The sequence below is a fragment of the Lepeophtheirus salmonis genome, chromosome 14 (genome assembly GCF_016086655.4).
Source record: "Lepeophtheirus salmonis chromosome 14, UVic_Lsal_1.4, whole genome shotgun sequence".
In the NCBI taxonomy this organism is placed as follows: domain Eukaryota; kingdom Metazoa; phylum Arthropoda; class Copepoda; order Siphonostomatoida; family Caligidae; genus Lepeophtheirus; species Lepeophtheirus salmonis.
Window position 1 is genome coordinate 11,343,790 of NC_052144.2, and position 67,155 is coordinate 11,410,944.

Consider the following 67,155-nt stretch of genomic DNA (forward strand, 5'->3'; position numbering starts at 1 on the left):
CATTTTTGTGAAACATCTATATACGGGTATAATCTTTACGTAAATTAAAACTAAGGCAAAATTTCATATTTTGGTTTTTTGTGCTAAATTAGTGTATGAGACATAATAAGTCGAAATAACTTAGCCAAAAAAATGAGAGTTACAAAAATATTCGGTCTTCCCTACAATTTAATTGCTTATTTTTACGTCTTCAACATAATAAAATTAAATAGGATAATTAAGAGAGGTGTTCGATGAATCTATTCTGTTAATGAGCACACCCTAACGTAATAAAGTAACATTTGAGAATTATTAAATTACAATGAATCAATAGTAATTTAATGATATCAACCATATCTGAAATAATTAAATATATAAAGCATCATTTGTGGCTCTATTAATAGTATACCCTTATTTCTCATTACATTAATTCTATTGCAACTAATGGTGGCCTGGCTCAAATTCCAAATTGTCATTCCGCAGATATACAATATTATTTTTACTCTCTTTTTTTTTTTTAATTGATCTGTCTTTTTTTTAACAACCAGGTTTACTAATATTATAAAATAAGTGTAAACTAAAGAATCATATGAGGTATTGTACATACTAAAAAATATAGATGTTCTTGGAGTTTTCTTCTACACTCCATAAATTGATCTCTTCATTATTTAAATCCTAAGATCTACTTTTTTCTGTAACTTATATACTATGATATGTTTAATTACTATGAATGATTAATTAAAAATAAGGACCTATGAAAGTGTCGTTTTTATTTTATTTTTTAGTCTTAAAAAAGTAATATCTCGTGTCTCTAAGAAGAAACATAAATTGTAAAAAAACCATTTTGAAATCATGAAACGTTCTTCTATAAGTTTTATTTTTTAAATCTTTAATTTCTTATTGCTGTAGTGCTGTAAAAAGACTTTTAACGACATTTGTATCGAATTATAATAAACACAGATATCACATCAGCCAGACAGGTATAAAAAAATTAAGATCATTTTGGGACACTGCGCTTATAGATAAGTTAAGTCTGTTCATTCAACTTTGTGGAAATAAAAACTTTGTTTCAAGGCGTATTTTTAAAACATAACATCCCCTCTTTTAAGGTATAGTTAGAGTAAGTGTTATGTCAGTCTTATCTTGAACCAAGGACTGTAGTAGAGCATCTAGTACCTTCCCACTTGCCGGTGTTTGAAGAAAGTGTAATGAATTTCTCGTGATATTATTGATTGTTGTATTGGCGTTTTTTATATTTGATTATATAAAGAATAAACACATACTTAAATAAAAATATAATATTTTCGTTTTTTAACTGAAATTAAAATGAATTTTAAATGAAAACAGGAATATCTTTTCCAAATATTTGCAATACTCTTTAAAAATATCTAATATATCTTATTTGGCTCCAAAAAAAACATTGAAATTTTAAAGAAAAATTCAAAAACTGATAGAAAAGTCTTAAGACCTGACTGCATATGAATCAAATTAATGATTAAACGATAAATAAATCGAATGGACCGATCCTATCAATTTGTAGGACCAGTCCTTGGGACAGTTATTCAATTTTGAAAACTATTTACACCAAAAATAAGCTGAGAATGTGTCTTTCAAAGGCAGAAGTTCACGTTACGACTATAAAGAAGAAAAAACGCACCCCAAAAATGTTGTTCCTTTTTTGAATTTCTGAACCTAAGTCTTTCAATACAAAAATAACATCATTACGTATCAGTAAATAATAAAATGCTACAACTAATTCATCTGACCTAGGACATTTAAATGCAACTAATAATACCTCGTTCGTATAAAAATGTTTGAAAATAATACAAATAGGTAGTACGTTAAAACGTAGATTGTAAAAAGTTTTTCAATGGTTAAAGGTGTTGTGCACAGGCCAAAACATATAGTATGTTCTTTTTATAATAAAATAAGATCATAACTTATCTTTCAGATATTAAGTAGAATATATATAGATATAAGAAATTACAAATAATCATTTCAATATTTCAGCAGCATATTTGTGGTGCTTGTAATTACAATTATTTATACATACTAGTTGAGATCATATTTTGGAGTCAAATTAGTTTACTTTTTTTTCCTTGTTATTATAATCATTATTATTATTTTGTTGTTATATTGAGAGTCAGTTCTATATTTAGATTCTAAGAATAAACACGTATTTTTCATTGAATTTGAGCCTTGAGTTTGATGTTCTATATAAAGAATTAAAATCTTTACTTTTCAAGCAGTGTCTTGGCTCTAAAAAAACAATTGACTATTGATTTTGTTAAATTTATTAGAAACAGTGATAATATAGGAGTGAGTGAAATGGAATCTAGAAGTTGGGATGTGATTAACGAGATTTGTAAGGATAAAATGGATTTTAATGGGACATTGATCAAGTACATGGTTGGTGAATACCTTCCTTTATCATCTCGTCAACACTTTAATCAAAGTTATGAGAGATGAAGAGTATTTTCAGTGTGCGAAGACGAAAGAGAGCGCGTGTAAGTTGAACAATTTGCATATTCATCAGTTAGAGAAGGAGAAGGAACACTCGCTCGAAGAAATTAATCATATCAAAAAAAAAAAGACTATAATGTGTGCCAGCGTTTTCAGCGTAGATAATTTTTACCTGCTACAAAATACACACCTAATAATATTTATAATCATAAACAAAAAACCCTATGTCCATTTCATTATAAATATGGAAGTAAGTCTTATCATTGTTTGTATCCTCATGTTTGCTTTGAAATTTTATATAAAAGTACAAAAAACTAATTTTGCATCGGGGATACCCGACGCCTAATGTAAAAAAATATTATTATTAAATGTAAAGACTCCAAAAATATATCTTCTACCTCTATTTTCTATTTATATAAGAATATTTATCCATTATGTAAAAAAAAACCCTCAAATTTGTTTCGATTACAAGCCCATATTACTGATCCTACAAATAATATAAAAAACTTTTAACTTTTTTGATTAATACGGGAGCAGAACGGTCCTGGATTCCAGATTTTTATCCTTACGAGAGTCAGGTGTTAGGTTGTTGACTGCAAAAAACGAAGTATTGAGAATTTTGGGATGCTCAACTCAATAGGTTCAATTAGTTGGTATGGGGCAGTATCTTGGAATTTTATTGTTACGGATATGAGCTTTGGAGTTATTGGTTTCGATTTCCTTAAAAAATACGAAAATGTAATTGATGTTGCAAATGGAAAATTGATTAAAAATGCTAGTGCGATCAATTATATAAACGAAGCTTTTTCATGTTTAAAAGTAGACAAAATACTTTACAATTTTCCAACGTTGCATGATAATTCTTTTAAATGCCATTGCTCACACAACCATACTATAGAAACGAGCGGCACGCCAGTTGTTACTCGACTACGAAGATTTACCACGGAAAAAATAGAAATCATTAAGTCTTAGATACAAAAATTACTGAAAGAGGGAATAATAGAAGAGTCAAAATCTTGTTGGTCTTCTCCAATACATTTGGTGAAGAAACAAAATCACCGGTGATTGCCGATTAGTCGGTGATTACAGATTGCTTAATAACGTTACCATGTCGACAAATATCCTTTGCCTGCCGTACAACATTTCAATCACTTGATTAATAAATCTTGTTATTTTACCAAGCTTTACTTGTTGAAATCTTACCATCAAATTCCAATGTTGTCGGAAGAGAAAGAAAAAACTGCAATTTCCACACCTTGGGGTTTTTATCAATATATTCGCATGCTGTTTGGACTGAAGAATGCGACCAGCTCATTTCAGCGAAGGATTGATAGAGCATTGGGACATACCAGTGGTTGTTTAGCATATATAGACGACATCTTATTGCTTTCAAAAACAGAGAAGGATCACCATAATTTAATTGCTGAAGTACTAAAAAAGTTAAAAGAAAATGGTCTTTACTACAATATAAGTAAAAGCCAGTTCTTTAAAAAGGAGATTGATTTTTGGGATTTACTATAAGTCAAAAAGGGATCAAGACATTAGACAAAAAAAAAGTCCGCGTTAACCCAATTTGAAAGACCTTCGAATGTTCCAGGAATGAATAAGTTACCACATCTCAGATCATTACTACATCCTTTCTACAAAGCTATTAATAACAAAAAGAAAAACGATCCTATTAACTGGTCTTCTGAATTAAATCATGCGTTTGAATATTTCAAGATAAGGATAGATGATGTAACAACGCTAACAAATTACTTACCTGAAAAAAATTGAAGAATTTGTGTCGATGCTTCTGATGTAGGCATTGGAGGTGTTTTAGAATAGGGAGAGGGTTGCAAATTTCGCCCTCTTGCCTTTTTCTGTAGAATATTGTCAGAAAGCGAACGAAAAGGCTCGGCCTTTGCTTGGGAATTGTTAGCCGTACAAGAAGTAGTCAGACATTTTAGCTATATTATCGAAGGTAAAAATGTAGAATGTCTTACTGATTAAAAACCATTAGTGACAGCCCAATTAGCAAAATACCCTAAATAGCCAAACAAATACCATCGTTATTTTGCACAGTTAAGCGAAAGGAATATCCCTTCATCTAATATATCAGGGAATAGTAATGTGCTAGCTGATTTCCTTTCAAGAATACATTTAGTAAAATTAGGTTTTATGGATTGAAAGACTTGGAAATATGAACAAATGAAGAAAAATGTCTTAATTATATATCCATTTGCAGAATTTATTGCTAATAATGGACAAGACATAGCTTGCAATGTTCAAGCAAAGAATGGTAGACCTGTAGTTCCTAAGACAATGATAGATAACGTTTTGTCGTTATTTTATAACGAATCTCATCGTTGAATTAAGAATACAATTCGAAAGATCCAGGGACATTATTTTTGTAGTTCTAAGACTTCTGACAAAAGACGAGTTGTACAGAATTGCTCAATTTGTGGAAGAGCCAAGAAAAACCGTTTACCAAAGTTAACATTTAATAAAATAAAATATCCATGTACAATTTCTTATCATATCCACAAAAAAAAAGAAAAAAAGAGTTTCATAACTCTTTTATTTTTTTTTTGGGAGGGAGTAACTCTAGGTGGAGAACTTGATTCTACAAAAAAAATAAATATAATAATAATAATAATTTTCCATATTTTAGAAACAGCAACACGCTAACTGCAATGTACAATTCATACAGTATGAAACGATAATATGAAAATGAATCTGATGGATATTCCTGAGATCTGGATTCCTTAGAGACACTATTGGATTTTGTATCCTTGAAAATATATAATTTTTGTATAGCTTTTTATTGTCCACTTTACGTTATTTTTATACCTTTTATTAACCATAACTATTTTTCTATTTTATAAGTACTAGCTATAAATTGAATGGCAGTGCCTTTGACTATCACTGGTGGTCTAAAAATAAATAGAAGAAGGGAAGTTTAAATTGGTTCCTAGGGATACACATTACTGAGAATGTAGCTGAATCGAGAGTGTTGTTCAATTCAAAATTATGTCAGTTCACTCCGGCAAATCAGTCTTAAATTGATTGGTTCTTGATGACGTCATTCGACTTTATTTCGTTATTTTGTAATCAGTTCTATTACTGAAAGTCCAAAAGACCGACAGTTTTAAAAATTTATCACAAGAACTGACAGGACTGGTCCTAAGACTAAGACAAATAAAAAAAGGCTAGGTACAACCTGATTTAACAACTTATATTTAAAGAATGGAAAGACATATGGATGTTAAGAGAACTACAATTAACCGCAGCTCCAGAAGCTTGGCTTAAGTTTATGTGTATGTAAACAAAAATTGACCTTCTTCTTTTGGTCATGACCCTTATGAAATTATGGCTTCACTATGCAAGTCAACTGTTAGCTTTAAAAAAATTTGGTCTTTATCGGACAAAACAATCCAGTTCAAGTCACCATGTTAATGTTTCGGTAAAGAGAAGATGCCCTTTATTTGGCCTTGAACCTACCATCGAATCAACTACTCAACTGGAACATGGAGTATATCGTTTGAAGTTTGATAGCCTAAGAAATTCATTGAGTCCATTGATTTTTTTTTTTTTAGACTTATATATAAATATTGCATATGTTAAGTATTAATATGTATATTAAGAATATGATTTGACTATGACGAGTTACTTCTCTAAGGTTAATTTAATTATATGAATTCTTATATCTGAACTTTAAATTATTATTTTTTCTTATTCTAAACCACTTGAATATAAGCTAAAGTCAATAAAGCATCCATATCTGTGCAAGTTTCTATGAATAAGTAATAAAGTACTATTCCACTGACAATATCAAATTTTATTAACCGTGCAAAGACTTTGGTTTTATGTTCAGCTCGAACCTACACGCTTTTGCTTATTGCTCATTTTTGAGAGTAGTCAAATATTTGATCCAATTCAACGTTTGTGTGACAGAAGATATTTCTTCTAACGAAGTAAAGTCAAATATATTATTTAGAACTTATAAGAGAAATAAAAATGCTTCTCCTGTCCACAGAGCCATGGAGTTTGCTTTATTAAATATTAAATCATTGATTGCTAAAAAAATAATTTTTGACTCTCCATTACATGTGGAAGAATTAAGAGCTATAACGATAAACGCAGCTGCTCGATATTCAGCACTTTCTTTAAAAATCCCTCTCTCATCATCTTTGCCGTGGGTATGGGCCGGAAATATCATCAAATTTGTTCCTTCGAGGTACGTGCAATATTTTATCTCATCAAGTCAATGAAAGAAGACATCGTCGTTTTTTATTAATCGTAGCTGATGTTTAAAAATTTTTTTAATACTATATCAGGTTATTTTACTTCAGGACAGTAAATATGAACTATAATGTTCATTTATGTTGTTTTTTTGTCCTGTGGCTTTTTATTTATATGATCTACTTTTATCTATATGTGAATTCATTATTGACAATGTTTGTATTTTAGAATATAAATTAATTATTTTCACAAAAAAGAAGAAATACTAATTACTTTATTTCTTCTTAATTCAATCAGTTAGAGTACTGACAGTCCGAGGGACCAATGATATTCAAGACCCATACCAAGGACTGACAGGATCTGGTCTTAAGACTGGACTGGACCAAATAAATAAGGACTGGCATAACACCACACATAGGTAAGAAGCTTGTACTTACATCATTCCTTTCATGAAAGGCGTGCACAAACAAAAAATAGATAAAGGAAGAATTAAATTTATTATAGATGAACGAAAAATTCCAGTTCGGATTCATAATTTTCTTGCTCTAATATCGACCATCGATACAGGAAGAACTTACAAAAATATTTTGCCTAAAATCAAGAATAAAATGAAGAACTACTTTTTTATTTTTACATATAAATATAAATCTTCAACATGAACAAACAAATTGATACAAATAATATTTATTTTAAATTTTACAATATATAGACAAATTCAAAGCTTTTTGGAAAAATAATTAAACAAATATATATAAGTCAATTGCATATATGTAATTAAATTAAGGTATATAATATTTCGTACATATATATGATAAATAGTTCTGGGAAAAATTGTGATAGAACATTTTTCCAATGTATATTTTATTTTGGCAAATTTTGTAAAGGTTGATTACATGTTTTATTAATTCATTCAGAATTTTGATTCCAAATATTTAATCGTTTATTTGTAGAGTAAGAAAAACTGAAATAATTTATATTCAGAAATAAAATAGTTAAATAAATTCTAGAGAAAAACAGTCAAAGGATAAAAAAAATCTTTTACAAATAGTTCAATTCTATGAATCAGAAACAGACGTTGTTCAAAAGATTAATTCCTAAAAAAGAATCTAATTTCTAAAACTGTTCAAATTAAACATATCCCTTATTTTTATTTTATTGATCAAATTTTTCATTCCAAAATTTGATCTTTCTAACGCCCTCTAGCGTAAACAATGCGTATACAAAGCAAGACTTCTTCCTAATTTCGAATGGTAATTATTTATAATAGATTAAGTGAAAAAAAATACATGTTTTCCCCAATGGATGGCCTTAGTAATGTATATTTTGCATTCTACTAGTACAATATGCTTACCTTAGAAGGCATTTATAGGATAAATAATACTATCAATTTTAATGATTGTTTGCCCCAGTTTTGTTTGAGCGCGTATTTAAAAAGACACCGGCAATGAGAAAATACGGCATATTTCACTAATTTTTCTTCGATAAAAGCGAAAAAACAAGCCAGGTTTTTGAAAAAGTAAATGGTGCTTATGTTTGTTCAGTTTCGTTGACTTTGTCTCTTCAATTATGATGTCCGTTATATAAGCCAACTTCAAATAAGATTCCTCTACGTACCATTTTGTTTAATTCAGAACGCATATTTAATGTAAAAAGGGCAATGTTACGCCCTGACTGAAGCCACCAGGAGTTCGTTACAGTGAGAATTTTCTTTGATGTATTCCCTTGCTTCTACTTAACCTGATAGGAATCTTATATGGCTAACTATCGGAAAAACTACCACAACCGGCTAATTCTGTCTCTTACTCGTCAACAACTCCATAATGCCAAAATAATTGATTCCCCTTAATCTAAATTTTTTTTCAATTTTTCAAAGATTTTCATCTTAATCTCTTTGTCTTCATAATATTTTTAATAGAACTATTTTAAACGCTAACAAAACTCACATTATTCTTATGATATTCAAAATCTTGAAGCTAAACTATAGGTATGTAGTCACAACTCAACAAAAAGAAATAAGTTTGACGTTAGATAATTGATCCTAGTAATATTTGACGCACTTATAAGCATTTATAAGATATTAATATTGGAACTTAACCTTAGTCAAATAAATTCTAAAGTGTTTGTTTTTTTACTTTTATAAATTATTGTATATTTGAACCCTTTAACACAAATATGACTTTTGTAATGACTAGTTCAATTTTGTTAAAGTGTTTTTGTTAGAAGGGTATAACATCGCCAGCCGATTAATATTGGAGATTAATGTTTGAAACAAATTATCCAAGTTTACCATAGCCATTTTTACCATATGTCTTTATAACTATTAAAAAATATACTTATTTTGAATTTCGATATGTTTCCATATTTTAAGATAAGACAAGCTCGATAATCGTTTTTGAGGGATTTAAGTTTATCCAGTTCTCTAGCTCATTGGCTTTAAAGTATTCCCAGAGTGCCTGTTTGATGATTTTGCAGTGTTTTTGGTCTTAATGTGTTCTATACCATAAAAAGACATTAAACTAAAAAGTGACAATTTTTAAGTTATACTTTTTATATATTTTATTATTTAAGTATCAAGATTGCCCGGTAAAATGTAGGTAAAGAAAAACATCTAGGTGCACGAACGCCATTACTAAAATTGTAAACTCCCATCCATCAATCTAATTTTTTGTTGTATTTAATCATTTTTTGCAGAAAACATAAAAATAATTTCGAATATTTTACCTCGATTTCTTATGCTATAATAAATAAAAAATATATAACTTATTTTTATTTTAATAATTTGTTAGACTTTTATTACTGTTTCTTTAATTAACTTTTATACATAGGTACGTTTGATAGAGTATACTTGATTTTATTTCAAACATTATTTCTTATGAATTGTAGATCTATTTTAATGATAATTTAATACATATTTCTATAAATAGATAATAAATGGCTAGTAGTTACTATGGCATGAATCTGAACTACGAACCATTGGTATTATGCAACATTAACCCAAGATTATTATGATTAAGAATTTTTAAGAAAAAAAAATGTTAGAAAATGAATCTATAAGTTTTTAATATAAATTAGTAATCTTAATTAACAATATCCTTATGTATATAAATAAACTTATTAGAAATTTAAATTATTAATTATATAAAATATACTTTTGTACGAAAAAACTCCCTTTTTGTAGTAGTATTAACAAAGAAAATGAAATAAAAGATTTTTGTTTTATTAATTTATTTCAACAATAAATAATTTTATAAAAGAACAATGAAGAATTAAGCTTCATAAGGATAGTATTGGGGGTATGGAGCGGGAGCAGCATCATCAGCTAAGGCAGGGGCTGTCTCAAACTGAACATCAGCAACGAATCCACTGTCTCCTTCAACGGTATAAGTAACAGTCTTGATGCGACCATCGGGAAGAGTAACCTTGTAAGATCCAGCAATGGCGCCGTTGTCGGCTTGTTCATCAGCTGACATGTTTACGCCGGACTCTTCATCAGCGACAGCGTAGCTGTAGGCATAGCTTGCTGCTGGTGGTGGTGGAGGAGGTGGGGGAGGGGGTGGAGGAGGATAAGGAGAGTAGGAAGGAGGTGAGCTTGGAGCACTGGCAACCAATGCAATGTTGATGGCAAGGCAAGCAATGAGGATTTTAGCAAGCATGTTTGTTGTTGATGTCTAGAAATAAATCTGATGGATATTCCTTTCCCATTGATGCATTTATATACAAGATGTTGTCCAATAGTTTACTTCTTGAAATATATATTTGTTAGGCGTGCTATTTTCCCCCTCGTAGTTGTAACTACATAGAAACAGACATCTTATTATAATTTAGGTTTACTCTGTCTATGCTTGATAAACTTATTATAACCTCGCCTTACCTCACCTATCTTTATTTTTACTGAATAAAAATAATCATTCCTATATAAGAAAATAAAAAGGAAAAAAGGATACAAGGCACTATGATTAATATTTAATATCATCTAAACAAGTCAAACTCCTACATATATATCTTATACTCTATTAGATAATTGCCTTTTCCTGAAAGTCACAATCTTGAATTGAACAATGTTTTTAATTCAGCTACACAATCATTAATGGCAATTCCTAAAAACTATTTGGTACTTCTCTTCTTTTTTTTTTTTTTTCATATAAAAAATTTTTTGTTTGGAAAAGTTACATATATATCAATATTATAGTCTATAATTAAATCCCTAAACAAAAGTATATACAAAAATTAATTAGCAGGGTGAATCAAGAGATTATAAAAACATTCTGTAGTAGTTTATCCTATTTCATAGAAATCATCAATAAAATTAATAAAATGATTTTGTAGAAAACAAATGAATAAAAATTATTAAAATTATACTACTAAAAAAGAAAGATGGAGACAAAAAGCACAACACTTAAGCATTGTATACACAAAACTTTTTAAACTATCTGTGGAAGCTTATTAGACATAGAAAAAACGTCGTATTATCTTATGAACCATATGGGAAGTAGCGTATCAAATTTCCGGTTTACTTCCAGGTTAGATTAAAAGAATCCTGAATTTGTATGGCAAAAACAGAGTTACAGCTGTCGAAATCACTATAGCTTTAGCATAGGGTCGCCTTCTGTCAACTTCTTTGCTATCCTACTTCTACATCTTAAGAGAGCGAACTCTATAGTGCGAGTTTTTCTAGGAGCACTCCAGATATTTGATGTGAGACCGAATAAAAGAATAGCAGTCACGAATGTATCACTTAGTCCTGTTATTTTAAGCAATATTGTTTGTTCAGTAATTAAATTGAAGGGCAGTCTGCAAAAGCACGAATAAGTGTGTTAAACAAATTTCCACAGTCTTTGCAAGGAAAATTGAAGAATTTACATCCTGAAGACATTTGAAATTGCAAAGTAAATCGCTTTCCATCTTTTACTTTAGAAATAGAACACATCATTATCTTCTTCAACGATATGGGCAGGTCCAATATTTTGAAGACCTTGTTGCAAACTTTCTCAGTTTCCACCTTATAATTTAAAGCAAAAAACATTCTCAAATGCCATGGAATGGGCATCATGTGGTTGTTTGTGGCTTTCTTTAGTCGAAAAATGTTTTTCCCGGAGTTGAACATGGAGGTATTGCTCAAATCGTGAAAGGAGATAATACCCCTAGAATAGGCTTACCATTCTAATTGTTTTGGTTCCATGACGTTTCTACAGTTCTGTCGCATTCTTCTCTTTTTCTACATTTTTTTCGACGTGGGACATAGTCAAAGTTAATTTTATAAAATATAAATATTCTTATTGTTATAAAAATAATACACGTAAAGTAAGAGTATTGAAATTTAAAAAAATAACGTAAGGTGGAAAAAAACAAAACCTTCCGAAAATGTAAATTATATTAATAAAAATGTGTCAGACTTAGAAATAGTCATCTAAAAATCAGGCTCACTTTTCTAACGAAAGCTTAGGGCATAGATTTCCAGAGACTAGCCTATAAATTATAAAAACTATTCTTCAAATGTCTTTAATAATTTTTTGTAGATAAATGGTTTTGTAATCAGGGAGTCTTGTTTTATGAAAGAGGTGGTCTTTGTTTCGTTTTCCTTAGTAAGGAAAATAGATTTTTTTGTTTAAGATTCAGAGTGATGAAGTAAAGTCTTTTGATTTTTCCTGAATCGTTGTCGTTATCTCGCAATAGAGCAAATATTAGTCCTAAAACTAGCATGTACTTTGTTGAAAGACTAAACAAAAAAGTTTCTGGAAGAATTACAGATCCAAAATCTATACATAAAGCTTGAGAGGCCATACCTTTAACCTTTGTAAAATTGTATTATTTAATATATTATTAAGTAACGTAGATTGGACGACGTATTAAAATAATTTAATTAATAAATGCTGCACATCAATTGAAAAACTCTTACCTATATGCCGTGGTAAATTAATTAATATATCTACTGTAACGGGCTAATTCACATATAAGTAAGTAATAAAATAATAGTTTATTTTCAAATAATTGAGGAACACTTGTAAAGTTAACTTATATATTTTGAAACTTTCATATTTTAATTATGTCTTGATATATACACAAACCGAGGTCAAGCATATATAACTTAATAATTTGATTATAGATGCATTTTAAAAACTTGTAAGGTACCTTGATAAAGAATAGTTTGAAATTTGTTAAAATAAAAAAACGAAGTTACTTCACCTCAAATATGTTTTTTGAAAGTAAATTGTAAATTATTATCAAAGAAGAAGTTAAGTTTGGAAACAATAAATTCCCAAGATTGTGACAAAATACTTATATTACTTATTTTAAAGTATTATATAAGTATTTACTTTAAATATAAGAACAATCGAGTCTTATGGGGATCTTAATTTAATAAGAAAATAAATTATTCAGTTTCTTACTAATCAATCACTATTAAGGTTTACTTACAGCTGTTGCTCAATTTGTTGTTATAATCGTCAGCCCACAAATAAAGGAAAAAAGACTTTCTCAGAAAGTCATGTGAGATAACTCATAGTTTAAAACTACATACATTGTTACCATCCTTAAATAATATTATTTTTCCCAAAATATTAAAATAATATATATTATGGTATTTTAATGGATTTTATTAACTATAGGAATTGGTAATTTTCAAACTTATATCTGTTGGATTCAATTTAATGTACTCATTTATCATTATACTTCACCTTTAAAATTCAATACTTCAGACACTTGTATCAATAATTTTACACAAATATCCGTTCTCTTTATTGAATATACATCTATATTATTACTCAATTGGAAAAATACGATTTATCATTGGAAAGCTAATTGTCTAAAAAATATTACAGTACTAACACTTTTAGAAAATTTCAAAAATATGGGTTATATTTAAATTTACACATATTCACTCATTACTTCCCGAGTGTAGAAATCGTTTGAATTTTTTGATGAAATTTTATAAAATAACTTATATTAGTACGTATATTAATATTCAAAATCATTTGCTCATTAAAAGTGTCACTTGTACCGTTGGCAGGCTCGTTCATTTATGTACGCTTGCTAAGATATCCTTCAAAAATATTAATAATTATAATTTAAAATGATGGTATGATAATAAATAGGGTTATGGCTAATTTTAATATTCTCTTTTTTTCTAAGTTAACTCTATTTATATAAATATAATAAAAAATATGTATTGATAATTATTTGTATAAATGGTTTTCAAGTTATTTTTGTATTTTGAAAAGATCTGATACACATTTATGTTTAAATGTACTTGTAACTTTTTTTTATACAGCCATGGGTTGAGTTTCATCAAAATTGGGCTTTTCATTTTCGTTTAAGTCCTCTTGATGATGAGTACAATGTTCAGAATCGGAGTTCAACAAAACCTTTTCGAAGAAAATTGGGATCTTTTTTACTTGCTTCTTCGTTATCCCTATTTTCATCCGTTTGCTCATAAGGATCTTTGAATGGAATTATATAAACACTTTCAGATGCATCTGGAGGGCCATCCTCCAAAAGCAAAATAATCTGTTGAAGATTCAAATTTTAATTTCTATAATTATTAGGTATAAATAATTTCAACATCCATGAAAACATTTACTTGTCTTTGAAAATGAATTTATCATATTTGTTTACGAACTTATACCTTTTTCAAAAAATCAAATTAATTAATTCATATTTGCATAAATATATATAATAACGATATGATTTTTGCTAAACAATTAAGGTTTTATGGATCTTAAATTTACTTGTGAAAAATTTCTAAAATATATATTTATTCAGTTTCCATTATTCATGATATTTAGTTACTTATTTAGGAAAATAAATTATTCTATGTTTAGTGTAATATGTATTATAAATCGGTCAAATTATAACTTGTTTTTATAAATGTTGAGCTCTTATAGACTTAAAATATGTATTTGTGTAAAAAACGATAACTGACAAATTTAAGTTATTTTTTGAGATCGTCTAACACCCTGAAAATTTATATTTTATTTTGCAAAATTTGTCTTCTTCTTTTAATATCTTCCAACTACAGTCAGATATACCTAATTGTATCTGGTAACTTTTTTTCATAAGTAAAATATTTAAAAATTTTTGTCCCTTAATTAGTTTCTTTGATTTTAAAAAGAGTAGGAGTGAAGGATATTTTTTAAAAGTTTACCAAGAGCGCGTATTATCTATCTTTATATTTGTATTCAAACTGTAATATTGCAATTTTTTTGGTAACAAATCCACTATATTATCAAATGGACTTTAACAGTTCATAAAACTTTTTTTATGTGGTCTTTTTGTTGCGGGTAAGTCATCGAACTTCTTTCAAAATTCAAAAGTTTTTTGTTAAATAATAAATATTTTTTATCTTTGGAAAAATGAAACCAAAAATTGATAAAATAAAGTATCATGAATATGAAATGGGTGTTGTCAATTTTGGAGCCATTTCTAACAGTCTTCTCTACTTAATGCACTTTTATTTAAATGAGGAAATTTCTTTCGATGGTCCTGGACTACTTGTCACAAAAATTGTTTATGCTATTGATCATTAGTTTTTAAGGAGTTGAAATATTTTATGGGAACAACCCCTCCTTTCAGCTGAATCAGTCATATACCGGTAGTTGCATAAATACGCGGACTATTTGTGGCAAATAATTAAATGTGTAATAAAATTCGTATGACGTATTTTTTTTGAGAATTATATAATAGATAATTTATTTTGGTATAAAATTTAATATAATTACTGAATATAACCACCATCAGCTGCTATGACACCCTCCAAGCGCCTGCGAAGACCTTGCACACATTGATGATGTAATGGTCTTCCATGGCTGCCCATTGCTCATTGACACCGGCCTTCAATGAGCCCAAATTCGGGTGGCGGGTAGCACAGGCCTTCTTCTCAATTTGCTACCACACACTGTAGTCAAGGGGATTCAAATCAGGTGATTGAAGTGGTCAAATGTTTTTGTTCCAAAATGGCATGTTGGCAGCGAGCCAATTCTGAGTCATTCCAGAGGTATGGGCATATATTTCAGATCTTGTCCCTCCTTGACAAGCCTTTGGACCTTGAACACAGTAGTCCTGGATAGTCCAGTGTCCTTGATTATCTCCTTGACAGACCTACCGGCATGGAGGAGAGTGGCAACCATATGACGTTTGGCCTCGTCATTCATCGTAAACGAATTTGTTTGATGCCAGTAAGAAAAACCAAAACAAAGCCAAAAGATTTACCGAGATACTTGTGTTGGAATTTTTTATTTCCGGTCATTAATAATTAGTCCCCGTATTTATGCAACTACCAATATGTTAAATGTTTACGACTGAACACACCGTCTGATAGTCACTCCTTGAATTCCAAGTTTCAGAGTCAGCTTAAGTAAATTATGCACAAACATAAAAAAGTTAACGGTTGTTTTTTTCCTACAAATTTTGCTAATGATATTTTCCCAATATTATTTATGTCTGCTTTTATTACAACTGGAATATTTGATGGATTAATGCACTCTTTCGAATTTATAATAGTTTTTTGTCAAAATTCGTTTTCTTCAAATTATACTTTTGGGTCAAGAAATGGCAAGTCTATAGTTTTTACGTTTAAATGATCAAGGTGACTGAAATTTTTTATATTGCAGATTCTGAAATTGATATATATGTATTTCCAAAAATTTCAAATTTGAAAGAAATTCAAGATATCGGCGAGGAGAAGATATAATATCAAGAGCTGTTTTAAAAATTTAAGGGCGTAAAAAAACTTTGTTCGTTATCTTTTTTTACTCAAAGGCATATTTTTAGCCTACAAGAAATCCACATTTCCACCGAAAAAAGTTAAAAATAGACCAGTCTAATGTATATATATTAGTCTTTGCGCCGACTTGATATTCAATACTACAGACAGTAATAGTTATATTTTACATACTTCCAATAAAAGTAGTATTTTTTTTAAGCTACAAGAAAAAAAAAACACACCAAAAGAATACATTTCCAGGAGTAAAATATTCGGAATCATTCTGTATATAAATGAGTAAATGAAAACGAATATCTATAAGACTCATTTCTAAACATCAACAAAAAATATGTTTGCCAAAATCATAATTGCTTGCCTTGCCATCAACATTGCATTGGTTGCCATTGCTCCAAGCTCACCTCCTTCCTACTCTCCTTAAAGTACATTTTTTTTTTTTAAAGTTTGTTAATCATACTTACCTAAGGTTAATTTTGTATTATACCAACGGTTCGCAGTACAGATTTATGTCATAGAAATTACAAGCCATATATTAATCCATTATTGTACATTATGGAATATTTACTTGAAGAATGTTCATATATATGTATTACCTAATTGCTAAAATTGAATTGAAAACTCCTAAAAAATAATGGTTGAACTAAAATCAAATTTAATATGTCTAATGTATTTACATATATGACTTCTTAGAACACATTAGATAAGTTACAACATGAGTACTTTTTTCTTTTTCAATCATGGAAATTAGAAGTTTTGTACAAGATTCTAGATTTATAAATTTTGATGTCATTTTTGACCTAGTTTTCTCATGATATGGTAAAGGAGCTTTAAAATATTTCATAAAAAATATTTGAATCAATCAATTTCTCTATTAAAAAAAATAAATGATGAATTTGGTCGATGTAATAAAAGTAGACAATTAAAATGGTAACACTGTAGTTTCTGGATTTTGGTAGTATATGCAAACTAATTATCACTTACTTTTATTTTTTTTCAACTTAAAAACAATCAACTCTGATTTGTCAATTAAAATATATATTGATAAATTTTCTATGATTAGATTAAAAAATTGTATACATAATTTAGTATCAAAACACATGTATGAAAAGAAAATACGAAATATCTTTTGACTTCCTTATGAATATACTCTTCAACACCTTCTCTCATTGTAGTTAGAGTATTCAACAGAGGAACGATACACTTCTAAAACTCCAACTACATCTATCTGAATACTTTCTAAGAGTCCATTTTGAGTCTTTATATTTATTCTGAGTAGATTTTGAGTCAATAATTAATACATTGGTTCCATACTGATGAAGCAATACCTGAGTTTAGTAAAAAAATAGCTTCGATTCCAAGTCGAGTCGCAGGTTCTAGGCTGTTGAGTCCAAGGCAAGTTTCGATTATTTGATTGGATATCAAGTCATACTGTAAATTTTGGAAATCGTGACTCAAATCCAAGTTTTGTTGCTAATCTTAAATCTTATTGACCATTTTTGGTATTCAGCAGTTCATGATTGCAAATATTATTTATTTGTACTCTATATTAAACAATACAAAAATATGTATAAAAATATAATGTTGCTTGTTTGTCAGCAAAGAACCCAATTTTTAGTATGCACCTAATACCTTGCAAGAACTAAACTACTTAACACTTGAAATAACAATGAAGCAAAATGCGTATATAGCTAAAGCTCATTAAGTCATATTTTTGAAAAAATCTAAAAACTCAAGGTCACTTATAAGTTAGGTACACTAAAGAGTTAATTGTAAAAAGGGTTTATAAAAATCTTAGTGCAAGACGGAATTACAAAAATCTTATAAAAAAAAATTTGTTTTTAAGTATCTGTGCTTGGAATTGTAGAATTATCGAGTGGTGCATTAACGCTGAATTTTAAAATTCAACAAGATAAAATTAATTAATTTACGATATAATTTCAACAAAATTTATAACATAAATAGGTGTGTGTCTAAGATCTCTGCATAATTTATTTAGCAGCCCTTAGCAGCAAGGATAGCTTCCAAGTGGCGCAAGACATGATACTTGCTGTACTTGCAGTCATCTGCCATAGTGTCCCAGTGCTGGCTGACTTTGACTTTATGGTACTCGATGTTTGAATAACGTACACTGCGAGCCTTATCTTAGATATACACCCGATAAGTGTAGTCGAGCGGTTGGCATTAGAGCTTTAGGTGGTCCAAAAATGTCAAAAAAAAAGTTTGAAAGAACTCAAAACTTTTTCAAAGAGTCTTGCAAAAAAGAACACGGGTACATTGTTTTTGTAAAAAGTGGCGGTTTTACCCTCACAAGGCCCTTTCAACCTACTTTTTGATAGCCCTCTATACAGTTTGGTGTGAAACCCCAAGATCAAAGATTTGAGGGAATTGCACCTGAGCTGTTATCTTGAACTATTCCGGATCCAGTGTGGCCTTATTGACAAACTCCTTCTTCCTCTCCAACGTTTAGGAACTGCTGACGGCGTAGAAGGTGGCCCTACATAGAGGAATCTTATTTAAATTTGGCTTATATAACGGACAACAAAATGAAAGGGACAGAGTCAACGGAACAGAAACTGAACGAACATAAACACCATTTACTTTTTCAAAAACTTGGCTTGTTCTTTCGCTTCAAACGTTTAGGAATTGCTGACAGCGTAGACGGTGATCCTAGAGACGCTCAACTACTCCGATTACATGAAATAAAATTCGTTAATCACATTCATGTTTCATTTTATCGACTTGTACGTACGCTAGAGAGCTCAGGTTTGTTTTCCTTCTTAACTAATTGTGTATATATTAATATTTAGAAATATAAATTCAATTCAATTTCTGAACGTTAATTAATTATTGAATTAGTAAGTGTTGGCAATATATGTTTAATGTCTGGAAATTTTCCTGGTCGAATTGATTAAATATAGGTAGTGCTAAAATGTCTATTAATAAGTAGTCAATGCAACTCTATATGGGCAAAATATTGTAGGGGATCCTTGCCAAAAGCAAGCCACAACACCTAATACACTATTACTTTTGAAAGAAGACATCTTTTTGTGTCTTGGTATAACATGAAATCATATTTGTCCAACCATTAAGAACTTAAAGATAATCAGTTTACACGTTTATAAATTTAAAAAAATCATATTTTAATTTAAGTTCCACAATAAAAACCTTTTACGATAAAAAATTATTTTTTAAACATGAAATAAGTTTATTATATGTCTATAAATAACTCTTTAACTTAACTTGATATAATAAAATACATAATGCAAACAAAAATGATATTTGAGTAAAGGTAAGCATGTAATAGCACGCCCACAAATAATTAAGAAGTAAACTATTGGACAACATCTTGTATATAAATACATCAATGGGAAAGGAATATCCATCAGATTTATTTCTAGACATCAACAACAAACATGCTTGCTAAAATCCTCATTGCTTGCCTTGCCATCAACATTGCATTGGTTGCCAGTGCTCCAAGCTCACCTCCTTCCTACTCTCCTTATCCTCCTCCACCCCCTCCCCCACCTCCTCCACCACCTCCAGCAGCAAGCTATGCCTACAGCTACGCTGTCGCTGATGAAGAGTCCGGAGTAAACATGTCTGCTGATGAACAAGCCGACAACGGTGCCGTTGCTGGATCTTACAAGGTTACTCTTCCCGATGGTCGCATCAAAACTGTTACTTATACCGTTGAAGGAGACAGTGGATTCGTTGCTGATGTTCAATTTGAAACTACTCCTGCCCCAGCTGATGATGCTGCTGCTGCTCCCGCTCCATATCCCAAATACTATCCTTATGAAGCTTAATTCTTCATTGTTCTTTTATAAAATTATTTATTGTTGAAATAAATCAATACCAAAAAAAATCTTTTATTTCATTTATAAGTCAACACTTCTTCAAATGTGAATTTTTACATACAAAACTATAATTTTTATAAATAATTAACTTAATTTCTGGTAAGTTTATTTAAATACATCAGAGTATTGTAAAATTATATAACTAATTAACGGTACCATTGGGAACATACAAATATTTACTGTATCATTAACTCAGGCTCGAAATAATGTTGAAAAACTAAAATTGAAAGTCCTCGTTAACCTGAATTGATTTAACTCTATTTTTTTATATTTTGGAGTAAACGGTTCAGTTCTATTAGAAAATTAACTTATTTATATAAACCTTTATTTCTATAACCCTTGAAAGATATATATTTTAATTTTTAATAAATACCATTAGGTATCTAAGGGATAATACTAATCAAGGTATTTTTAATACCGAAAAATAGAAATATGGAATATTGGAGACTCTCACTTTTGTCCAGGAGGATAGGAAATTTACGGTCTATGTTTACATCAACTCTCCTTATAAGGACAGTGGAAATAATTTTAACTCAGTCATCCTTGCATCCCCAGTTTGTCTGGTGTTTGGTTTGCTCTAGCTAGTACTGAAGCATATGCAGCAAGATACACAGTCTTTTCCTTAAGTATCCCTTATTACGAGGTTAGAGAATGGAAATACGCTGCAGACATAGTTTGATATTTCCCACGATAGTCTATTAAGTTCAACTTAACCCCTATATGTTTTGTAAGTAGATATCTGATGATGATGACAAGAACGTCGAAGGAATGGTTGCTGTTTGTTTATCTCCTAATTTACATGTTAAGAGAAAGTCAACAAAATATTTCTTAAATTTTAAGGATATGACGTCACTGGAACTTAAATTTAAGAAGGTGGAAACATGGCATTAAAAAGCATGAAACTTGAATTTAAAAAGATGAAATTTTCTAAGCAAGGACAAGTTTGATCAATTCCTAGTTGTATATTTAGACATACGAGAGCAATATTTATCAATGAGAACCAGCTTATCAGACCATGCAGAGTACATATTCATTATTTAATGAGTTACAACTCCATATAACCAATATTAATGATTTATAAAAGGTATAAATATTTTTTGAGGAAAGTCATCCGAGGATCTGGAAAATATGTAGTTTTATATAGTTAGTCATGATTATCCAGAATTAGTACCTTTAATTAATTAGAATGATTTATTTTCTTGCATCTTGTACTTGCCACGCCAAATTGTGTATAATTTATAACATAACTATGTCGTTCTATTCATAGCAAAATTGCTCCATGGTTTGATTACAAGGTCCTTATAATCAAGGAAATTCAAGATCTTTCAAACAAATATGATTTTCTATAGGTCTAACAACAGGTAGTCCATGGGACACTTGCTTTTGTATTAAAACTTGCCCATCACTATTAATTTATATTCAATTTCTAAGAAAACATCATTTTTCTCAGTCAATAATTACAAAATATTGTTCTAAGCACAGTTTTAGTCTCGCCAATCAGACGTGGGCTTTGCAATTGAATTTACAATATGAATTTTACACCAAATAGGTTATATTGGTATATCTTTCATAAAGACTATTTAATATTCTGATACTCTAAATACCTATTTTATAACTTTATTTATGATAATAAAAAAGTCTGAATTATTAAAACAAAGTTAATCTGTTTGTTTGTAAGTACTCAAAGTTTTTGAGTGTATTTGAGAACTTACATACTTTATTTAAGAAATGATTAAAAAATATATTAAAAATTGAATGAAATATTTTAGACGTTAATATCATATCATATTTTACACAACTCTGTATTAAGTTGTATACAATATTAATTGAATATTTATTTCTAAAAACTAGCGCATGTAGCAAAGGCTAATACTTGAAAAGAATTCGAGGGTAAATCAATAAGAATAATGCATTTATGTCTGTTCAGCGCCTCATATTAAAAAAAAAAGTATTCAATTATTTGGTTGTAAATACTTCAAAAAATTAAGTGTGCAAGTTTTATTATTAATAATTTAAAGAATGCTTATTATGCTTACATCTTTTTAGTCAAGATGGAGCTCTGCTTCATCACGTCACTAAAAGTCAGGCCTTCCTGAGAGTCAAATTCCCAGACCTTTGTTACCTCAACATTTGACCGCCCTCCTCTTAAAACGCAAACCTCACGTACCACTCTATCTAGGCGCGTCTGGAGGAGAGGGTGTGTGCTACTCTTTACAGTAGTTTCTAGTCTCTAAAGGCTTCTATCAATAAAGGAGTGGACCAAGCTCAAGTCTGACTTCATAGTCCACACAAAACCTGTAGTTTAAATTTTACTCTAGAAAAATTGAAAATAATAAAATATGTACCACTAGATAAGATCAACCCTGTATACAATGAGAGTCACCCTAACATTTTGAAGACTGTTTGAGAGGAGAGCAGCTTAGATGTCAGGACGTTGTACTAAAACAGTGACAAGCAGTCGTCAGCAGGAGGAAATTAACAAAATCCCATGGAAGAATGGCCTCTAAACTATCTGATTTTTTAATCCTATGGGATACTCTTTGTATCTTTTTTTCTATTTTTGAGACGAAGGCATGTGCCAAGGCTCTTAAGAATTTTTAAAGCCTGAAAGCTTACCCAGTTAAGGTATTGGACCGAATAATTAATGAAACTATTTGTTCCACTGTCAAAGATTTTAGTCCATTCTGACTGCAACTGTGAAAGTTGTGGGTGACCATTTTGAATGAAACTTTTATATGTTAAAGAAAATTAGATAAAAAATATATGTACAAAGTTTAGAGTTCATAGTTAAAGAAATAAACTTGCTAGTAACATTTTTCTTGATTCACCTAATTTCCGTAAATTCTGTGTATATAATGTATAAGACTGAATTAAGAAATCACCGTTTTAAGACGTACCTCATATCATTTTGAGAATCATCAATGTGTAATGTCTTCGAATAACCATAATAAATTTTATAGTTAGGTATATAATTATAAGGCAAATCTTTTAAGTCGATATGTTATAAAGATGAATCATAATGACTAATACGTCGACATAGTTTTATTTATATAATTGTTTTCCTTATTTCTGGTAAACCAGTTTTTGATTGTTGGCGGAAGCAACATGACAGTTTAAAAAAAGAAATAAAAAGAAACTTGAATGTTGACTACATAATTCAAAGCGTGAATTCAATAAACACCAGGTGTAACAATTTCAAATATACTCCAAAACTTTTCAGACTCTATGAATTCACCCTCATAACTAAATCAAGAAGGTAAATTGGGGGAAAAAGAAAAAGTTTTATATTGCATAAGGGAAAATGATATTGTAACGTCATTTGTGATATTCTAAAAAATTAAACTATTAAGTTCTTTCAATGTTTTGAAGACTTTACATTAATTATGTAGTTTAAAAAATATCAAAATATTAATTTAAAAATAGAATGTTCTATTTTTTAATTTGTTACAGCTCTAGCATCAACTTAGACAAGGCTTAAAGCCAGCCAAATAATGGAGTTTTTTATAAAAATGTTATATAAATTCATATGATTGAGGCTTGCAAGTAGAAAATAACAAAATAATAGTTACTATAGTATTAAAAACCCCAGATTTTCCAAAAAAATTCCTTTATCAATTCTATTCATCCAAAATTTACTTTTTTAATATTTTCATATGTTTTATTCAGTTATTGTTACAAGGTAAACCTCCATGCCCTCCGATATTAACAAAAAAGTGGTATTGAATTACCCTTATGTACATAGAGCTTTGCAAAATTACAAACTTTCTTGAACTGAGTGTGCGTATGCTTGGGACTCGGTTGTTCCTAGAGAAGGAAATATACTTTGTGTATATATCGGTTGTTCCTTGAAAAGGAAATATACTTAATGTATAAAAACTTGAAAGACAAATCTCAGTTCAGATGTAATTCGTTAATGTTTAGTTATACTGAATCAGTAGAACTCGATCTGACCGGTTAAATGAACATTAAAAAAAAATCTTTTATAGGGGAAAAGATAACACCAGTATTAGTACAGCTGTGAATTTATTGAAGCTAACATGCGTGTATAGCTATTTTGTTTCAAAGTTTTTGGTATGTCTTTGTATACATGTACCAAAATTTCAAGATACAAGTACAATTTTAAAACCAGGCTTTAACTCACTAATACAACATATTACTCTGTATTTTGTTATAAAAAGTAGATGTATCTGCTTTTTTTCCTCTTATCATTATTCTGAACGTTGATTGGTTGAATTGAAATATGTTTCTGTTAAGCTTTAAACAATTCCTAAAATTTTATAAACAAATGATTACTTAGAAAAAAACAAAAAAAACAATCGACAGTTATTGTATTATTTTCTCTTTCTGTTTAAGGAAATATTGTAAGATAAAATAAAGACAAAGACGTCGGAACAAATTAAACTCGTTAATAGAGGTACGGCGAGAATTTGAAATCAATTTGTTAAAATACAATTACTTGACAATAAGTTAAAGAGTGGGTACGTTAAAATGTGCAACTAGCAGGAAACCCGCCATTACTCGGATATATTAGGCACCATTAAAAAGACAAACACACTTTCCTATAATATTAAAATAAACTAGGGTGTACCCGTATTATATATTTTATTACAAATTATTTATTAATTTTACATACTAAGCCAAACTCGCTAATCCTCTTTTTGCCTTTAGTACAAATTAAATATTAGACATATACTAAGGAAAACTTACTAATCCGCGGAAACACAAGCACCTACTAAAATATTATGTTATAGTAGGTATGTACTCTCCTATTCTCTTCTTTTTTATAGGGCTCTCTGAAATGGAGCTACACGCTTGTTGCTACATTGCACGTAGTTCTAAGAGTTTTAGGTTATTCGATTAAAATTATTGAGCAAATAAGTTGACAAGGCAATTCACATGTACCTACAGGGGCACCAACTGGATTGTTGTTTGGTGGTGGAAGGAGGCTGGGTAAAAGGGCACTAACTTAGAAATCGGATGATGTTATTCGGGCTTTGTTGTATTATGTATCACTTTTAAACTCAAAAATTACACCATCGATTGAATGTTTTATCTACTACGTAATGTTGATGAAGAACTGGATTCAATATCAATTTAATTGTAATCGGACAATTGACAAAAACATTTTTGCCGAAGAACAATTTGCCAAATAACATTTCACAGAAGGACAGATTGGCGAATGGACATTACGCCTTAGGACCATTCCCACAATGATTATAATTACTAAAAATTATATATTCATAAATAATCCTTATTAATTTACCTACATAGCATATAAAAAATACTTATTCATCATTCTATAATTATAAATTGAATTAAAATATCCCATCCCATATATCAATATATTCAATACATTTTTTGACCAAATGTATTAAATGGTCTTGCGGCAGTAGGCCCATTCAGGAAATTGTGCTTCGACAAAAATGTTTCCAGACAGTTGTCCTAGAACATAATATAGTATAGTATTGTTTCAATTGCTTCGTACTATAGTTGTAGTCTACCAAACAACACTAAATTTGGTAACTCAAATGGTAAAATATACAGAAAATTTGTTTTATATTCTTTATTTACAATGATAATTGTAATAATAGTTTTTTCTTGCACATAACATCAAAGACTGACAAATTACGACAAGAAAACATAGCCAAATAAATAACTAGACCTTAACCCCTTGTACTATCTGTAGTGGGCCGTCATTGAGGCAAAGATAATGTAAATATAGAATCTCTCAAAACTGGTATTACTAAGGATTTGATCAAAATCCTGGGAAAGGCTTATGACCAGTTTTGATCCTGACTTTCGGCTTGAATTAAGGTTATTTGAGGACAAATATCTTTTTTAATGAAACCGTGTATGAATTTATTTTACTATTGTTATTGCAGCGTAAACTAGAAAATAGGCAAACGGATTAGTCAGACATTTAAAGAATGAGTACTTGAGAGGGATTTTAGCTTATTCTTTATTTGTAGCTATAATATAAAGAAATTGAAAAAAATATTACCTGCAATGTATAAACATTCATTTTACAGGTATATTAAAATTTAGTAGTAACAATATGTCTTTTTCCCCACGAAATATTTTTGAAAAATCATCCCAATTTTTCAACTCTGAATTTGAATATTAAAAACTGACTTTTTCACAATTATGGAACAGGTGTTCTGACACCTTACTTAACTCTCAGCAAATTGTACAGTGGACAGACTCAAGTGAGAAATCTTTTCTAAAGAGTGACTATGTCCTTAATATATATATTCAGCCTTTTTTAGGATTATAATGTGAAGGATTGATGATGCTCACTTGAGGATGAAGTTATATGTATGAAATGGCCTATATTGTTTTTCGGCAAACGTTGTCTCTTTAATTTGTTGATAAAAAACAAAAATCTGATATGAAGATTTGATTATATTTAAAATACAATTTTATAAAATTATAGAACAAATTTTATAATATTAAAATAGTTTGTACTATTTAGAGTAAAATAACTATAACTTATTTGCGTTTTGTATTGTAGTTTGTAAACCACTTTTCTGAAAGATTCATGTAATACTTCATTTTCTTTAATGTTTCTTAAATGTTAGATGGAGTTGCACTGATTAAGTATAAGCAAACATTATAGTATTACATTTATTCGATTTAACTGAGGAATCTTGTGGTGAAGTCCATATATATAACAAATATTTCTTTGTCTATGAATCACCTGGGTGTGAAACGTACACACAATGAACTCATGAGAATAACTTCTCCCGAGCGCATTGTCCATGAGCTACGGCTATGTTATCATATTTCATTAGATATAAATTGAGCTAAACTGAGCCATTATCTCATAAGTAATATCCTCTTATTTGGATTTAAAATTCGGCAATAAAGTTTAATATCATGTTGCACTTTATAAAAAAAATTTTAGAGCTAAATATCCACGGGATTGGGCAATATAATAAATTAAACTGTTTCACATCAAAACAATAAAACCATAATATTTAACATAAATTAATTGAATTAATAAGATTAAAAAAATCCATAAAATTACCCCAGAACATGAAATATGAAATTTTGTTAGTGTAAACAAATTAAACTACTCATATTATTTCAAAAGTATCTTCAATCTACAAATGAGTCTTTAATGGTTTGTACAGGCTAAAACTTTCCATTAATATTTTAAATAACAATGTTATCAACGGTTTCAGTTTTCTAATTTTTCAAATTAATAAAATGCTAGGAGGCAAGTATTTGCATCTTTTTGGTTCATGCATAAAATTTAATGAGAGATTTATACTCACAGTAGAAAAAAGAATAAAAATTAGAAACGGTATTTGTTATTGCAATATTTTACAAAAAAAATTACTTAAAAAAATGAAATTGTTAATATTTAGTTTTGTGAAAATATGAAGGAATTTCAAACAAAATAATAAATTATTAATACCTGTTTTAATAAAAATCTCATTTGTTTGAGACTGGAAATAAATACATTATAAATTAATTAATTTATAGCAAAAAGAAGTAATAAATCTGTGATATTTAATAATTAAATAAGTAATTAAGAAGATAAACAAATATACATTATTAACGTTTATTCTTAACACATAGTTTAAAAAATATAATGGGACCTCTGCACAATAAGGCATGTAAAAAATAAATATTATATTTTTATTTTTAAATAAAAATCAATTTGAAAAAACAACATGTCAAGCCCGTGACTTTTCAGCCCAGGGCATAGTTACAAAAAAATATTTCTTAAAAAAAAGTAAAGTAAATGTAATCTTAACGTTGATATTAAAGAAAGACGTAGTATTTCTAATGAATGATAAACTTAAATAAAACTAATTTAACAGGTTTGCATCTTACGCATATATAGATATACATTTTTCCTTTTTTTCGTTCTTAACTAAATAGTAATTGCTTAAAGAAACAAAATAAATACACGCCTATATCCGATAAAAATCATTCTTACGACTATAAAAAACATTTTAACTTATAAAAAGTAAATCAGTAACAAATTGAAGTATCAATAAAAATGGTTGGAAAATTCCTCATTGTATGCCTTGCCATCACTTGTGTCTTGGCTGAAAAGCCTGGACCTGCTCCATCTGCACCAGTCTACTACAGACCCTATCCTCCCCCACCTACAACTGCTCCACCTCCACCAACCACAACTCCACCACTATCACCACCACCTCCTCCACCACCACCAGCATACAAACCTTATGAGCCGTATCCTCCTCCACCACCTCCCCCACCTCCTCCACCACCACCAGCCAACTATGCCTACAGCTACGCTGTCCTTGATGACGAATCTGGCGTTGATATTGCTGCTGATGAACTTGCTGAGAATGGTGCCATTGCTGGATCTTACAAGGTTGTTCTTCCTGATGGTCGCATCAAGACTGTCACTTACACCGTTGAAGGAGACAGTGGATTCGTAGCTGATGTTCAGTTTGAGACAACTCCTGCCCCTGTTGGTGATGCTGCTGCTACTCCCGCTCCATACCCCAAATATTATCCTTATCCCGTTTAAATTGTTGCTGTGATACTTTATAAATATTATTTATATGCAAAATAAATACTCCCAAAAATAGTTTGCTGCATTTTTTTACCTTTAGAATTCATGATGGTTATTCTTTTTTAATTTCAAGAAATTTTTTTATACATAACCTATAGTTTCCAAAAATCAGTAATTGGAAAATTAAACAGCTACTAGGGTTCAAGCAGAATTGATATAAAATGAGTTATTTTTTGAAAGGATAAATGTATGTTATTGCCTTCTGTATGTAAAAAGTTGTAAGAAACAATTATTTACTGTGTGCATGTAAAAGATTTTATTTAAACATATATAACCACGTATTGAGTTAAAAAGTAGGTATATTTTACAAATATTAGTCAGTTGAAAAGTCATAGACTATTGATAATTCTATAAATGTATTCATGCAAAAGACTGTTCTTTTTTTCGGTCTCTGTTCTCAATCTTGTTATAGTATTTATAAGATCAAATCCTCTATTATAAGAAGTAATATAATTAATAAGAAAACGTGGATTATTAGCACAAAGTTTAATACGTGGTGGGTTTCTTGTACAACCATTCATACAATTTTTAGCGGCACTGCAAAATTTATCTCCCATAGTAAGAAATGCAAAATTTAAATGAAAAAAAAATATTTTTATTGTAAAATATGTGTTTCAAAGTTAAAAATAAAAATACAAACCAAAAATTGAAAATATAACTTTAAGAAAAAAAAATTTTTTTTACAAAAAAGTATTAAAATTTACTTTGTTTTTAAAATACAATTGTACCAAAGTTGTTAAAAATTGCTTACAAAATTATTATAACTTAAATTAATTGAATTATTTTGATTGTTTTAATGTAGGTACCGTTCAAATGTTAGTGGCAATGTGTATCCAATGTCACTTAAATATGAAAACAGTTGTACCAATCCAATACAGCCACTTGTAGATAATTTTATCTGTTGTAAATATGAATTTTATTATGGAAGGAAAATAGTTTCTTACAATTTATCCTGTTATGAATTTTTTTACTATGCTCTGAACTCATTTATCTTATCTTTTATTTTCATAATTTATTTACTCACATCATTGACAAACCAAAATATTGAGGACGTAATGAAAGATGATATTGAGCAAAGGAAAATTTGTAGTATTTTAGTGAAGATATGAACCAAGCGTAGAATTGATATGACAATTGTGAATAAATTAGTTTAACGTTGTTTGGAGGTGTTCACAGAAGTAACTAGCCTGTATAAAATATTACTATATTTGTTTTAAATATATATATATATAAAGTATTTGTTATAAAAATCACAGTATTAGAAAGTACCGTATCTACAAAGGATATGTTTTAAATTTGAATGCAAAGAATTGTTTAGTATTTTTCTTAGCAGCCATCGACATTGAACGTTGTCTGTGAGTTTCTGAAAATAAAGAAAATTGGTCATCCTGATGTTACACAATGCATTTAATTGAAAAACAAAAGAAGTTTGTATAAGAACGTAATATATATCCACTATCCTAGTTGAAAGGAGGTCGTACAACCTGCCAATACGACCATACTTTGCTCAACCTAAATGAGTTGAAAAATTCAGAAGAAAATATAAAGTAGGATCGGGAAAAGTTGTGACCTAGCAGATATTGTATGCATTTCAAAAAGCAAGATACATAGCATATTATTTTTTAACATGGCATGATAGAACTGTGTACAAAATGGATGCTAGGTTTACTCAATATGTAGCAAAAACAATTACTGGAAAAAGTTTTACAAGAGTGATTAGTGAAGTTTCAATGAAATAAGCAGAATTCTTTGACTGTTTCATAAGAATGGATGGATACTTAGGTCCATCATAATAAATGGAAACTGGCTCCAAAAAAGGGGAAGACTGTTTCATCTGCAGGTCAAGCCATGTTGTTAGTTTTTTGAGAAGGAATGCCCATGAACAAAATTAATTAATGAAAATTTGAAATACTAATTCGTGTAACTAATTTGTCAAATTTAGCTTGTTTGGATTATTTATGTTCCAAAACTTGAAAAAATGACTTAGTGGTGAAATATTTTCTAACAATACAAAATTGACGTTGGCAAAATTAATTTATGGAAAATGTACCTATTTTCTCAAACATCAATTCAGAATTTACAAAATAGCTAAAAATTATGCTGAAAAGTTTTGTAAATTATATAAAATGGTGCAATGAATACGTTTGTAATTAGATGTAAAATTTCTCAAATATTTATTTTTCTTCCTTAAATTACATAAACAGAAAGCATTTGAATTAATCGAAGTTGGGACTAAAATTATTGTAAAAGTATTTTTTTATTTATAAAATCAATATTATTCATCTTAATCTGCAAAAATTACATTGGTATAAAATCATTTTAACCTTTAACTATTTTTTTCAAAAAGAATAATTTTCTTCACATTTTCAAAATAACTCATCTTAATAATTCAAAACAGAGAAACTTGTGCTTTTTAAATAAATTTATTGATTATTTTTAAGTTAAAATGAGGAAAACACTATTATTAATAATAAAAAAAATAGAGTTTCCTAACTTTATTTTGTTATATAAAGTTTTAGAAGAGTCTAATTTGATATTTGAGTTATAAATTCAGAGTATAAAATAAATTAATTTATAAAGGTTGTTATTACGACCATATGTTACCAAATTTGTTTGATTATATTATGATCCTTTCATAATTTCTATACTTGAGATATAGATGAATTTTTAATAAAATAATTTGTAAACATATTTTCAAAACTAAATTAAACATTTTAAGTTATCAATTTTTAACAAAAAAGTAACAAAACTATATTGATAAATTATAAAAAATTTAAATAAAGAGATTAATAGATTTATATTATTAATGTTCATGTTTGTTATTAACACAAGGGCAGAAAGTTCACAGGGTTCACATTAGATGTCGTTATTTTTTTATTATCTAAATTTTTAGATACAAACAACCTTTTAAAGAAAGCTCTCCAAATTTTATGACAATTTGTTCTTTAGTTTCTTAGTTATTGTGCTAAATATGACACTTTTTCATTATTTGTAAAACAGTAGGCAAAAAGTAGTTCCATTTTTTAATTTCACACTACTTTTTGATTGGAAAAATATTGTTCAAAGTAAAAAATGGCTGAAAAAGTGAATTGGAAACTCTATTCCATCAAATAAATAAGAAATTAAATATACAATAACAATTTAAAAAATCTATTTTCGAAGATAAAAAAGTATTAACTTTGTCAAGCCATGAAATTGTTAAATTTAACCAAAAACATATCATTTTTTTATAAAAATGTAACATGAATTTTATGTTCACTTTGTTATTGATTGTAAAAGTTAAGTAGAAATATAAAGTTATTGAATCATCCATCATTTAATTAAATAATTATAATTTTGTTTAAATGATATTAAAATCCTTATTTAATACATTTAAATTTTAAAGGTACGCATTTTACGCATATAGGTATGTATTTTCTCCTTTTCCGTTGTTATTTAAGTAGTTGTTGCAAATAGAAATAATTATAAACACACGCCTGTATCGAAACAAAAACCATTGCTACAAGTATAAAAGGACACTTCCCTTAATAAAACATCAATCAGTTACAAATTGAAATATCAATAAAAATGGTTGGAAAATTCCTCATTGTATGCCTTGCCATCACTTGTGTCTTGGCTGAAAAGCCTGGACCTCCTCCATCTGCACCAGTCTACTACAGACCATATCCTCCCCCACCTACTCCTACTACTGCTCCACCTCCACCAACTACAACTCCACCACCACCTCCTCCACCACCACCACCAGCATACAAACCTTACGGGTCGTATCCTCCTCCACCACCTCCCCACCTTCTCCACCACCACCAGCCAACTATGCCTACAGCTACGCTGTCCTTGATGACGAATCTGGCGTTGATATTGCTGCTGATGAACTTGCTGAGAATGGTGCCATTGCTGGATCTTACAAGGTTGTTCTTCCCGATGGTCGCATCAAGACTGTCACTTACACTGTAGAAGGAGACAGTGGATTCGTAGCTGATGTTCAGTTTGAGACAACTCCTGCCCCTGTTGATGATGCTGCTTCAGCTCCCGCTCCATACCCCAAATATTATCCTTATCCCGCTTAAATTGTTGCTGTGATACTTTATAAATATTATTTATACGTTAAATAAATACTTCAAAATAAATTTTGATGCTTGATTTTAGTTAAGAATTGATGATTATTCGGTTGGATTTGAAAAATAATTTATTGCATCAATCAAACTTTTTGAAAATTAAAGACCTATTGGGTTTTATGAATACGTTAAACAAAACAGGAAATAAAAAACACGCCTGTTTTGGAAAAAATAATTGCCACCACTATAAAAGGACACCTCACCTTATAAAAAGTCTTTCAGTAACAAATTGAAGTATCAATCAAAATGGTTGGAAAATTCCTCATTGTATGCCTTTCCAAAATAGCTACAAGTTATTTTGAAAAGTATTTCAAAGAAAGCTTGCCAAATTTTATGACAATTTGTTGTTTTGTTTCTTAGAATATTGTGCTATGTATGACACTAATTTCATTATTTGTAAAGCAGTAGGTGAAAAAGAGTTCCATGTTTTAATTTCACACTACTTTTTGATTGGAAAAAAATATTGTTCAATGTAAGAAGTGGCTGAAAAAGTGATATGGAAACTCTACTCCATCAAATAGATAACAAATTTAATATACAATAACAGTTTAAAAAATCAATTTTGTAAGAAAAAAAATTAACTTTGTCAAGCCATGAAATTGTGAAATTTAACCAAAAAACATATCATTTTTTTGTAAAAATGTAACATGAGTTTTATGTTCCCATTGTTATTGATTGTAGAAGTAAAAGTAGAAATATAAAGTTATTGAATCATTTTCATTTAATTAAATTATTATAATTTTGTTTAAATGATATTAAAATCCATTTTGATACATTTAAATAATATTAAATTTACTGGTACGGATTTTACGCATATAATATGGTATTTTCTCCTTTTCCGTTGTTAATTAAGTAGTTGTCGCAAATAGAAATAATTATAAATACACGCCTGTATCGAAACCAAAACCATTGGTACGAATATAAAAGGACACTTCCCTTAATAAAACATCAATCATTAATGAATTGAAATATCAATCAGAATGGTTGAAAAATTCCTCATTGTATGCCTTGCCATCAAGGTTGTAAGGTTGTTCTTCCCGATGGTCGCATCAACACTGTCACTTACACTGTAGAAGGAGACAGTGGATTCGTAGCTGATGTTCAGTTTGAGACAACTCCTGCCCCTGTTGATGATGCTGCTGCTGCTCCCGCTCCATACCCCAAATACTATCCTTATCTTGCTTAAATTGTTGCTGTTATACTTTATAAATATTATTTATATGCAAAATAAATACTTCAAAAAATAGTTTGCTGTTTGATTTAAGATAAGAATTGATGATTATTCGTTTGGATTTGAAAGATAATTTATTGCATGTCCTATATTTAAAAAAAATCACAGTTTTTGAAAATTACAGACCTATTTATTGGGTTTATGAATAGGTCATTGTTATGAAAATTGAAATCCATTGTATGCAAAAGTTGTAAATAACAAACTTTTGGATTGTCAGAAGAAAAAAAATTGTTGAAGAAAAAACCGAACGTTAAACGAAACAGCAAATCAAAAAATAGTTTTTTTGTCCGTCAAAAAAATATTTTTCAGAAGAATGATATTAAAAGGCTTCTATAGTCTCTAAAGAAAAAAATTGTTATGATGCACATTTTTTTAACCTTAAAAACCCACACTTATAATTGTAGCAAAATTTATTCGTTGGTTTGGGCATAATTCTGGACAAACACACACCCAGACTTATCCGTTTATTAAAAGAAATTTTTTTCAGGTAGTTATTTTTTATTCTAAATCATTTTCTTAAAAAAATAGATTATAAAATTTATTTCTCAAAATTAATTCAGAATTTACAAATGTTTTGAGGGTGATATTTTATTGCCAAGCAAATCATTACACTGTGTAAATAACACTTTAAAAAAATATGTGATTTCATTATAAGCCACGATTATAATAACTACATACATCACCTAAATTTTGTAACATTTACATTCTGTGATATCAATAGAAATTCTAAAAATAATTTCATGAGTTGAAGACAATTAAAAAAATTTCTTTATTTGAACATAATCAAAACAACATTGGTTTGGAGTCATAATAAGATAAAATTAGTTACTCATATATGTAGTAAAAACATAAAATAATTATTTGTAATCAAATTTCAATGGAATTCATTTCTTCATGCGAATTTTGGAAATCAAATTCCTACTTATCAGTTTTTGGTGAGATTGGATTTATTATTATGAAATAATTACAACATTATTTCCTTTTTGTAGCCTAGCGTTGTAGGTCTCAGTCCTCTCATAAAAAACAGTGAATGAAATTAAAAGAAACGATTTCCATGCAAAGTAGCTAGTTAAATTTGCTAAGCCTTTTGAAATATACAAATAAATCCTAAACAAAACAGTATGAAGATAAATAAATAATTCATTATTATGTCTTATTTATTGTTTTAGGAGCATACTTATAAGTATTGGTTATAAAATGTAAATCAAAGAATTAAGAAGGACTATAATAAATCTTAAAATGTACAGTATCCCAGTTCACTAAAGAAGGGTTTAGCAGTAAACCATTAATCAAAATCATAAGAAAAAACGGAAAATATTAAAGGAATAGTATTTATAAATGCAAAGGAGTCACAAATACAGGATCATTTTTCGAAAGAACTAATTGACTTGTGTCATTTAAAAAAAAAACATTCTACAATTTCGTGTATTTTATGTAATTTAAATGGTATAATGGAAAATACGTTTTAAGCTCAAGTGGTCGGGAAAACTACTTTTTTTTCTTGTCCCGGAATTAGAGTATTACATAAATTATCAAATGTCGACATAAAATAGTTACATATCTTAAACTAGTTTATCCTTTACAATAGACCATTTATTGTCTATGAAGCTTCCATCCAGGGTTTTTTTCTTTTCAATTGATAAAGTCTATAATTGGTAGACACAAATTTCAATGTAATAATATTAGCTCGCATTAAGTCTGACGATAAGTACATATCCATTTAAAATTCCTAAATATTGTCTAATTCTTATTCTTCCATTCTGTGAATCCTCCTCTTCCTCCTTACACAGTCTACAAATACTTGTACCGTTCTTTTTCATCCATTTATTATTAGGCAGTGAATTTCTAATCAGCGATCCATATTTTTTCATAATTTGATTCAGCTTCACAAGATCAACCTCGGATCCATTTTTAATTTTTTACTTCAACAGGTTCCTGTAACACCCTCATTCTTTTTAGTCCTTTCACACTGAATGATATCCCTTTCTCAATATTTTGCAGTTTTTTTCAGTGGTTAAACTTCAAGAGAACATTTATTGGGGGTGTCATACTGAGTATTATAAGCCCTGCACTACTTTTACAATCATTAATATGGTGCATATCATCTTTTTTGAATTTCCAAACTATTAAATAACTTTTCATTTTCGAGAATTTCAGAGGAAAAATATAATGTCGAGGAAATCTACTATCATCTTTCCATATAATATAAGTTTTTTTGAATATTATGCTCCATCTCTAGATTTTTCTTTTTTAAACTAGCTTTATAGTCAGCATGTCGTTGATCTATTTTTCAATTTCCTTCGTCCTTTCCTTGATCCCTACACGTTGATACTTTCTTCTTTCCATTTTATCTAACTTCTCATCTTCAATATCACTTCAAGAGGTCGAATAGGGAACACTACTTGATTATTCCAAAAATTCAGAAAACATATGGAACAGGATGGTGACACACTGATGATGATTTCTTGGAAGCCTAATGCCCCAGAAGAGGCCAAAATCGTCCAAAGTACTGGTTTATTGAAGAAAATAAACAAAAAAATTGAGAAGAATCGATAAATTCAATTACTCTTGTTCAATTGTATATCATGTCATCAATGAAGACATACAGTCACACAAGTATGCATGTTGCAGAGGACATCTTCGAACACTGTCAAAAAAAAAGTTACCTTCATGTGAAAGATCTTGTTTGGTTCTTCCAAGATGATTTTTTTGGTCGAACCCTGAAGAATAGCTCGAAGAATAATAGATGGTTGGAAAAAAGTCAATATAACATTCCTAGGATCAAGAAGACTAAGTAACCACAGAAAGTTATGGTCCTTGGCGTTTTTAATAGTGATGGTCACGTAGTGCCGCATTTCATCTTCCAGCAGGGCCTCAAGGTTAACGACAGTATCTACATAACTGTTCTACGCACAAAATTCTTCTCTAGGAACTGCAGCATCATTAAAAGAACTAGCTTGAATCTAATAGCAAGATGGGGCACCCTGTCACACCAGCAAAAGAATACTCAACTTTCTTGATTTAGTGAATTTTATATTCGGTCAACAAAAGTTCATGGCCTCCTTACTTGACGAAATTGAATTCTTTTGTCAATTTTGTCTCGGACAATGTGAACTGGTTTTTAATGAAGGTCCCTAGAGCACCACAAGATCCCTGAGAACTGTAATAAGGATGGCTTTTATGACTTTAACCAGTGGGACAGTCAACACAGCAGTGGTCGTTTCTAGGGACGCTATGAACTTATGGTCGGAGCTAACGAATATTTAATTGATTTAATCTTAAATTTATCATATAATATTTATTTTTGTGAAAGTATTAATGAAATAAGTTAAGAAATAAAGTTATATTTTTTTTATCGGCTTACGAACATTTAAATGAACCACCCTTTATTCGCTAAAACTATTGGGAGCTTTGGTTTTTATACTTATCAAATGTATCGTTTTAAATCTATAAAAATGCCGGTTTTAATAATGATGATGTCATAAGGGCACCGTGTCGATGAAAAAACGTGTATTTTTTATTACTATTAGACAAAAAATAAATGCAATTATTCCTATCCAAATATACTTTTAATTAAGGTGGAGATGATGTTTACATGTCACGCCCCCTCGTACCAGCTTCCTAGTAGAAGTATGTATAGAACAAGTTTTAAAGAATTTGAAGATATGTCATGAATAACCTGTTTTTTTTTATATGGAAGAGGATTAAATGTCTTAGTTTTGCATCTTCATGCGTAGATGATTTTATTACTTGAATTTTAAGAAAGAAATGAACACTTCATTGTCTACCTACATATTAACCACTTAAAAAATCTTAATAAAATATTTTGGTTAATGACGTTTGTTGAAGCATAAAAATTGTAATGATTAACACAGGAAAAAATAAGATTGGAATTCATGACAAAATTTCAAAACAACATTTAAATTTTAATATTATGTTTTGAACCAATCTAATTAAGATATCTACTTATATAATCAAATCAATATATAGAAAACATACACTAAACTACTTTTTATGCTATGCAAAAAAGTACTTATTTATCTTATGTTAAAATAACTTTTTTCTCAAAACATGGTTTCACCTCGCTTACCCAAAAATGTACAGTGTGTTTTCAGCTCTAAATATTTCTGTTTCTCTCATTTATTTCCTTTTCATAATTTTCAATGTTGATTAATTAAATTTTCTCTGTAAAAATGTGAAAAATATCAATTGATGAATATTTAACACTTCCAAGCCTTAGAAAAACGGCCTTGCTACCAACTAAATTAGTGCATTTTATTTGTTTTTTTAAGGAAAAGTTGTGCTACACAATAGTGGTAACAATGTAAACAAAATTAATTTTCACTGGGGCCTTTTATATTTTATGCTTGAAGTCTTCATCGAGTTCTGCGTAGCTGTTAGCATAGTTAGCTGGTGGTTGTGGTGGATAATGAACATTTTGACATCTTGTCATCATAAATGAACAAAAAGCAAAAAGATAGCGTATCTTATATATGCTGAAGTTGAGGTATCAAAGTTTTCAAGGAAGCTAAGATAAGGAATGATATATTTGATAGATTGAATTTTATTTTTATCATTACAGAGTTAGAGTAAACAAGTATCTCGACAAAAAACTGAGAATGGACGCCAAGGAGGCCACAATCATTGTAAGTGGGGGAGTATTGATCCATTTGAATCCGTGAGAATAAGACTTTTATGAAATATCGGATTTGGATCGATAATGCCAATTCCACCAATGTGTCCTACTTATATATATACATTATTGAACAATTTGTGAAATCCATGATATAGAACTGTTTAATTCAGGGTACTGGATGTCCTTTATCTTAAATAACGTAAATTGTTATTGCTGAAAGTTGTATAACACAAAAATTTGAACAGATTTAAGGATAATTGTTAAGAGTCTTTTTTAAATAAATAGACGTTTTTAAGATATATACACGATTCACTGCCATATTATACTTTAAAAAAATCACATAGATATAAAAAAACAAAAAACAAGGAAAGATCATTCCAGCATTTCAAAAATTTATAATAACATTCTTATGTCTAATAATGAAAATCTTATGAATGCACTAATTTCATGCAAAGGTAAATTAGTACTTGAGAAGTATCTAAGGTCCTCATGCCATTTATATGATTTGGCTATCTACGACTGACTAGACATTATTCGGGGATACAGTTTAGTTATATATTATTGCAATAAGAAAATTAACACTAACATTTATATGTAACAAGGGAAAAATGATTTGGAGACATAATTGTTGATATATTGATGGATTCAATCTTGAAAATTATATGAATAATATTTCAAGACAAAATATCATAAAATACTTATATAATTACTACTATTTGTAATAATTATGGAAGCAATCTGTATTTCTTATAATATTGAAAATAAAACATCCAAATTTCGCCGTTTCCTTACTTATTGGAAATTGATAATATCTTAACTAAGGGGTATGTCTTCTAAGGGGATGGCTTATGTTACTACTCAAGCCTTTCTTAACTACTTGCCTCAAAAATATATGGATATCGGGTCAGTAAGACGGATAATTTATAAAAAGGCACATATACATTTTTTTTAACTTTCATGATGTGGCAGGCTTGAAAACAGAAGACACTAATTAACTTTTAAAAATAGGCTACCGCCCACTCGATCATTTTAGTCTTCCTTCATAGACAGCTTCTATTTCAGCATAAAGATCCACTCCTTGTATGCCTTTGTTGTATTTATTAGCTTTATTGGAAATGTCAGGTTTGTATACTCTTATTCAACTCTATATTACCCTTTTACGTTATAAAATGGAATATGTTTGAAACTATATATGAAAATTAGTTTGTAGTGAGATACTTTTTATAAAAACAATACATTGAAATATACGTAAATCAGTATGCTAAGATTATTTCTTTTAACAAACTAATTTCAAAATAAAATAAAAATTCAAAATATGATTTGAATGTATTAAAAATAAATATTGAGCGACAACAAAAATCACAAAAAATCATAATAATAGAATTTAAAATGTACAAAATACATTTTCCAAGATGCTTGTCTTTTCTTGAAAACTATAGCTTTAAATTAATCGACAATAAAATTTGAAATAGATTCTTAAGTACTAAAATGGCCAAGTAAATATTTTATAATTTTATTTTGAAAATAGAAAAAGTAAGGTACTTAAAAAGACAGATAAACAGTAGTAAATTGATAAATATGGCAAGTTCATTGAAAAAATCATACTTGTATGAAGTGTGAAATAAATTAACCCATCGACTGTAATAGCTAAAGCTAAAAGAGACAAAACTCTGACATATCATTTGTTTGAGCTGTTTTTGATAATTTGATTTTTTGGAAAGCAACATTACCGATTTTTGGCTTTTTGTTTTTTAAACTTTTTTTTGACAATTTATTTCTTGTTGTTATAAACAACTTAAAGAAACAACACAATTGCATTGGCTTAAAGTATTTGTATATATATATATATATTTGTTGATCTCAAGTAGGTATATGCACATATTTTATGTTGCTATATAAATGATGTAGAAATAGGAAAATTGGACAATATATCACTTTTTTAAATAGCATTATTTCAACGATAAATATAGAATTTATTAATTTATTCCTTAAGCAGGGTATGGGTTATATTTGGGATATGGAACAGGAGCATCAGCAGCTGGGGCAGGAGTAGTCTCAAATAGAACATCAGCAACAAATCTACTGTCTCCTTCAACAGTATAAGTTACAGTCTTGATGCGACCATCAGGAAGAACAACCTTGTAAGATCCTGAAACGGCTCCATTCTCAGCAAGTTCATCAGCAGCAATATCTAGACTGGTTTCTTCATCCAGGACAGCGTAGCTGTAGGCATAGTTATCTGGTGGTGGTGGAAGAGGAGGGTAAGGCTGGTATGGCTTATACGCTGGTGGTGGTGGAGGAGGTATTGTCGTAGTAGTAGTGGGTGGAGGAGGGGGAGGAGGATAGGGTTTGTAGTGGACTGGTGCTGGTAGAAGTCCAGGCTTTTCAGCCAAAGCACAAGTGACAGCAAGGTATACAATGAGTAATTTTCCAATTATTTTTGTTGTCTGGACATAGAAATCTGCCTAAAAAAATCACATAAGACCGAACCGAAGAAAAAATTACTTGCTGAACCGAGTCTCAATATTGTAGGACATTTGCCCCATTCTATAGATACCATATAAATTATTGTATCAAATATGTATCTGTAAAGATAATATTTTATCCATCTCAGAACTCGGACTCAAGTTATTTTCTATAGACTTATGATTCACTCGGATCATATGAACTTAAACATGACTAAGACCCTTTAAATTTGAATCTTAGAAAACTTTGTTTCATGGTATTCATGTATGAAGACGATTTGTCTATTGAACATTCTTTTCTTAGTTTATTATGTCATATAATGTTTTATCCTCATACAAAAATTTAATTTGATTTGCATCATAACATATTTTATTAGATAAAATAATTCAATAATCATATCAAGTAAAAAATATTATATTATCAGTTTTAACATTCTAAACTTCAAAAGTAAAATAAAATTTGAAATTTTATAGTTTTGTATTAATGAGTAATTTTTAAGTATTTTTTTTTCAATCACAGATTTATTTGGGTCACAATATCAAAAATTCTAATGAAAGAAAAATCTGTTTGTTCCAAATTCTAAGAAATGAATGTTAATTATCATATAGTATGACAACAAAATCAAGTATATACTTATTATTATATTTATAGATATAATTTTATTAATGAAACAAGATTGTTGATGCACAACAAGGTGGAGTGGGTATTCTTTTAACACGCCTTCGTTACATATAAATATGTGGTTGAAAGGGAAAAGAGTCATCAGTTCTCAATTGAATCCTCAACGAAAATGATCGGGAAGTTCCTCATTGTATGCCTTGCTGTCACTTGTGCCTTGGCTGAAAAGCCTGGACCTCCTCCACCCGCACCAGAATACTATAGACCCTATCCTCCTCCCCCTCCTCCACCCACTACTACTACAACAACCCCTCCTCCACCACCACCAGCGTATAAGCCATACCAGCCTTACCCTCCTCCTCCACCTCCCCCACCACCACCAGCTAACTATGCCTACAGCTACGCTGTCCTGGATGAAGAATCCGGTCTAGATATTGCTGCTGATGAACTTGCTGAGAATGGCGCCGTTTCTGGATCTTACAAGGTTGTTCTTCCCGATGGTCGCATCAAGACTGTCACTTACACTGTTGAAGGAGAAAGTGGATTCGTTGCTGATGTTCTATTCGAGACTACTCCTTCCCCAGCTGCTGATGCTCCTGCTCCATACCCTAAATATACCCCATACCCTGCTTAAGGAATTATGTTCATTGTTAATTAATTCTTTATTTATTTTTACAAATATAACTGTATACAAGTAAGATCAGTTGTCAAATTTTATTTTTCTTACATAATTTACATACATTGGGTTTATGAAATATTCTTAATTTGGGAAAATTGTTTATGAGTTCTAATAAATACCTCAATGTGTGGTAGGCTGTAGCTGGTCCTTTTCGTATTATGATGATTTAACAAAAAAACAAAAAAATTTTAAGCTTGTCATTGAAGAATTTAATCAAAGATTTTTATACATTGTTTATTATAAAGTCTGGATGTTATCCATTGAAGGCCTGAATTGTTTAATTTAGATGTACTTGGTATGATATAAACCATCTCTTTCAAAACAGTATTAGTAGTTTTTTGGGTTATGAAATGCCACATTAGCCGAGGTATTTATTATTTCGTTGAAGACAAACTCTGAAACACACTTTATGCCTCAGAAATTCATCACTCCCGATATAATTAGTAAATTTTGGAGATGGACCATGAGCAAACAACATATCCCAACATAGAAAATGCACTAATATAATGGGACTCCATATACGGAATATAGTTTATGTTGGCACATGCTTTGTTTTTCACATCAACAAGAGTGTTATGTGATGGTTATTGTATCTTACGTCTATGTCCTTGGGTATCCTAACCAGTCTTTGTTCTTGAAGAATCTGTCAATTCTTATTTTTGAGATACATAGTGTGGAGAGTTAGAATGGATGGTATTTTTGGAAGGGAGAATCATACAATCAGCGGATGTTAAAATTGTGGAACATATTTCCTGCCTTTAAAGTCCCTCTGTTGCCATTGATTAGATGGTTTAACCGTGGTAGCTTTTTCCAAGAATGTTTTTTTTTTTTTCTTTGTCTCCAAGACCTCAAAATTTTCAACATTTCGTATGCTGCTGTTCTATTAAATTATTGTTGGGCAACAAAGCTGACACTTATTTACATAACTATTATTTTCATAGTCAACCGTATTGGTGCCACCACTTTTCCTCTTATATACGCAATATATTCTCAACTCTTAATTGGCGTGAATAGTTGGATTCAATCCTAATATTTAAGTATAAATTATCATTAGATTGGTTTATCTTGGTCAGTCATTATTAAGAACAAGGAAATACTGTTATTGAGCTCTGTAATATAGAAAAAAAGTCTTCTTTCATTTTACATCCTTTAATGTGATTTATTACACGACAAAGGTTTATATAATTTTCAAAAGATCTGAAAAAAACTAGGAGCCACTCCCAAATCCAAGAAAACTGCGTTTCAAATATGATTGTTAAAGCTACATAGCATTATTTTTACTGAAAAATTTATTTCACATACTAGGTAGCACGTTTTGCTTCTGAAAAATATTTTTGTTTAAAAAAATTAGAATTTGTATATATATATATACCCCCAAGAAATAAATTTAAAATTTTATTTTTTTTATGATTCGCCTGTTAGTTTATTTTCATAATGGGTCGACGTATTGTCATACAAATTATGATTAAAAAATACCAAAACAGTAATTCTAAGAAATTATTTTGATATGTCAATTTAAATAATCTTTTTGTTTTATTTAAATCAATATTGAGATTATTTATGCCCTTTTACATTTGAAACATTCACTTCTTAATATTTTACTCAAAAATGTTATAATTTTAACATTCAATATATGTTCAAAAAAAGAAAAGAAATTTAAACCTTTCCAAATTTTGATTTTACTATGAGTACCAGAGTGTCTTATTTATAGGGTGATCCATAATTATAACTTTTATTCTGCATTGTTGGAAAAGGTAGGTTAAAACGTTTATCTCTACATTTTTGAAAATCACATTTAAAAATATTTAATTAATATATATATGAATTTTGAAATGTTTCAATTTGAAAGTACTGATGCTGAATTTAAAAAGTTATATTACACTTCCTTTCCTCATGAATATAATCCTGATTTTTCTTTTTGATGATCAATATAATTTCCCGCCCAGCGAACTACTTTGGGTGCTGAAACGACCAGAAAGAGTTTTGTGAGTTTCCTTTTTATCTTAGATATAATTTATTCACATAATTAAATTCAAATGATTCATTTGAAATTTGCATAAAGACTGGCAGTAAATAATTTTTATTCACAATTAGTTATACGAAATGTGTTTAAATAGTAGGGCGACTTTTCAAAATTTCGAAGACAAGGTATATAGGATATGTACATATATGCATTGGATAAGGTTTAAAATAATATGTCAATAATTGATTTCGTTATCATGCAATATGTTAATTAATATATATGTACAAATATTTAATTCTTTTTTTTCAATATTTCAGAATTTGGAACTGATAGTTTTTCCTTAACAAAATATTATTTATTACACATTATTTCAGGAGTTTATTAGTTTATGACTATAAAATTTCAATTTATATCAGACAATAGAAAAGAAGTCCATAAATAAGGAACATGATGGTTTTAATTAAATAACATAATGAGTTTATCATTGTAATGGTTAATGTAATGATTTCTAAAAATATATATTTTTTTGAACGAAAGAATAAGAAAAACAAAACATCATACAGCAGAACTGACAAATGCATAAAACAGAATCAACAGTTATATTACAGTTGACATTGTTTCGACTCTGAGTCATTGCAGATATAATGGAAATTTACATAAATAACTAAAAAAAAGTATTTTTATATTTCATTAAATAAATATTAATTTTGATTTTTTCTCTTGAGCTTCGTTACATAAATTCAAAATTCTACTAATGTGATAAATTAAATATAGTTTTATGACAAGAATTTGTTGTACAGTTATTCATGTTTGAAATTTTATAAAGCCTAATAATAAAATAACATGAGAATTTAATTAAGAAACTGTGTCCAAATAAAAGCTTTTTCAAGCTTGATATTGCAGTTTTCTCCAAAACCATATAGATTTTTGTGGTGGGATGACTTCCTACATAACATTCTTTTAGTATATGCTTAAGGAAGCTGCAGTTCCTAAATTTTTTTTTTTTTTTCATTGAATACTTTGATGAGAACCTCTGTAAAAAAGGTAAAACGAAGTAGGATATTTCAAGTACATTTCCTTGGTTGTAAGAATTGAGTCCAAATTAAGTTTTATAAAGTCCGTACTAGTTTCGTTTCACATTAATGCTCCTTTAAATTTTTCTTAATTATCTTGCCTAATAATTTTTTCTCTTATGGTAGAAATTTGGAAGGGGGACCTTGGGGTATTCCTTTTGGGTTTAAGGAGTATTACTGGAGTTAATTCTGTATCATTACAAATATAACATCATCCTTCAAACTTTGAACACATAAAAAAATATATTTAAGGCTCAGGGTAAATATTAGTGTTGGATTTTGGTCTGGGATCCTAAACCAGTCTTAGGCCGTTATAATTTTGGTTGAACTGAACAAAATTTTGTCACAGAGAAAAATTTGGTCTAGATCAGCTTTTTGTTCTAGTTTTATTTGAAATGTGTCTAAACCGATTTTATATTTAAATTAATTGTGAGGTCAAATTTGTTTGTTAATTGTAAACATGAAGTAATGCCGTCAAATGAAGATGAAAAAGGTATATCTCTGAAGATTTTCATACCATTGTCCCTTTTGAATTTGGAACTCCAAATTTAAACATCTCTTTAGGTATATGATCAAATTTAAAGTATATTTTATAAGCCTTTATTTTCATTTAGTTGTAACTCTTGCCCTACAGAAATTGTCAAATTAAAAGTATATTCCTTACAATTTCCTATATTCTCCTTTGGTTCCAACTATTGGCCTGAGTAATTGTCAAATTAAGGCCTGTCTATGTTTTAAATTGTGATATATTGTAGTTGAATAGTTATTACTTCATTATACGTGATTGGATATATTTTGTATTTTATTTGTATAATTTTTTTCTAGTACATAATGTGTACTTTATAGATTTTCAAGTTTTTCCTGATATTTTACTACACAAAAGATTTTTCTTTAATATAATAAATACATCAATGTCAGTTGATCTACAAAGAGAAAAAGAAATTCTGTTTTACATAATATAAGACCCCGAAAGAATCAGTCGATAAAGTGAGAACATAATCTATGGGTTGACGTTCTGAGAATAAATTTTGCATCGAAATATATTCCCTCATCGAGTTGAACCAAAAATAATCGGTCCATAAAATGATATTGAAAGATATTGGTACTTAAAGTCAGACTGAAAAGAATCAGTACACAGTCTCTTACCACTGTCTGGACATAGAAATCTGCCTAAAAAAATCACATAAGACCGAACCGAAGAAAAAATTCCTTGGTGAACCGAGTCTCAATATTGTAGGACATTTGCCCCATTCTATAGATACAATATAAATTATTGTATCAAATATGTATCTGTAAGGATAACATTTTATCTATGTCAGAACTCGACTCAAGTTATTTTCTATAGACTTATGATTTACTCGGATCATATGAACTTAAACATGACTAAGACCCTTTAAATTTGAAATCTTAGAAAACTCTGTTCCATGGAATTTATGTATGAAGACAATTTGTCTATTGGATAATAGTTCATGCACAGTTCTTAGTCTATTATGCCAAAGAATGTTTTGTCCTGATACCAAATTGTAATTTGATTTTGCATCATAACAATGTTCATTAGATAAAATAGTTCAATAATCATATTAAGTAAAACAATCATGATATTTGTTAATGCACTTTTAACATTCTAAACTTCAAGAGTAAAATAAAATTTGAAATTTTATAGTCTTGTATTAATTAGTTATTTTTTCAATCACCGATTTATTTGGGTCACAATATCTAAAATTCTAACGAAAGAAAAATCTTTTTGTTCCAAAATTTAAGAAATGAATGTTAATTATCATATAGTATGACAACGAATTCAAGTATATACTTATTATTATATATATAGATATAATTTTATTAATGAAACAAGATTTTTTATGCATAACAAGATGGAGTGTGTATTCCTGTAACACGCCCTCGTTACATATAAATACGTTGTTGAAAGGGAAAAGAGTCATCAGTTCTCAATTGAATCCTCAACGAAAATGATCGGGAAATTCCTCATTGTATGCCTTGCTGTCACTTGTGCCATGGCTGAAAAGCCTGGACCTCCTCCACCCGCACCAGTCTACTACAGACCCTATCCTCCTCCCCTCCTCCACCCACTACTACTACAACAACACCTCCTCCACCACCACCAGCGTATAAGCCATACCAGCCTTACCCTCCTCCTCCACCTCCCCCACCACCACCAGCTAACTATGCCTACAGCTACGCTGTCTTGGATGAAGAATCCGGTCTAGATATTGCTGCTGATGAACTTGCTGATAATGGCGCCGTTTCTGGATCTTACAAGGTTGTTCTTCCCGATGGTCGCATCAAGACTGTCACTTACACTGTTGAAGGAGACAGTGGATTCGTTGCTGATGTTATATTCGAGACTACTCCTGCCCCTGTTGGTGATGCTCCTGCTCCATACCCTAAATATACCCCATACCCTGCTTAAGGAATTATGTTCATTGTTAATTAATTCTTTATTTATTTTTACAAATATAACTGTATACAAGTATGATCGGGTGTCAAATTTTATTTTTCTTACATAGTTTATATAACTTGGGTTTATGAAATATTCTTCATTTGAGAAAATTGTTTATGAATTCTAATAAATACCTCAATTTGTGGTAAGTTGTAGCTGCAACTACTCTTCGTATTATGATGATTTAACAAAAAACAAAAAAAAACTTAAGCCTGTCATTAAAGAATTTAATCAAATATTTTTAAACATTGTTCATTAAAAAGTCTGAATGTAATAATATGAAGGCCGGAATGGTTTAATTCATAGTAAGGTAGATGCGTTTGGTTTGATATAAACACTTTCTTTCAAAACATTATAAGTAGGAAAAGGTGTTGATTTGTGAAAATGAGCGGATTCCAGTTAAACCCAATCTTTCTATTATGAACCTATTTCGTGTGCATTTTGGAAGCAAAACATGCCCCTTACCATTACAATGACTTGTTCAAACCTGAAAGTGTGTATTTTTAAGCAAGTGTTAAATCAAAAAGTAATAATACAGGTATGTTGAGGATATTTTACACTTAATCAATAAACTTAAAAATATAATTTAAAGGGCAAAGTTAAGAAAGATATTTAGACCCTTCCAAATTTTTTATATTATCATCTAGACTAAACTGCAACACCGAGCTATCTGGACAAAATATTGAACTGTGATATCCAACTGATGACGATATATTCGACAATATTAAAGTTAGGAAATTCAGATTTTGTTATGATTATTAACATCAGTTCGACATTAAAGTATCAGTCTTTTTTACAAATGTATACCTTTTATAAATATAATATAACTAAAATTTATATTGAATAATAAAGTTCACTCATCAAGGATATAAAGCTATTTAATTGAACTTCTTTCATTATATAAACTTGGAAAATAGAGATTCAATGTAGAACCTGTCAACTCGACTTATGCATCTCTACTTTACTTTTCTCTTCTTCCGACAATTCATCTTCGCCTGTCCTAGGGCCGTGTTCCTTTTTGCCCTCATTCATCATGAGTATGTAACACTTATTTTTCTTTGGCTGATGAAATGCCACATTAGCCAAGGTATTTATTATTTCATTGAAGACAAACTCTGAAACACACTTTATGCCTCAGCAATGCATCTTTCCCGATATAATTACTAAAGTTTAGAGATTGACTATGAGCAATCAACATATCCCAACATAAAAATGTACTGATATAATGGGACTCCACACATGGAATATAGTTTATGTTGGCACATGCGTTGTCTTTCACATCAACAAGAGTGTTATGTGATGGTTATTGTATCTTACGTCTATGTCCTTGGGTATCCTAACCAGTCTTTGTTCTTGAAGAATCTGTCAAGGTGTGTTTAAATAGTAGGGCCACTTTTCAAAATTTCGAAGACAACGTATATTGGATATGCTAAATTTGTTTACTCTTTTACGTGGTTACATTCGAAAAAGAAAATATATTTATTGTTGAAAGATATATAATATGTTTAGTTAGTTTGTGAGAGGCCTTCTGGTTGGAAGCATTTTATATGTTTGGCGGTTTTTGCTTTTGAAAAAACATAAATCAAAGAATTTCAATGAAATTTTGCTTAAAATACGAAATAAAATGCTACAAAATATTTAAAATGTTGACAATGGCATATAGTGAAACTATATATATATATAAAAATATATATAAGTGGTAAAAACTCTTTTAAGATGTGCGGGAATATCCCAATGACGAACCTTGCTCTGGACGTTCATGCAAATTGAAGCAGTAATTCAGTCGAATTACTATCAGAAATGTTTCTGAGAATATTAATATAAGTTTGGGTCGTGCCATAATTTTTTTCAATGTTTAGGGCATGTGACAAGTATATATAAGTTTGTTCCGGAACTGCTTAATTTTGACGAAAAAGAATTGTCGTATTAGCATCGCTAATGAACTGTTGACAGATATAAATCATGATGCTGATTTGCTCAAAAATGTTCATAACTGGTGATGAATCATGCCTGTATGTTTACGAAAAAACAAAACAAAAAACTGAAGAAACCTATGAACGGACATATAGCAAAAAATACAAAATACTTCTACTCATTATGCCTCTCACATACGAATTGATATCTTATATACCTTTAAAAAATAAAGATATGTTCTTTTCGAATGTACTAGCATAAAAAGAACATTAAAAAAATTAGCGTACCAAATTTACATTGCACGCGAAATTTAGAAAATAACCTTACTTTTTGAACTCACCTCGTATTATACATATATCAATAAATAACAAATCTTGAGGATCATGTGGGTTTGGCTTTCTTGCCTCATCAATGAATTTCCCCGAATACAAAGTTGTAATAAATTAAAAGACATCTGAAATCAAATTCACTGTTATGTTTATGGTAAACTAGCAGAGGGTTACCCGGCGTCCCTCAGACGATTAAGGGTGCAGGAAATACCATTGAAAATGGTCAATTTAATTTTATTAATGGGGGTGATCCTATCGAGGTGGTCGAACGTTAAGGGATTCTATAATGCATTATAATATAACCCATCTATATTATATGAAATGCCTTATAACAAATATTTTTAAAAAAACAACTTATAAACAGATAATAACTTTTTGAAATATATACATAAAAAACTTATCTAACGAGAAGTTCATACTATATTTTGTCAAAAAATTGTTAAATCGAAATTTGCAAAACAAAGGGAAAACCCAGTTTTGCACAAATTTTGCTAAAAAAACAAAGTAAATAGCAATTATTGGTTTTGTATAAAGAGCAACACAAACCCATAAAGATTTTTTTCGTTCTCAGAATACCAAAAAAGTTATGGAGAATAATGTTGTCCAAAAATTAACCATCAATAAGTAGTTCATTTTTTTCAAATATTGCAAAAATTATGTGATAAAATATTTGAGAAATTCCAAAAAATCTTCATTCTTGCGTAAAGACCTTAATTTTTATGTTCAAAATATAATCTTCTTAAAAATTAAAGATTGACGGAAAGAGCTAAGAAAAAAAATTATAGAAAACGTTCATATTCATCTGGTTTTTTGAGAGGACATTCATGTATTGATTTATAACTCCCCCTAATCTAGTCTCCATGAGCTCCAAAAAACATTTTTTTTGTTTTGGATACTCTTATATGATCCTCCCTATAGAATTGGCACCCTCGTTTTTTCCTGACAAGGTTCAAAAGAGGCACCAATGCAAAGTTTTGGACTCCTAGGTAAAACAGTTTAGGCATTCATGAAAGACACAATAACCCAAAACTCCATTATGCGTATACAAATAATAAATATCTTTTTTATTTAATTATATAGTAGTAAATTAGGTGTAGGTACCAAATTTTACATTTATAGGCTACATAGTTTTGATAGTTACAAAAAAGTACATTTATTAATATATTGAATAGGCACCATAGTCTGACCTGTACATGCACGTTGTGTATCATTAACGTCTATGGTAAAATAAAAAATGAAATTTTATAGTCAATAACTTGTCAAAAGTAAATACTTTTAAGAATATATATTTTTATTTGGTTAAAAGTTATGTTATATTGAACAAAGGAAAATTTATCTTTTCAAAAATTTGAAACAAATAAAAATTAATTCTGAAATATTTAATTATTTAGAATTATAAGGAAATCAAGTTTAGACTAATTATTTTTTATATTATTTAAATTGTATTAAATAAACATGATTTTGTCCACAACAAGGTAGAGTGGGTATTCTTTTACTATACCCTCGTTTAAAAATAAATATGTTTTTTGGTTGTGAAAAAAGTCATCAATTCACAATTGAATCATCAACGAAAATAATTGGAAAATTCATCATTGTATGTCTTGCTGTCACTTGTGTTTTGGCTGAAAAGCCTGGACCTCCTCCACCCGCACCAGTCTACTAAAGATCCTATCCTCCTCCCCCTCCTCCAACCAATACTACTACTACGACAACACCTCCACCACCACCAGCTAATTATGCCTATAGCTACACTGTCCCGGATGAAGAATCTGGTCTAAATATTGCTGCTGATAAACTTGCTGATAATGGTGCCGTTTCTGGAATTTACAAGGTTGTTCTTCCCGATGGTCGCATTAAGACTGTCACTTACACTGTTGAAGGAGAAAGTGGATTTGTTGCTGATGTTATATTCGAGACTACTCCTGCCCCAGCTGATGATGCTCCTGCTCCATACCCTAAATATACCCCATACCCTGCTTAAGGAATTACGTTCATTGTTAATTAATTCTTTATTTATTTTTCAAATAAAACTGTTTTAAAAAATGATCTATTGTCTAATTTTCTTATTTATACATTATTTATATATTTACATTGTAGATGTTTTTCGAAATATTAGGTTTTTGAGAATGCATATACTAGTGACATAGAAATGCGACAACGAAAAATGATACAAGTTCAAAATACTAAATTTTATTTACAATTGACCGTGTTTTTATTAATTATTACAAATATCATTAAGGAATGAAATAATCAAAATATTTACAAGCAGATGATATAACGGAGTTGAATCTCTTCAAGCTTTAATAATGTCACGGTACATAACTTTGCTGTCGATCTTAAAACAAAATTGCAAATTATTTTATCATAAGTTAAGGGTTCATCTCAAAAATCAAAAATTGATACTATTGTGTTTCTTTGTCAGCTGTTCATGTTTCTACCTATATTACATGCATGTATCCATAGAGGACTCTGGTACAACAAAGTCACATTAAAAAGTTGAATAAATTATCGTTTTCATTCAAATGTAATTTATGTAATATATAAAATTGTTATCTGTCCTCATTTGTGTTAAGTTATTCTCATTTGTTTATCTTTTCAATTGTTATCTTCTTGTACAATTTTAAAAGTAAAAAGGAGTTGTGCTTATTGTTACTCATCAAATGATGCTTTTTATAGTGAGTACTAATACTTTGAAATAACTAAAACCATATGAGCCGAAAGAGTTAAAAATGTTTGTTTTCTTTATATTTGTACTCAAAAATGATCATTATACCTCACAAAAGTTATACATATTTTAATTTTTTTTCTTGTTTTAAGAAATAGATTGGGAGTTTATAATGGCCAATGCCCTTACATTTTGTGTTATGATGATTTGAGAAATTGTATTTAAATTGAATAAATTTTGATCTTGAATAAAGTCAGAAATAATATATATAATAGAGTACTTACAAATTTAAATTGTGAATAAATAACAAGAATTAATAGCAAACTGATTTCATTTTTGGAAAGCAATGACAACATTGTCTATTGATCTTTTTGATTTCAATTTTCTCACGATATAGCCTTAAATATTTGATAATATAATCAATTAAAATGATGTCTTTAAATTGCGTTTGCTCAATAACTCTACAAGTTAGGAGGGGTCTTACCTTAATAAAATGTGTAGGTTTATTTTTACCAGACTTTTCTAATGCCCAATTATCTGTAGTGTATTTTGGTGGGGAAAAAATGGAATATAATTTTTTCCTTTTTGATCTAAAAATCAGCTAAAAAACACTACAATTACTGCTTCTTTTCGGAAAATCTCATTTATGATCTAATTTTTAAATCAAGAAAGAATAAATTCCCGTATATGCCTTTTATACTTAAAACAATAAGTTTATAATATTTTGCATAAAAAAAAAATGTTATGGTGGTAGTATATTAAAATTACATTTTCACAGAGTTCGACAAATTATCATAATAGCAACAGTTTATGTATTTGGAAATTAAAATCCAAAATAAATTTAGAAACAAAATGATTTAACAAGTATTTTTAGTTGCTCTTATTTATCATTTGGATATTGTTAGATTAATAGTTTTTGTTAAATTCATATCTTAGATGGCAATTGGTTACATTTTAGGGGAAGGTGTATAATGTACACAAGCTTGGATATTGAACGGAAAAATGAACGGCTTTCACCCTTTCAATTCATTTTTGAACGCATGAACAATGAACAGGGAAATAAATGAAAGATGAACGGAGAAAAAAATTTAACTGCGTTCATTAGATCGTTTATTTTTTATTGTTTCTAAGGGGACGCTATGTAACTATTAGTTTACAAAGATTACTACTTTTTTTTTTCATTATGGATATAATCATTATTGTCTTGGGGGTCCCCTAAATAAAATTCATTTATATTAAAAAATCATGAACCTGATTTTGTGTGTACATTGATTACTTTCTATAAAATATCTCATAGCACACCAATTGCAAATCACTTGACTTTGGAATGGTTGTGTAGGAATGAGGTATTCTGGGTTAGGTAAGATTGCAATTTGCTACTTACCCATTTTTTTTTATTCTTTTGCTAATAATGTTATTGAAATTTAAATTTTAGTTAGGTCAAGGTGGTCAATGTAGTGTAAAGTCAAACTCATTAATGGTAATACTTTTACATAATATGTAAGATAGCATTTTTTGGTGGCCTGATGTGATTTATCTCAGATTTTTTTTTTTTTTTCAGTGCTATGCTGTTAGGACCAAGGAAGGTGCAACAAATAACGTTTCAAAATTCTATAAAATCTGATAAAATATTTTTGGTTCCTCTACTTCCGATCTACCTCTGAAGTCTGAACGAAATATTATTCTATTTTATGAGATATCCGCTCTGGACGTAACCAAACAGTTCCAGAATTCTACTAAAAAAAATTATTTGCCACAGTTTCCAATTTATAATAATAATGATTTAAAAAATATATTATTAGTAGATTCTGTAGATAATTATAAGCATAATGCAGATAAACAAATTAACCAATTTGCAAAATTCCTTAGATTTAAGAGAAATCTCAATAGTTGGTTGGCTGATTTAATTCAAGTTATTACTGATAATAAAAATAGATCATAAGGATCATTTATATAATGAATTTGATTAACTTAATTTTTAAATTGATAATGATATAGCATCAGTGGTAACTTGTAACGGGCAATTTTTTTCTTTATAAAAACAATTACGGAGGCCGAATCAGTTAAATAGTTGTGATTACGCCAAAATATCCGCTTTAGTAATTATAATTACAGATACGCCCTCTTATCAGAAAGATTGATACTATTTTAAGAAACATACCATATAAGTTGAGAATATTAAATATTACTCATTATGAGCCAGACCCTCAACCAACATAAGCCCAGAGCACAACTATATATATCTTTTGGGAAATCCTTTCATAAGTGTTCTATCTTTTATTTTAATACTATCTATATTAAAATCAAGCAAAATTGGTCCGTATCCTTGCCTTTGAAGGACTCATTTTTGACGAACATGTGTAGCTAAAGCTTAGAACATCATATTTAAAAATATATACGTACTTTTGTGGCGCCTCAACATAAAAAGAATCTTGTACAAAAATAAAAAAAAGAGAAAAATCCCAATTTATTTATTTTTCATCCAATATGCATCAACCCAATATTTAAAATAATTATTCTAAACTATTATAGGCATTGTATTCCACTTTGTGGGATGAACTAAGATACTTAATAATTTCTGCTATGGTTATACTTTATTTGACTTAATATATTTAATGGTCCCGATATAGTCTTTCAATAACTGGACGATTCTGGTTAATATATTTGAAATCGAGAGGGAGGTGATGGTCAAACAATAAAATCCATCAATTTTTATTATGACGATAAATTTTTGCTACTTTAAGTCCAATTTACGATAGACTCAAAATGTTAAAAATAATAATTTTTGATAGAATTTGACAATTATTTGCCAAAACATACATATGTAATCTACACTTAATTTTTAGAAGATTGATTGTAGTTTGCATTTAATCTAACGGGTCAAAAATGATATATATTAAAAAAATAAATGTGACTTAAGTACTAAGCATATTGTTTCCAAATAAATTTCAGGTACACCTAATAAGTAATGACTTTGACCAATGCAGGGTCAACCCTCTAGTACATTACTCCAAAATACTCAAAAAAAAATTATATATATTAGTGTTGGGTTTCGGTCTGAAAATCCTAAGCCGGTCTGAAACCGTTATGATTTTTAGAAGACCGAACTAATTTTGGTCATTTAAAGAAGTTCAGTCTGAACTTTAAAAAAAAAAAATATCGGTCTGGATCGATCTTATATAGAAAAGTAAGTATTATGGAAATAAATGTTTTTCTTTTGTAGAAATTTAAGACAAATTTCTTTTTTTCAGTATTACAATGAAATTATATAGTTATAGCAATGAGCAATTCTAGCACCAAGGAATCAATAAATTAATAAAATCATTAAAGATTTCTTAGGTGAAATTTCCCTAAGAACATATCAATCAGTTGCCCAAGTAATATATACAAATGACACGATACACTATCCAACCAAGGTTCTTAAGTCTACGTAGATAATTAGAATGCTTCCAATCTTGTCTAATTTTTAAAAGCAACCAATATTTTGGGCAACATAGCTGAAAGCATTTTTTTATCCATACGTTCACTATGTCGAACCGATTAATTAAAACTTTTACAAAACTTTAGTTTCTTGTGTTTTGATTTTTTTTTCTTTATTCACCTAGAAAAGTTGCATCATACATCTATATACATTGTGTAGATGCTTTAATCTATTTTTACATGTTTTGAATAAATCAAGGTTAGGGATTAATAAAAAGAAAATAATTATTATTATTTTAATATAATTTAAAAAAAAGATTTTATATGTATTTAAATTTTTGATAATCAAAACAAAAAAAATCCTTCTTTTCCAAAATTTTAAATATTTTAATTCAAATAGATGAAATAGTTGTTAATATAAATATCATACAAAATGACAAGCAAATCAAGAATTTACATTTTGTTTTTCATTCTCTTAATATAGTAAGATTTTTTATGCACAACAACGTGGAGTGGGTATTCTTGTAACACACCCTCATTCCATATAAATATGCTGTTCAAAGGGGAAAAAGTGATCATTCCTCAATTGAATCCTCAAAGGGTAAATTCCTCATTGTACTTATTTTAAAATTAATTTCTTAAACCAAAGATTAATATTTTAAAAGATTCATATATATGATGTTATAAATAAATACATTTTAAAAAAGTCCTTCCTTCTATAAAACTCGTTCAGTGGAATATAATTACTTAAAATCTGGAGTGCCGGGCAACTTGCAAATGCATGCATAACTGTGTTGAGAATTTTACCACAGTCCTTTGAGGAAGTATTAAAATAAAAACACCAAAGATTTTTCAAATTGGGCAGTTAATTGTTTTCTATCCCTGATTTTAGATATGTAACTCTTGATCCTCTTCTTCAAAGTCTAAAGTAAATTTAAATATCCATCACAAATTTTATCTGCCTCAATTTCAGAGTTGGAGGGAAAATTCATTGTTATATGCCATGGAAATTATAATTTAAACTGTTTTGTTTTTTTAGCTTCTAAAAAGCATTTCTAGATATATTATGACAAAAAAAAAAAAAAAAATGCTATTGGCCTCAAAACCAACGTGAACAAGACCACTTTATGCGTATCTCATTGTGCCTTCGTTGACTTTTTTGACCTTATAAGGTCCAGTTCTTGTCATTACATCTCCTATTTGAGTCAATCATTGGTGCTGGAGATCCAATTGTCTCAATTCTTTAGAAGCATTATTAACAATAGAAATATTTACCTCTTGTCCTTATGTAAATGGACCCCCATACCCTTTACATATTGTAAAAATAGATATCAACAAAATCGTTGGATTTTTTCTTTTTGTTTTTTTTCTATTTTATTTTATTTTTGTATACAGGATCGTAATATTAATAATTACTTCTTTTTCTTTAATAACTGTAAAAAAATTAAAATATGTTTACAAAATTTCATAATATAGAAATTATAATAAAATAAATCATAAATAAATGCAACGAGCGAACACATCACACAATATATTTTCTTTTTCTTGATGTTCTTTTCTTTATTCAGTCTTTCTATGATCCAATGCCTTTATTATTGAGATGACAGTTTTCAATTACTCATGAGATATCAGAGATAATTATTTTTGTTCCTCCCCATTTTTTTAATATTCAAATTTTAATAAAATAAAGCTTTACCCTATTCTGGTATATGTCACAGTTCAAATTATTGGTTGTCAGATTGCTTATCTAACAATTAATGAATATGTGTAACTCTTACATTATCATATCCTTCCTTCCAGTATTCCCTGCTACACCGTTGCCTCTCTGCTGATCTCTCTGAGAAGAAATTTACCAAGATCTATAGTTGGATATTTGTTGGCCATGTCTTCATGATTTCTTTGTACATGGTAGTCTTTAAGTAATTTCATCGTACCCTCCTATAAAAGTTTTATCAAGTTCGGAGGATAATGGGCATTTCTGTTTCATTTCAAATTTTAACATAGTTAAGGAATGGTATTATAATGTGCATACAAAAATGGTGAGAGTATTCAATCCTGCTGTTATAAAATCGTTTTTCAGGTATATTCTGCATTCACGAACAAAAAGAGTGTTTAAGTATGTCTTCTCTAGTAGCTCTTCGAAATATGGAAGTATTTATGTATAGCTCCAGAGTGGTAACCAAGCAGAACTATCACTTTTCTTTGTAGAGGCTGAATAACATGTAAACTTATTTATCCTCTAAAAGTTGACTGAATTCATTAGACTATGATCTTGTTATGTCAGTATCTATAATGAATATACTTTGCTAATTTTTCTACAATTTGGCAAAATAATGGACGTGGCATTTATAAAATGATAGTTATGTCCAAATTTCAGAACTAAAATTGAATTAAAGCATATTCAACTGTATCTTAAATTATTCTAATTCTAAAATTTTATAAGATACAGTTTTTAGATAATGTATTTATATATTATAGAAGCTGAGAGATAGGTGATACTTTGTATTAGTAAATAAGGCACACAGTCAGATAAAATTGGCTTGATCACCTTGTTTATGAAGACAATTCCGTTCTTTTAGTTATACTATATCTAGATAGGATTGTTAGAAGCTGGAAAAACCGAGTCTAAATTAAAATAAAATTTTGCTTCATACAGCCAATCATTTATTACTTTGAGAAAAATGATTGGGAGTTTGGAAAAAGAACACTTTTAAAATCATATTATGATTTGAGGAATTTTTTCAATATAAAATTAATTTATTACTTTGTCATCCAGAAATGAGTATTTCATCATGAATAATGCTCCAATATTCTTTCAAAATGGATGGGCAAATTTAACTCCTTGTGAAAATCCTCGATTTTCCAATTATTTTATTTTTAAAGGCTTGAGTGTTCATAACTTCCTTCCTACTAGCTTCTCAAATTCGACTTGTGCCACATCACTAGTAGTAATAATCTTGTAAACCCCTTGGGTCGTTTCATCATTTGATTCAAACAACCATTTGCTCTGAAATTGTTCTCTATATAAAATAAATTTATTACTTTGTTATGCAGAAATGTGTTCCCATAAATAAATAGTTTGTTGTAGAAACCCTAAAAAATTAATTGATTACTATAAAATAAATTTACCTATAAAACAGATTAGTTTATTTTTTGTTTTGAATTCAACAAACCTGTTTTTCATACTTTGGTGAGGGGTAACACATGCTCTTTGATCGAATACACCCTAAATGGCATAATCAAGAGATGAAAAACCTGGAAAAGAGGTGGCCAAACTGACATTTATGCTTTAACCGACTCATCAAGACTGCTTGTCGAATCCTTTTTCGTTGTTCAAATTCAATAATGCAACGCTTCGTCCTTATACCAAAAACAATATTAAGTGGCATTATAACATTGATAGTTACAATAAGAAAATTAATTAACATATTGCGTAGTAACAATCAAATGACCTATTTTGATTTATTTTGTATTATTTACTTTTAAAAAAAAATCAACATAAGGGAGAAATGTATAGATAGTTATTATTTTTTAAACTAACTTTTTACCAAAGATATTTGAATTTTTTTAAATTTCAGATAATATAACAAAAGAAATATTTTCTTTTTTTAAATTTTAAATATTTTAATTAAAATAGATGATATAGTTGAAAATATAAGTATCATAAAATATCACAACCAAATCAAGTATTAACTTATTATGTTTAAATTTAATTAATAAAACAAGATTTTTGATGCACAAAAAGATGGAGTGTGTATTCCTGTAACACGCCCTCGTTACATATAAATATGTTGTTGAAAGGGAAAAGAGTCATCAGTTCTCAATTGAATCCTCAACGAAAATGATCGGTAAATTCCTCATTGTATGCCTTGCTGTCACTTGTGCCATGGCTGAAAAGCCTGGACCTCCTCCACCCGCACCAGTCTATTACAGACCCTATCCTCCTCCCCTCCTCCACCCACTACTACTACAACAACACCTCCTCCACCACCACCAGCGTATAAGCCATACCAGCCTTACCCTCCTCCTCCACCTCCCCCACCTCCTCCACCACCAGCTAACTATGCCTACAGCTACGCTGTCTTGGATGAAGAATCCGGTCTAGATATTGCTGCTGATGAACTTGCTGAGAATGGAGCCGTTTCAGGATCTTACAAGGTTGTTCTTCCCGATGGTCGCATCAAGACTGTTACTTACACTGTTGAAGGAGACAGTGGATTCGTTGCTGATGTTCTATTCGAGACTACTCCTGCCCCAGCTGCTGATGCTCCTGCTCCATACCCTAAATATACCCCATACCCTGCTTAAGGAATTATGTTCATTGTTAATTAATTCTTTATTTATTTTTACAAATAAAAACTGGTTAAAAAAATAATGATCCATTGTCAAATTTATTTATATATAAATCATTTTTGTATGTCTACTGGAGTGCAGCTGATATCTACCTATATATAATGTAATAAATGCATAATAGATTCAATAATCTAATGTATTTGGAAAATGTGCCTAACATGGCCACTCTAAGTATCCCCTTCTATCCTAACTTTGATCTCTGAGGTAGAAAATGTGCCATACTAATAATTATAGTAATAAGAAATATAAATTTAATGGGCGATATTAGTGTACGTCCATACTAATCTGAACTTTTGTCTTTTTGGTAAAATCCTATATACACATATATGCTATTTATTAATTCTAACATATGAACCCTTATATTCTATTTAAAAAAAACTGGATTTATAAAAGAAAAAAAGACATTTTGATAAATATTTTCCAATTTCATTATATATAAAGCCTCAAAATACAGAAAAACACTATAGAATAAAATAAATTTATTGAGTAATTACTATTATGTCATTTATAACTTCAAATTTTATAGTATTAAATGTTTTAATATATTAAACATAAATATTTTTACTTGGTTCAAAATTCATGTTGATCTGTAAAAAAAAAAAAAATTTTAAAACATTTAAAACATTATAAAAAAGTTATGAAATAAAAAAAATATATGATACGGAAATCAAGTATTGGCTTTATTTATCATTTAAAAATATTTATAAAACAAGTTTTTTGATGTACAATTAGTGAAGTCTTTTAACATGCCCTTGTTACGTAAAAATATGTTGTTGAAAGCGAAAAAAGACATCAGTTCTGAATTGAATACTTAACGAAAATGATTGGAAAATTCCTCATTGTATGCCTAGCTGTCACTTGGGTCTTGGCTGAAAAGCCTGGACCTCCTCCACCCGCACCAGTCTACTACAGACCCTATTCTCCTCCCCCTTCTCCACCCACTACTACTACAACATTTCTTCCACCACCACCACCAGTATACAAGCAATACAAACCACACCCTCCGCCTACATTTCGTCCACCACCAACACCAGCTAACTATATCTACAGCTACACTGGCCTTGAATAAGAATCTAGTATTGATATTGCTGCTGATGAATTTGATAAGAATGCTGTCGTTTCTGGTTCTTACAAGGTTGTTCTTCCCGATAGTCGCATCAAGACTGTCACTTACACAGTTGAAGGAGACAGTGGATTCGTTGCTGATATTTAGTTTGAAACTACTCCTGCCCCAGCTGATGCTGCTTCCTCTCCTGCTCTATATCCCAAATATGGCCCATATTCTGCTAAAGGAATTATGTTCATAGTTAAATTATTCTTTATTTATAAGATAAATAAAACTATTTAAAAAAATGATCCAGTATCAAATTTTCTTATTCTTGAATAATTGATATACATATGCACGTAAGTTCAATGGGTATATATATATATATATATATACCTATAGCCAATAAAAATATAAAGGGAAGGTATTAAATTACAAAATTTGTTTTTGTATTCGTATTGAAGATAATTGGTTTTAATATTTTTTGAACGATCAAGATATACCTCATTACCTCCGAAGCCTTGGCTCTGCTAAACTCTTATTCACTTACAGTTGTTTTTTTCAGTCAATCCTTTCCTGTGGCTTTATTTCCCCCTCTCAACATAGGGGAGTCTGTAAGATAATATTTGACAGCTCACAATCTCAATGACAATTAATTTGTTTGCTAATTGTTTAAACTCTGAACACAAGCCTATGCATTTTTTTTGCAATATTCACCCTACTTTTATGCTTAATCCTGTTACCAAAAGGAAATGGGTTGATGTTGAAGTAAAACTTGGTCGAGATTAAATCTATTCCTATTTTTTTCAATGTAACAAAATCAAGTGTCAGTGAAAATACCTTAATCTGTTTAACTTGATTAATGAACTATGACCTTGATCGTACGCCCTATTAATTACAGTTGATTTCTAGGTTTATATATTCTTTTCTATCTATTTTCCTCTCTCAACCCATGGAACAAAACTTCTTGGGCCTGCTTATTTTTAATATTGATCTTTTTTTTAAATTATACATAAACTATTTTTCTATAATATTAGCTATGATATTTCTCATGACCATGTATTATGAGTAAGTTATAAGAGTAAAAAGAAGAGTACCGTTTATTTTTATTTTTGAGCCTAAAAATGAAAATATATTAAATTTTCAAGAAGAAAGAGAAACAATAAAACTCTTTTTATGAGAAAAAAATACTTTTACATTAGTTTTTTTAATCATACTTTTAATTTGTGGATTGTTTTAAGCTTAAAAAAATGATTCTGAACAATAATAGTACGAATTACTTCAATCCCATATATATCCGAATTAAGATGACTGAGAGAAAAACTGAGATCAATCTTGGGTTCTGAGCAAAAAAAAAAAAAAATTTAAATTTTTTTTCAATATGAGTGTTCCGCTTTGTTATCAATGTAAAAAAACGTCGAACACACAAACCAAACATATTAATATATTAAATTCATTAAACAGAGTCTTATTCGATTCACACGTTTCCCTTGTCCAATTCAAGTACGAGTCAACATGGTTTGGAGTCAAGTCTTGTTTGAAAGAACATAACTCGATTTTAATTTCTGAGAATTGTAAAATAATCCCTTTACATATAACTAATTGATAAGGTTAATTTTTATTTTTTATTCGAATCGATCTAATAATAAAACTACATCTAAAAATAATTGTGAAGAATATCAAACTTTACAAAGTCACTGTTCTAAAACTAATCAACAAAAGGGCTGAAATTTCTGTATGAAATCAAAGTACAACACACTTAATAGGAAGTACTTTATCAGTAACAATTAACCCAAAGTCTTTTTACTTTCATATTCTTCAAGATAATAACAAATGAAAATATTAAGTTAAACTTTTAAGATTGCAATTTGATCTAATACAGAAATCACAATTTATTGATAAATATTGATTCTTTAAATTTTTAATGTAGCTTTCTCCGTCATGTCCCTCACTAATCATGGGCTTGGAATAGAGGTAAAAAATGTAAAACTGACAACAAAATGGATGGTAAACTATTGTGTTAGTGCGGTATGACATTATTTAATATGACAGTGTTGAATTTCAACAAATCTTGTGACAGTGAGTATTTTGATAATTTGCTTTCTTCAAGATAATCCAATCAGTTCATTAGGTAAATTATTTAGATGGTAATAGAATCTAGGCTTGATGAGTAATAGTTAAAAGTAAAACAATTTTACGAGTCTTGATTTTTTTATTTCATAAACATTGCCGTTTTTTAGTTGCCATGAACAAGCTAAAAACAACAATATTTGTATCGACTCGTAATATAAATTTATATTATATCTATCTCTCTCGAACTTTCATTTATTTGTATATAAATAAAGTTAGACCAATAAAATTAGATAACAGGTTATAGTTTTAACCAGTTTTTATTTGTAAAAATAAATAAAGAATTAATTAACAATGAACATAATTCCTTAAGCAGGGTATGGGGTATATTTAGGGTATGGAGCAGGAGCATCAGCAGCTGGGGCAGGAGTAGTCTCGAATAGAACATCAGCAACGAATCCACTGTCTCCTTCAACAGTGTAAGTAACAGTCTTGATGCGACCATCGGGAAGAACAACCTTGTAAGATCCTGAAACGGCTCCATTCTCAGCAAGTTCATCAGCAGCAATATCTAGACCAGATTCTTCATCCAAGACAGCGTAGCTGTAGGCATAATTAGCTGGTGGTGGTGGAGGAGGTGGGGGAGGTGGAGGAGGAGGGTAAGGCTGGTATGGCTTATAAGCTGGTGGTGGTGGAGGAGGTGTTGTTGTAGTAGTAGTGGGTGGAGGAGGGGGAGGAGGATAGGGTCTGTAATAGACTGGTGCGGGTGGAGGAGGTCCAGGCTTTTCAGCCATGGCACAAGTGACAGCAAGGCATACAATGAGGAATTTACCGATCATTTTCGTTGAGGATTCAATTGAGAACTGATGACTCTTTTCCCTTTCAACAACATATTTATATGTAACGAGGGCGTGTTACAGGAATACACACTCCATCTTGTTGTGCATCAAAAATCTTGTTTTATTATTCAGAATAATATTATATATAAATAATAAGTCAATACTTGATTTCCTCATCATATAAGCACCGCTTTTTCAACATTTTTTAAATGTTTTAAATTTTTGAACAAAAAGGTCTTCATTTATTTAGATTACCAGTATTTTTTAATAAAGGAATATATCTTTATATATCCTTAAATTTTTTATTATACTTATTTCAGTTATTAATCAGTTAATGACTATGAAATTTGAAATTTTATTCCACGATAAAATTAAATGTTATAAAAGAATACAAAATGATTTTTACTCAATATATTGATTAATGAATCTTTTGTAATTATCAACCTACAAATATATATTTTGGTAATTTGATAAAACGCTGAATAATCGAATAAAGAACATCAAATAATCAAACAGACAAGTATTTAATAAGCCCAAACTTATTTACGCATAATATGCACTTAGCAGTTATATTCTTATTCCACATGGTTCCGACTTTGAGCGAATTCGAATTTCATGAAAAAAAATTATATTTTGGCTGAGACATGGGCGCAAAAAAAATATAACGCTCAGCATCGCTAGTATTTTAGACATGATTTGAATTATATATCATGAAATTAATACACATTATTTAAAACAGAATTTAATGTGAATTTAAAAGTTTGCTCATTTTACTCAAATAAGACGGGTGACCAAATAAGTTTTGCTTGCATTGTCATTTGAGAGAGTTGATATTCTCTTAATTTATCAAATTTTTAGATGTAGTATAAGATGTCTATTGAATATAATCTTACCAAAATCCACCAATGTTTGATACAATAAATTAGTACTTAGAATGAAAGAAGTTTATCTTTTATTTAAAATAAATAAATCTTTGTAAAATTCTAGATATATAAAAGCCACATTTCAATTAATTCAAAATTAATTTTAAAAAGTAATTGTTCTGTCTTTTTCTAAATTACTGAATAATTCCGTCGCAAGAAAACATGTCTTGGGATTTGAAGATTTTCATATCATCAGAAGATTTATTCTTTAAAAACAAAAAAAGTTCAGAAATAAGTTAAATATTTTCTTAGACGAAGTAATATTATCATTATTGAATTCAATTTCAAAGGCCCTTCATGGTGATTTTCATACGAAATTGATACTATAATTAAGAGGCAACTTTTTTATATATTGTTTTATCTCTGTATCGAATATTAAAAGTTGTATATAAATCAATTTAAGCCAATCAATCATTCTGACTCATACTCGAAGTTCTGTATTTTATAAAATTGTTAATATTGAGCGATTTAAATCCAATGATAAATTATACTTTATTAAAAAAAAAGTATAAGCTAAATACATAAAACTTCTTTAATATTAATATTTAATATTGTACACCTCACTTAAAATAAATATAAATGCTATCCAGGAAATGAATACATATGTAGCTCAATCAATCCAAAAATATCCAAAACATACATTACTATTTTTTATAAGAACTTTTACCTAAACATATTCTATAGTTATGTAAAAATAATGGTGGGCTCATCTTTATTGAAGCATATATCTTTAAAAAGTCATAATCGCCATTATAGTAAACTCTATTTTTTTATTTAAAAATAAATATAATTATGTTTTATTCTTCCTTTCTATCGCCTTTAATACCAGTTACGACTTCGCTATCCAAAACATGACTTTATTACTAATGCACAGAGTAATTTTGTGAATAGTAAAATATATCAATATTAGACATAAAAAAAAGGAATATAAATGATGCACGGAAACACCAATATAACTAAGACTGCTGGTATTTCTCCTGGACTCCCTTAATCACTTGAGGCATCCCACTTTTATAACGTAATAGAGTACTGGGCTATATATCACACTGGGACAAGGAATGAAGTCATGTCTCTTTTTTACATATACCTTTACTCTGTTCTCTTTATAGTTTGAGCATAGTTTTTTTATAAGTTCTATTATAATTTCTCCAAGTACAAGCTATGCACTTTAAATTTCAGTTCTCTTCTCAAACACTTCGTCGTGTGTAGAAGATGTTTCATTTGTTGTAACTGAAAAATCTTCAGGTGAGCTAATAGTTTACTGAATTGATATTGTAGATTAATGTTAGTCATTAATTTTTATTCGGGGAAGATTTTTTCTAAATCCAGAACAAACCTGTCCTTAGGCTTTAGTAAAAAGGAAATTGTCACAAAAAAGGCTCTGATGTTTTTGGAAATATTTTCCAAAATATGTTTGTAAGATCTACACAATATATTAGAAGTATTTTTTTTCTTTTTTGAAAAAACCATATTAACTATGGTGCAAATAAGCAATTTAATATGATTGTAGTTTAAAAATAATTCACTTTATATCAATTTCTATAATACTTTATTTTATTATTA

At 29.2% G+C, this 67,155-nt stretch overlaps 5 protein-coding genes and 2 pseudogenes across 5 annotated transcripts; 5 read left to right on the forward strand and 2 right to left on the reverse strand.

Annotated features, from left to right (window-relative positions):
• Positions 1-9,932: 9,932 nt before the first annotated feature.
• Positions 9,933-10,319, reverse strand: LOC121129380 (cuticle protein 21-like). Its single transcript, XM_040725102.1, has one exon. The coding sequence runs from the start codon at positions 10,317-10,319 to the stop codon at positions 9,933-9,935; it is 387 nt and encodes a 128-aa protein (XP_040581036.1).
• A 9,475-nt stretch (positions 10,320-19,794) lies between these two features.
• LOC121129381 (cuticle protein 21-like) lies at positions 19,795-20,187 on the forward strand. The gene has a single exon (XM_040725103.1). It carries the CDS (start codon positions 19,795-19,797, stop codon positions 20,185-20,187), a length of 393 nt encoding a protein of 130 aa, XP_040581037.1.
• Positions 20,188-32,362: 12,175 nt separating this feature from the next.
• Positions 32,363-32,862, forward strand: LOC121129385 (cuticle protein 7-like). Its single transcript, XM_040725106.1, has 2 exons — positions 32,363-32,556; positions 32,619-32,862. Exons 1-2 carry the CDS (start codon positions 32,363-32,365, stop codon positions 32,860-32,862), a joined length of 438 nt encoding a protein of 145 aa, XP_040581040.1.
• Positions 32,863-41,997: 9,135 nt separating this feature from the next.
• LOC121129387 (uncharacterized) lies at positions 41,998-42,559 on the forward strand. Its single transcript, XM_040725109.2, has one exon. The coding sequence runs from the start codon at positions 42,034-42,036 to the stop codon at positions 42,493-42,495; it is 462 nt and encodes a 153-aa protein (XP_040581043.1). The 5' UTR covers positions 41,998-42,033; the 3' UTR covers positions 42,496-42,559.
• Positions 42,560-47,507: 4,948 nt separating this feature from the next.
• LOC121129388 (uncharacterized) lies at positions 47,508-48,070 on the forward strand (annotated as a pseudogene).
• A 12,096-nt stretch (positions 48,071-60,166) lies between these two features.
• LOC121129389 (uncharacterized) lies at positions 60,167-60,737 on the forward strand (annotated as a pseudogene).
• Positions 60,738-64,119: 3,382 nt separating this feature from the next.
• Positions 64,120-64,702, reverse strand: LOC121129390 (uncharacterized). Its single transcript, XM_040725112.2, has one exon. It carries the CDS (start codon positions 64,667-64,669, stop codon positions 64,199-64,201), a length of 471 nt encoding a protein of 156 aa, XP_040581046.1. The 5' UTR covers positions 64,670-64,702; the 3' UTR covers positions 64,120-64,198.
• Positions 64,703-67,155: the final 2,453 nt, after the last annotated feature.

Excerpts from the sequence above, each read along its gene's own strand:
- LOC121129380 (XM_040725102.1), bottom strand. The coding sequence starts at position 10,319 with ATGCTTGCTAAAATCCTCATTGCTTGCCTTGCCATCAACATTGCATTG.
- LOC121129390 (XM_040725112.2), bottom strand. The coding sequence starts at position 64,669 with ATGATCGGTAAATTCCTCATTGTATGCCTTGCTGTCACTTGTGCCATG.
- LOC121129387 (XM_040725109.2), top strand. The coding sequence starts at position 42,034 with ATGATCGGGAAGTTCCTCATTGTATGCCTTGCTGTCACTTGTGCCTTG.
- LOC121129385 (XM_040725106.1), top strand. The coding sequence starts at position 32,363 with ATGGTTGGAAAATTCCTCATTGTATGCCTTGCCATCACTTGTGTCTTG. Across the intron at positions 32,557-32,618 it reads CCAGCATACAAACCTTACGG|CTACGCTGTCCTTGATGACG; the intron begins GTCGTATCCTCC and ends CTATGCCTACAG.
- LOC121129381 (XM_040725103.1), top strand. The coding sequence starts at position 19,795 with ATGCTTGCTAAAATCCTCATTGCTTGCCTTGCCATCAACATTGCATTG.